Here is a 72,089-nt window from a genome sequence, read left to right as displayed (position 1 = left end):
ACTTACAGTTACAGAGGTTCAATTCATTATCATCACGATGGGGAGGGTGGTGGCATTCAGGCAGACATTGTGCCGGAGCTGAGAGGACCATATCTTGCATGCAATAGGAAGTTCACTGACTCACTGGGTGGTATCCTGGGAATAGGAAGCCTCAAAGTTCGCCTCCACAGTGATGCACTTCCTCCAGCAAGGCCACACCCACTCCAACAAAGGCACACTTCCTAATAATACCACGCTCGATGAGATTATGTGGGCCAATTACTTTCAAACTACCACATTCTACTCCCTGGCCCCCATAAGCTTGTAACAATATCATCATGCAAAATGCATTCAGTCCAGCTTCAGAAGTCCTCATAGTCTATAAAAGTCCTAAACTTGTTTTAAAGTCCACAGTCTCTTCTGAGATTTGTGTAATCTCTCGACTGCAATCAAAATCAAAATCAAAAGCAGATCAGATACTTCCAGCATATAATGGCCCAAAATATACATTACCATCCCAAAACATAGAAGGGAGCGCAATGAGGAAATACTGGATGGAAGAAGACATAAAACCAGCTGGGCAAACTTCAAACCTCACTTCTCCGTGCCTGATGTCAAAATGCCCTTCAGATCTCCAACCCCATTCAGCTTTGACTGCAACACGCGTCTCCCTTTTGGGCTGGCTCCACTCCCTGTTAGCTGCTCTCGTCAGCAGGTAGACCACAGCTTTGACATCTCTACCATCTTGAATTCTCCAAGGCAGTCCAGCTTTATTTTCACAGCTCCATGCAATGGCCTCACTACCAGGCCTCCACCCAGGAACATCTCTGACACATGCCTGGCCTCGGTGGCTGTATCCCCTACCTCCTTCCTTCTGTCCTCAACTTGAAAGCCAGAACCACGTGGCTGAAGCTGTCAGATTCTGCTGCTTGCTGGAGCTAGAACATGGCTCCAATTATCTTCAGCAGCTTTCTGTTCTTCACTGTGTAAGCTTGGCTGTCCTGATTCTTGCTCTGTAGACCAGGCTGGCCTTAAATTCAGACATTTGCCAGCCTCTGCCTTCCCAGTGCTCGGATTAAAGGTGTGCCTTGCTACACTTGGCTCTAAGCTTTCCTTCTGTTTCTTTTCACAAGTTAGAAACTTACCTGGGTGGGATATTTCCCTGAAGTCACCACTACCTTTATTCCATTTCTTTATCTCCTTGAACATAGGATTCAGCTCTGCTCCACTTCCTAGTGCTCTTTTTCTCCTCAAAAATATTATTTTGTATTTACCCTGCTCATCGTGCTCCTTTTCATTATAAATCTTCACTAGAGTTACCACTAAAAATCACACAACAGAGTGTATTCTAGGCTGTTTTGAGATTTCTTCTGCCAACAGAATTAATCTAAAATTCTTCACTTTAGCCTCAGGCAGACTCTTTGGCCAACGGCAAAAGGCAGTCACTTTCTTCACCAAAATATCATAAGAATGATTACTAGGAAACATGCTAAAATTCTTTTCCTCTGAAGCCTCTTGAATGAATCCCTGACAGTTCAAATAACTCTTAGCACCTCTGTCTTCCTTGTTCCTACTAGTATGGCCCATTAAGGAGCTCTTAAAACACTCAACTACTTTCCTAAACCAAACTCCCAGAGTCCATATTACTAAAAACAAAATCATGGTCAGGCCTGCCACAACAATACTCCAGTTCCTGGTACCAACTTTTCTCTTCATTAGGGTTTTCTATTGCTGTGAAGAGACATCATGACCACGGCAATGCTTATAAAGAAAATATTTAGTTGGGATGGCTCACTTAAAATTTCAGAGGCTCAGCCCATTATTGTCATGATAGGAGCATGGTGGTGTGCAGGCAGACCCGGTGCTCGAGCTTAGAGTCCTACATTTGCAGGCAACAAGAAGTCCACTGACTTCTCTGGGTGGTATGCAGAGCATAGGAAACCTCAAAACCAGCCCCCACAGTGACACACTTCCTTCAACAAGGCCACACCTCCTAATAGTGCCACTCTCTGTGAGATTATGGGGGCCAATTGCATTCAAACCACCACATTCACTTTCCAAAATTCCCATATTGGTTTTCGGGGGGGAGCATTTCCTTTGGTTGAATGACGTTCAGGTAAACATGGATCACCCGTCTTTTCTCTGATGCTGTCTTTCCCATGTTAATCTCTAGAATTTCTTACTTCACTGTTTTCTATTCTCCTGCCTAATTGCCCATTGAGCCATCTCCACAGCCCAAATTTTATTTTCTATAAGCACTGATGATAGAATTCAGAGGTTAGTATATGCTTATCTCCAGTCCTTGGGCTTTTGAGACAGGGTCTTACTATGTATCTCACGCTGGCTTCGATCTCTTGATCCTTCTGCCTCTCCTTCTTGAGTGCTAGGATAACAGGCATGGAACATCAGTTCATTGTAAGCTTTAAGTTTTGTTATTGGTACTGGCACCTTTGATGTCATATGTCAAAAAAAAATAGTGTCTAATCTAAGATCACAAAGATTTACCCCCATTTTGAAAAGAATGTTATATTCTCAACACTAATGACAGCTGTAGAAAGGTCCCATTAAAGGAGGTTAGTTCTTCTGTAGAAATGTCCCATTAAAGGGGTTAGTTCTTCTGTAGAAATGTCCCATTAAAGGGGTTAGTTCTTCTGTAGAAATGTCCCATTAAGGGGTTAGTTCTTCTGTAGAAATGTCCCATTAAAGGGGTTAGTTCTTCTGTAGAAATGTCCCATTAAAGGGGTTAGTTCTTCTGTAGAAATGTCCCATTAAAGGGTTAGTTCTTCTGTAGAAATGCCCCATTAAAGGGGTTAGTTCTTCTGTAGAAATGTCCCATTAAAGGGGTTAGTTCTTCTGTAGAAATGTCCCATTAAAGGGGTTAGTTCTTCTGTAGAAATGTCCCATTAAAGGGGTTAGTTCTTCTGTAGAAATGTCCCATTAAAGGGGTTAGTTCTTCTGTAGAAATGTCCCATTAAGGGGTTAGTTCTTCTGTAGAAATGTCCCATTAAAGGGGTTGGTTCTTCTGTAGAAATGTCCCATTAAAGGAGGTTAGTTCTTCTGTAGAAATGTCCCATTAAAGGGTTAGTTCTTCTGTAGAAATGTCCCATTAAAGGGGTTAGTTCTTCTGTAGAAATGTCCCATTAAGGGGTTAGTTCTTCTGTAGAAATGTCCCATTAAAGGGGTTAGTTCTTCTGTAGAAATGTCCCATTAAAGGAGGTTAGTTCTTCTGTAGAAATGTCCCATTAAAGGGTTAGTTCTTCTGTAGAAATGTCCCATTAAAGGGGTTAGTTCTTCTGTAGAAATGTCCCATTAAGGGGTTAGTTCTTCTGTAGAAATGTCCCATTAAAGGGGTTAGTTCTTCTGTAGAAATGTCCCATTAAAGGAGGTTAGTTCTTCTGTAGAAATGTCCCATTAAGGGGTTAGTTCTTCTGTAGAAATGTCCCATTAAAGGGGTTAGTTCTTCTGTAGAAATGTCCCATTAAAGGGGGTTAGTTCTTCTGTAGAAATGTCCCATTAAAGGGGTTAGTTCTTCTGTAGAAATGTCCCATTAAAGGAGGTTAGTTCTTCTGGTCAAGAAGGTGAAATCTCCGGGCTGGGTGGATATCTATCATTCCAGGATATGCACAACATCACAGATAGTGCTCTAGTCAATCATCTGATCATGATAGAACCTCAGGAAGGTGGGATCACTGCTAGGAAGATGGGATCACCTTGCAAAAGAGATAAGTGGACTAATTATTCCTTGAATGAGATACTCTACTTTGGCTGCCCAGAATTTCCACCCCTCTACTATAGTCCTTGAAAGATGCCATGAGGTTCAGCTGGGTAGCTTTCTGAATCTGGCCTCAGAAAGGTACGATTTTCCATCCCACCCTCCCCATCTCTTTCCACTTCAGACCAGAACCTAAGATACTTCGGGCTTTCTTAATTTTTCTCGAAGGCTCCCACACCCCACCACATCACTGCCATCCATACCAGCTTAACCCAAGCAGTGTGATCTTTTCTTTTTCCCTTTTCCTTTATTCTCCCCTGGGCAGCTGCTGAGAGTTGCTCTTGGCCCCACTCTGGGGTCTCTTTATAAAGCTCTGACAAGAAGGTCTTCTTTGGCTAAAGTTTGGCTTTCATTGACTTTCAAACTTTTCTTTCCTTTGAATTCTTTAATAAGCAGAGAAAATGAATCTGTTCCTGCATGTTTACATGGTATCTCTTATGTTTATGTCTTTGATAATTTGGGGGTGAACTTTTTTGTGTGATATAAGATAGTGTATTCTTTCACTTAGATTCTTTTCATATTCTATGAGAAGGTCTACATGCAAGAATTAAATTCATATTCTTTTCTGTGTGGAAGAATGAAGCTGCCCTAACATAATTTGTCAAAAAAAATTACCCTTTCTCTCTTTTCCATATGATGAGACCATGTGATGAGAAACAAGAATAAAGAATGATTCACAAGTGGAGGCTTCTTCTGATGACCCGTATCTCATGAGGCTACACACTGCCATGTCCTCCCTGTCTCTCCCAATTCCTAGGAAATACACAGTTGATCAGAGAACTGGATCAGAGATGACTAGACAGTCCGCACTAGCTTGGAGCCTCCTGAAGGACACCCCCATGGCCTGAGATGGACTCTGAAGAGTTCTGCAGCCTTCTGCATTGGGTAGCATTAGCATCATGGAGAAGGAATGTTTCTTCTTGCTCACTCAGTCAAACAGACAGAACTGGGCCCACAGCAGCTTCAGCACCTCCTCTATGGGCTCAAAGCAAACAGAGAAGCAGCCAAACCTCTCCTGCAAACCAGAGGCTGTCTCTTAGGACCCTGAGGAGGGGAGTAGAAGGAGCTGTAGCTTTGGCACACACTCAGCAGGAAACAGAATAATAGTGAATACTTTTTAAATTGAGTCTAATTACAACATGGAAAATAATACCATTTGAAAATGCAAATGTCTAACACCCCACCCCCTCCATGCATTCTCCTCTTTCATCTCTTTCTCTTTTTTTCTTCTCTCTGGTTCAGAAGCAGCTTTTCACTCCCTGAGCTTTCTGAACTCCCCTCTCTCCACCCAATTGCTTGTATTGCTGATGCTGGACCTCCACAGTAATCTGTATGGACAGAAGCGCTCCGATGGTTAGCAGAATCCAAGGTGTCCTAGCAGTGGGACTTGGAGTGGGCCAAGGCTCTCCTTAAAAGAGGATGCAGGAGCAGAGTGGGGAAGGCATGTTGGTGGAGGGAACATCCAAGGGAGAGCGATGCTTCTTCCGGTGCCTTCCCTGGCCTGAGATTCCATCTCCCATTCTGTAAAACAGAACACAAATGTAAAACATTTTCCCAGATGTTTCTGACTGGAAGTAACAGAATACTCAATGGTAGCGCCCTAAACACTGGACTTTACTACTTTCTCACCTGCAAGAAGTCTGAAGGCCAATGGTATAAATGGGAAGACCATTTTTAAAAAGGGGATTATTAAGTATAGAGTAGCTGGACAGCCCCCCAGACTCACACAGAAAGGGCCTGAAGTTTCCCTATGGGTGGTAACATTTATAGACAGGTAAGAGAAGAGTTGGGTAGAAAAGGGAAGCGCAGTACTAGCAGTCTGTCTCATGAATTCAGTCTGCTTCCATCTAACGACTGGCCATGTGTGGCTCAGGCTTGGCTAGTGTGGTTAGCTGAGACTTTCCATATAAAAGCAAACTGCCAACTCTTCAGCTTGTTTACTGACCAAGTTAGGTGGCAGTTCACAGCAGAAGGATAGAGTCCACACGTATGGAGGCTCTCAGACTGCGCTTTGATTTGGCAGCGTTTGTAGACTCTGTTCCTCTCTGGCTTTTCTAAGAATCTTTCCTTTTTTGGGGGGAGGGGCAATAGTCACAGTACTCCATCCTCATGGGAGGGCAAGCAGGTCACTGACAGGAAACAAACAATCCACTCTCACTTCTGTTGCTTTCAAATAGTACAATAATTATGGACAATTGGTGGGGTCAGCCCCCAGAGCCATGAGAGCTGTTGTTACTAATTATCACTGTATAATTTGAATAAAAGAGTCAATCCCAAATCTTGGCGTGTCTCTAATAAAAGTTAACAGTTGAAATCATTCTAAGGAGACAGAAATCTGAGTTTACCACAGGACTTCCTAGACCTAAAATGTGTTGTGTGTTAACAATTTTAGTTGTTACCAACAACAGTACGGTGATATAGCAATTCAATTGGTCAGCCCTAGTTAACAGTGTTTCCTTTTTTGAAGTAAGACATTCTATTGTTTTGGGCTCCAGAAGTTTGTCTTTAAAATACAACTCCCAGCTGGTTGTGGTGGCAAAGGCTGGCAGGATTCTCTGAAAATACAGTGGCCACACCACCCAGCCCCAATAAAGTTTCATTTAGAAGACTTAAAATGGGGATCTGTCAGTCTAAAAACTTGATTTCCTATCCAACCTGTACTGAAAAATGAGAAAATCCTTTCTTGAGGGTAGTGAACACTTGTATCTTTTAAACATGAAGACCTGGTTCAAGTACAATAGAGCTGGGTAAGCAAACAGCCATGACAAAAATGTGGCTTCCATCCCGCATGACAATGTAGAAACCTATGAGTCAGTGAGGGAACGCGAAGCTACATGACATCTCCAGGGCTCAGAACTTGTAGCAAGTTTCTGGTGTGTATAAGTCACTCAGTTCAAGTGTCCTGTTATAGTTGCTTGAACTGACAAAGACAACCAGAAAAGAGGCCCTGCCCACTGCCCCAGTGAAAACTGTATACCTGGAGAGTGGTAGCCCCCCACATCACCCCAGTCAGGCCAGCATGTCTGTGGGGCTCAAGCCTGGCCTGTCACCTCAGTGAGGACTTCGTGCCCAGGATGCTCCAGTCCTGCCCACCAGCCAGAAGACTTCAGACTCATGAGGTTTCAGCCCTGTCTCTCACTCTGGGAAGGTCAGGGTGTCTGTCCAGCCCTACATGATGTCCCATGAGGTCAGCATGGTACCCATGTGAAGGAAGAGCATCAGCCCATGCGGAATCTGCATGAGGTAGTGCCTCCCACCTGTGTCTGTAATGATAGTTCAGCCTGCCTCACTCTGCCTCTGTTGGGCCATGGGCACTCTGGGTATTAGAGCTATTTTGGTCAATGCATGGCCTGTCGGTGACCCAGGAGAGTGGGAAAGCAGAGCTGGTGAAAATGAAACTCAGGAGGACCTGGATTTGAGTCTGGTGCCCCAACCGCCGTGATAACACAGGGGAACAACACCACGATGCTACAGCAACCTGTTCCTCTTGAATAAGGCAAACCCTTGCTTTGGAAGAAAAGAGTTAAAATAAATAAATATTGAAGAAATAAATGAACTCAACCGATAACTTCTCTATACATACACAAGTCCTGGTGTAAAAATATAAGTGATGTGAGAAACCAGGGCAACTAAAGTTTCCCCAAACTCAATAATCTTACAGTAATGACCTCCAAGGAGAGTTAATTAGATAAAAACTCTGAGGAATTAAAAGAACTCCAAAAGAATGATTATTAATATGTTTTGCTAAAACCACCCTACAAGAGTAAAGACCACTGACCCAATTTTCGGTGCAAACTTTATTGAGCGGGCTCCTGTACAGGGCTGTCTCCCTAAAGCGGGATTTGAGAGAGTCGTGATGGGAAGCTTCTTAGGCTTCTTTTATAGGAAAGTAGCACAGGCGGGGTATTTTCAGGGGCGTTTGGTCCTTCGCAAGGAGTGTTGTAGTCACCAAAACCTGCAGGCAGGGTGGCTGTCCTGAGGCTACTGAATACAAACTTTTTAAAATATAGGTCACCAGCCTCTTCCAAAGGCCCGAGGTTTGGGTCAGGACTCCCTCAGCAATGTCTTTTCTTTCATGAACATAATGATGCAAGGGCTGGGTAAGGTCAGGGGGCGCTTCAGTGGGAGCCCTCACAAGAGCCCCTTTAAGCTTTTAAAAGCCCGTTCATGCTCCTCAGTCATTCCAAGGGGGTGTTACCTCCCACTGTGGTTGAGTATAGAGGCCTGGCAATTTCATCAAACCCAGGAATCCAGAGATGGCAATACCCAGTGGCCCCCAAGAATTCTCTTACTTGCTTCTTTGTGATCAGGGTGAGGTCTCATTATGGCTTCTGCAGGCTTTTGACAACAGTCTATTCCTTCCTTCCTTCCTTCCTTCCTTCCTTCCTTCCTTCCTTCCTTCCTTCCTTCCTTCCTTCCTTCCTTTCTTTTTTTTTAAATTGGAATAAGGTAACTGTTGGGTACTTACTGTGGAAACTAAGAGCCCAATCAAAGATGGTAGAGGAATTCTTGAATTCTCTTATCCTGAGGTAACCGGGTCCAGGTTAGTTAGTTGTCCTGATATTCCCAGTTCAGGATTAGCCCATTAAATGCAAAGATGGTTGACTTACTATTTTTACAGAGGAACGGAGAAAAGCACATCTTTTAAATCCAGCGCAGTGTGGACCATGTGCTCAGGTGGCGGCATGCTCAGCAGAGTATAGGGATTGGCAACAGCTGGGTGAATATCTCTGCCCACTTGTTCACCTCCCTTAAGTCCTCTCCCATCTGTAGTCTTGAGTTCCCTGTTTCTGAACTGGTAATAAGGGAGTGTCCCAGGATGGCTGGCATGGAGTGAGCATGCCTGCTGGAGGAGGCATCTGGTGCGATACTGATCCCTCCCTGGTCTCTGAGATAATACGGTATTGTTTAACCCAGATGGACATGTCCCCGAGGTCACACCTACTCCAACAAAGCCATACTTCCTAGTAGTGCCATGCCCCAAAGGGGTCATTTTCTTTCAAACCACCACACTACCCAATCTGATCTGGGTGACCAGGATCACCAAGGGAGGTGTTGACTACTGCCCATGCCACCTGGGGATGAGAAGTGACCTCCAGGAGCCATTTGACCCCAAAATATAGGCCAGTCAAGCTCACAGAAGGATCAGAACCAATCTTTGGTGATAGGGCAATCATAATCCTGTTAACGATAGGAGAGTAAAGTTGGTCAAGGTTTCTTAAAACACACCTTAGAGGAGTACCTGGCTTGCTAGTTCACTATCTGTTCTGTCTGTCCATTCAGGCTCCCCAAATTCAGACCACTGAAGGCTTATAAAATGGAAACAAAAGAGACAAAGGTCCTTGGGGTCCCTGCAGAGCTTCGCAGCTGAAGTGTTAGCACCTGAGCCTTGTCTGCCTTTTGTGACTGCTACCTTCGTGTCTGCTACCTTCTGTTTGATACATGTAAATCTTATCTGGGTGCTTCCTAAAAGGTTCAAAGCCTATGAAAAACTTGGTTGCAGAACTTGGAAAACCAAGAAGTTCTGTGGGTGAGAATTGCTTCGGCATTTGTCTCCTTTGTGGAGGGAGCTTCAGGTAAGAGGTTTTGGTAAGCAGAAATTGACTTGCTAAAGTGTAAACTGTATAACAATAAAAAAGCCTTTTGCAAAGCTACAGTCAGTCAGTTCACCAGAAGTTGAGTCTCCTGCAGCTGCAAAGGCTAAAATCATCCTAGAGAGACCCTGCTTCTCCCACAGGCCCACGTGAACTAAACATCTGATACAACATTTTGGCACTCAACATCATGGGGCTCGGGAAAAATGGGGGGTCTGGACACTCTTGAGGACTGGAGGTAAAAAAGTGCACCCTCAGGGTAAGAGAACTCCAGGATTAGTGGGGTCATGGGGAATCTAAACTCCCATCTCAGGAGCAACAAAATATACAATTACTAAAATGCTTGTTTAAAAAATATTAACTGCATATTTATTGAAAATATTGAAAATTATGGAAATATTAAAGATAGAAATAGAGACAAAAAATAAATCAAATAAAAAACGCTTCTCAGTAAAGAAGAGGGAAGGAAAGGAAATTTAAAAAGAAAATACCTTGATGGAAAAAAGAGAAATGTTTTATAAAGAAAAAAGAATTTCCCAATAGAAAAAAGGAAAATGTTTAATCAAGTCTAAAAATTAAAGGGTCCCATAAACATAAAATAAAGCGGAGAAACAATCCTTTTCCCAGTAGAAACAGTGGAGGGAAAAAGGCTCTTTCCAATAAGAGAAAGAAATTAAGGATAGCTGAAACTCAGAGCTCTCTGACTGCACGCTGCCTGTCATCTCTGTCAGTCAAGAGTCGGCCAGCACAGAGCTCGGCATCTGGATCACAAAAAATGGTGGATGGGGCTTCACTGCTGCAGCCTGAGCTAGCAGGGCCAGCCCAGACCTTAGAATTTTCTTGTTGTTTGTTTGTTTATTTTGGTTTAAATGTTTTTTGTTTGTTTGTTTTGTTTTTCCCTCAGAGAAGGAATAACTATATTAATGGTCCCTTCATGGGAGAAAGAAAAAATTATACCAAGCCAACTTCTAGTAAAATTGCATTTAGGGCATAAAGTACCAAGCTAATGCTGTTTGGATTTCCAGAGGTTCTGGTTATTCATTGTATGAAAGATGTTCTCATCTCTTGATTGTATAATTAATGTTTAAATGAATGTTTAATTTTCATAGTAAATGAACTAAAGGGACAACATTCATGATTTTAAATTATATTATTGGGTATACTCTTGTCTGTTTATCATTACTGAGAATTTGACTCCACTCTTAGTTGCTTCCTGGAAACTCTTAGTTAAATTCTATAAAAATGTAATATCTGAAGTAGATTGGGCTGTTAGCTTATTAGATAATGTGACTACTAAGGCAAAAGCTCATAAAAATAGTCTCTTACTGATAAAGAGCCAACAAAAACTATTTGTCGACTAAATAAAATACAGGTAAATTGTTTGTTCCCACATTGTTAATAATTGGCAAGCTGTATTAACATATTACTTGGGATCTATTTAAAAAAGATACTTTTTTACATATACCTCCCACACCATTTCCCCTTTTCTGTTTAAATAAAAAAGAAGGTTTTAACTTGAACATAGTCAAATTACATATAACAAAACAGGTATCAAGCAAGAATTATGGTTACAATATTTATATCTACTTTATCTTTTATTATAACTAAGGAAAACTCTAAACTATAACTATAAATTCTTCAACTCCATTAAAGACTCCAGAAGAATATAATATTACCTAAGTAAACAGGAAGTGCATTGTAAGCAACTTCTAAAACTCTAGGATTGACAGAGACATCTGTCTTACTGGCTGGACAGTCATCCAAAGTTCTTCTGTATTGTTGGAGCATCCATCTTCAGCCTACAGGCCCATAATATCCAGCAGACTTTTCCATGAAGCAGGAAATTTCAAAGGCAGTTCCACCTATATTGGCAGTTTGTCAGTCACTTTCTTCTGTGTCCTGCAGAATGTCTGGCAGACTCTTTCATGAAGCAGGAACCCCGAAGGACTGTCTCACCTTTAAGCAAGTTCAGCAGTCATTTCTCTGTGGGTCCTGCATATCCAGTTCATACAGCATAGCATCAAGCAGTCCAGGCAAGAGCAGTTTCTTGCCCAAATGGCTAGAAAACTCCATAAGGAGCCTCTTTGATGCTCATCTTCCTCTTGAAGTAATTGGTGCTGCCAGGAGCAGATGTGTCTCATTGTCATGAAAAGTCCTATGTTCTTAAACATTTTAAATGCCATATTTTGTAGTCTTTGAAAGGTTTGAAGAATGTCTATACATCTGAAATGCATCTCTGTACATCTAGAAACCCTAACTAGCATGACTACAAACTTGACTATTATAGATGATTATCTATTAACCTGTATTTATTAATTATACATTACATTTTAAATGAGCTGTACAAACACAATACCTTAATCAAGATCAGAAATATACATATAACAAAACTGACCTTAAATTTGTATCAATAAACCAAGATCCTTACCAATGCAACTCTCTATAGCATATACATTGTTTAAATGTAAACAAACATTCAAAAACAATATTTGGGAATATGGCATAGTTCTTTCCAAATTGCTTCCTGCTTTTTGTTGGGTGAAGTATTTTTGGGGGTGTTCACAGAGACCTTTCAGGGGGTCTTGATCCATAAAACCACATTAGTCTGGAAGGATTTCACAGGTTCTCATCATCTGTGGAAACAAAAGAAGAACTTATTTTTCAAAGCAACATATCCTTGGCCTCTGACTCTGAAGCCAAGAAACCTTTAAGACATATATGTTGGTTTAGATTAGCAGTCCCCAGAATCAAATGTCTCTATGCAGTCAAATAATTCAAAGAAAACACAATAATACACATACTTCAGACTCTCTGTGTATATTCCATCTTTACGTGGCTTATTTTTCTTTATTCCTACTACTGCTGGTTCTACTGGTACTTCATAAAGAAATTCAAACTGCTGAGTTCCTTAGAGACTGGCATACACATTCCATAGAACTTTGGACTCAGCAAAATAAAATAGTAAGACAGTTAATGAAATAGCTGATTTGAGACAAGCTGCTGTACTACTGGGAGATAAGTTGGAAATATTAAAGAGACAGATAAAATTAAGATGTGATTGCTCTGTTCCATCTATTGTACTATGCCTCTAAAGTTCAATAACAGCAAGTGTGACTTGGAAAAGGTTAAGGTGCTTTCAATGGGTCACCCTAATTCTTGTCAAATGATTTATATGTCACAGCAAGAAATTATGGAAACTTTTACAAAAAGTTACCTGATAGGACAGGAATGGATGTTATGGACAGCCTGTGATACAGTAGCCTCACTCAGTCCTGTGTACCGCTTCACCAGATTTCTTGTTTTAGCAGGTGTTATCCTTATCCCAACACTAGTAACCTTATTTGCTTTAAAATGTATTTTGGCTTACTTACATATGATTGTGTAATAAAATGATAGAAAAAGGCTATATTTACTGTAAGACTACACAATTTTCAACATAATTAATTGTAGCATAAACAGAAGGGCATGATGGAGAGAGAGTTCCCACAGAGCTTCACAGCTGGTTTGGTTCTGAAGTGTTAGCACCTGGGCCTTGTCTGCCTTTTGTGACTGCTACCTTGGTGTCTGCTACCTTCTGTTTGAAGGATGTAAATCTTATGTGAGTGCTTCCTAAAAGATTCAAAGCCTATGCAAACCTTGGCTGCAGAAGAACTTGGAGAATTCTCTGTGGGTGAGAATTGCTTTGGTATTTGTTTGTCTCCTTTGTGGAGGTATAACAAAAAAAAAAAAAAAAAAAAAGCCTTATGCAAAGCTAAAGTCAGTTCACCAGAAGTTGAGTCTCCTGCAGCTGCAAAGGCTAAAATCATCCTAGAGAGACCCTGCTTCTCCCACGGGCCACACGGACTGAACATCTGACACAGCAGACAAACAAAACCTAGAACAAGACACCGGGGATCAAGACTCAGCCACCAAAAAACTAGGCAGGCAATGCAAATGCCAGTGCCCTTGCCTGGCACTCACTGCCCCCAAATGGAATCCTGCCAGAACTAGATGTCACAGAAGGAGACACCTTACTGTGACCTCCTCAGACAGAGGTTTGATGATTTCCTTTTGCCTAGGCCATTAGCCTTGGTAGCCTGTAGCCCTGAAGGCATATCCCTGGATCCTGGAACTTCCCTCAAGCTGTGCACCCCAAGGGCAGCCAGTACTTTGGGTCCCAGAGTCCTAGGGAAAGGATCCCCAAAGTTGGACTGGGGTCTTATCTTACTGGGGCATCCAGATGTTAATACCACCAAATGAGAATAAAGACCACCACCCCGATTTTTGGTGAGTTGAGGAGGCTTTACTTCTGTACAAGGCTGTCTCCCTTAAGCAGGATTTAAGAGAACAGTGATGGGAAAACTTGTTAGGCCTCTTTTGTAGGAAAAAAGTGCAGGCTGGGGATTTCTAGATTTGATAATGTAAGGACTTGGCAAGTGAATTATAGAAGCAGACAGCAGATAATATTAATGGACATACCATCTTCACAGAATATCTCAAGACTCCTTGGTAGAACATCTTATCTTATGAGGGTAGACCTCAAATTCCACCTGATGGGGAACATGTCAAATTCTAGGAACAGATTAAGTCCTGGTTAAACTTAACTTTTACAGTAAATAGAAATGACTTTATTTTGACTTTGTAACAAGATAACTTCTGATCTTAAAATGGGGTCAAACACATCCATCAGTTCAAAAATAAAAATAAAAATAAACACTGAATGAACCACAAGCCAATGAAATAAGAAAGTCAATACAAGATATGAAAGAGGAACTCAATAACAAAAGAAGAACAAAACTGAAATACTGAAATCTATGCTGTGAAAAGGCTGTAATAGAATAGATGGAGGAGGAGACAGAATGTCTGAACTTGAAGACAAGGTTGAAGAACCAGATATTCCAACAAGTATAAATACAAATTAGTGAGGAGAGCGTACTGAGAACTTTACAGGTGGAGAACTACTAAAAGGCCATATTTAAAAGCGATTGGCTAGCCAGACCCGGGCAGCCAGCCAGCAGATGAGAGATGTGAGGGCAGGCGGCACCACCACTGCTGCCACCCTCAGGACTCTGTTCCCACAAGACCTACTCCACCACCCAGTCACACCCACCCCAGCATCCTCCCTGCAGACAGCCATCTCCAGAAACATCAGCAGCCCCTACAAGCACAAGCACCCCCTGTACCAGCTGGAGGAACATATGGGTAAATGCCCGTGTAAGAGTACATCTAATAACATAAAGGGTTCTGTGGTGCCACCAGAACCCAGCGGTCCTACAACGCAAGGCCCAAACATCCCAATGCAGATGGAGTAGAAGAAAATGTCCTCAAAAATAACTTTATGAAGATGATAGAGGCCCTTAAAGAGAAAATTAAAAACTCCCTTATAGAAATTGAGGAAAAGACAAACAAAAAATTGGAAGAAATCAATAAATTCCTTATAGAAAGTCAAGAAACAAATAATCAAACAGGTGAAGGAAACAATTCCAGACTTGAAAATTTGAAATAGAGGCAATAAAGAAAGCACAAACCAAGGGAATTCTGGAAATGGAAAATCTGGGGAAGCAAACAGGAACTATAGAAGCAAGCATCTCCAGCAGAATCTAAGAGATGGAGAAGAGAATCTCAGGTGTTGAAGATACGATATAGGAAATAGATTCATTGGTCAAAGAAGATGTTAAATAAAAAATTCTTAAGACAAAACATCCAAGAAATCTGGGACATCATGAAAAGGAATGATAGGGATAGATGAAGGAGAATATTATCTTAAAGGCACAGAAAATATATTCAACAAAATCATAGAAGAAAACTATCCCAACCTAAAGAAGGATATGCCCATGAAGGTACAAGAAGCTTACAGAACACCAAATAGACTGGACCAAATCAAAACAAAAGAAAAAAACAAAACAAACCAGTTCCCTAGCCACATAATAATCAAAACACCATGCATAAGCATACCGAATAAATAAAGAATTTTAAGAGCTGCAAAGGAAAAAAGGCCAAGTAACATATAAAGGTAGACCTATCAGACTGACTTCTCAATGGAGATTCTAAAAGCCAGAAAATCCTGAACAGACATTTTGCAGACCCTAAGAGACTACAGATGCCAGCCTAGACTAGTATACCCAGCGAAACTTTCAATCACCATAAATGAAGAAAACAACATATTCCATGAGAGAACCAGATTTAAACAATACCTATCCACAAACCCAGCCCTAGACAAAGTACTAGAAGGAAAACTCCAACCCAAGGAAGTTAGCTGCAGCCACAAAAACACAGGAACTAGGTATCTCACAGCAGCAAACCCCAAAGAAGGGAAACACACATACACACACACAAACACACTACTATCACCACCACCAAAACAAACAAAATAATAGAAATTAACAATCATGGGTCATTAATATCATTTACTATCAATGGACTCAATTCACCTATAAAAAGACACAGGATAGCAGAATAAATATGAAAAGGGAATCCATACAAAAAACACACCTCCACTTCAAAGACAGGCATTACCTTAGAGTAGAGGACTGGGAAAAGATTTTTCAATCAAAGGGAACAAAGGAGCAAGCTGGTAGAGCTATCTTAAAAAAATCTAACAAAATAGACTTCAAAATAAAATTGATCAAAAGTGATAGAGAAAGATATTTTGTATTCATCACAGGAAAAAATTCATCAAGGTGAAGTCCCAATTCTGAACATTTATGCCCCAAATACAAAGGAACCCACATTTGTAAAAGAAAGATTAGTAGAGCTTAAATCACACACCAACCCCATACATTAATAGTGGGAGACTAAATACCCCATTCTCACCAACGGACAGATCTGCCAGATAGAAACTTAACAGAGAAATAAAGGGACTAACAGATGTTATGACTCAAATGGACTTAACAGACATCTATAGAACATTTCTCCCAAACAGAAAAGAATATATCTTCTTCTCAGCACTTCATGGACCCTTCTCTAAAACTGGCTACATACTCAGTCACAAATCAAATCTCAGTAGATAAAAAAAATTGGAATAACTCCCTGTATCTTATTGAATCACAGATTAAAGTTAGAATTCAACAACAACACAAACTACAGAAAACCTACAAACTCATGAAAATTGAAAAACACCCAACTAAAAATTATGGGATAAAAATAGTGAAGAATTCCATTCATTATAAAGGCATAAAAATGATTCAACAAAACCATAGAAGAAAAATTCCTTAAATGGGGGATAAGGATGCCAATCCAGATACAGGGATCATTTAGAACATCAAAGAGTCAAGACCAGAAAAGAGCTTCCCTTTGCCATATTGTAACTAAACCACTAAGTACAAAGAACTGGTATGGAAAGCAGCAAGGGAGAAACACAAAGCTACGCACGAAGGCAGGCCCCTTAGATTAGAGATTAGCAGCAGACTTCTCAACAGAACCAACAAAAGCCAGGAGGGCTGGGAATGATGCCTTTCAGTTTTTAAAAGGCAGCAACAGCCAACCCAGATTATTATACTCAACAACACTATCTGTCCTAATTGGAAGAAAAACCTGCTGTGATAAAGGCTGGCTCAAGGATTCTAGGCCTAGTAAGTCAGCCTCCAGAGGCTGCTGGAAGGAATTCCTGGGCTGAAGAGAAAGGTAAGCACATCCGTGAGGTACACAGAGGAACAAACCACTCCTGAATAACAGATAAGCAGGAGGGGACTAGGAAAAACACTACACACTGAAAATCGGCAAAACGACGGGACATAATGACATAGCGACACCCCTTTCAACAGAAACTGATTGGTGAAGGTGTGGTAGCTTGAATGTAATTGGCCCCCATAGGCTTATACAGAATGACACTGTTAAGAGCTATGGCCGTGTAGGAGTAGGTGTGGCCTTGTTGGAGGAAGTGTGCCACTGGGGGTGGGCTTTGAGGTTTCAGATGCTCAAACCCAGCCTAGCGTTTCTTTCTTCTGTCTGCCTATCCAGATGTGGAACTCTCAGCTCCTTCTGTGGCACCGTGTCAGCCTGTGTCCTGCTGTGCTTCTACCATGACAATAATGAACTACATCCCTGAGACTGTAAGCCAGGCCCAATTAAATGTTTTTCTTTCTAAGAGTTGTCATGGTTATGGTGCCTCTTCACAGCAATAGAAAGCCTACCTAAGATAAAGAGTCAAGTCCCTCATCAAAGGACACACATAGCAGATTGAATTAGAAGACAAGGCCCATCTATGTTGGCTGCATCTTATCATAAAAGACAATACCTTATGGCATTAGGTGAATCCTTAAGGGGTGGGCTTAGCCAGGTGATTGACAGCCCAACATGATTAACTCTTATCTTTTGAGAAGCTTTGAATGTTAGGTCTCTATCCAGTACCAGAAGAAAGTTGCTTTTCCCTAACAAGTGTCAGCAGAGGTCTGGTCAAAGCACAGGACAAGCAGAATCTAGCACAGCAGCAGAAACGGTAAGGAGTTTTAGATGCTATGAATAATAAGTCTGTGGCTCCTGGGGTGGTGGGAGCTAGTGATCAGGGAAGTTAGCATATCCAAAGGTTTAGCTGTTGGCTGAAAGGTTAGACACAGAGACGTGCTGTGACTGGACACTAAGGGGACAGGAGATAGCTCAGTATAATTTGACCCTGGATTTGTCACTTTCCCCACTAGCAAGATCTAATCAGTCAGCCAGTCTTGTAGAATCCTTAACACACAGCTGTGACTTTTTCCCCCTGGGAACTTCATTTCACAGTGCCAAGGACTGGAGAAGATTACAGTCTCTAGGAGGTACTTAGCCAGTGAGTTTCTGTGCCTCTGAACTGGTCATAACGTTGAAACCTAAATCCATTCCAGGTATTTTGCTTGTATGTATTGAATAAGTGCATGTTTATAGTTAGTTTTGTTTTAAAAATGAATGTGTATTCAGAATGTTTTAACATTTTTTTAAGGACACTTTACAATGGGCATGAGGAAAAAGACAGACAGACCAAGTGAGGAATTGAACTGCTTTCTTCCTTAAATACTGCTTATCACAGAAAAAGTAGAAGAAGAAAATTGTCCTGGCCATATGTCAAATTAACCCCTTTGGTTACCATAGCAGCTCTCTCCCTGAATTGATAGCTCCTTATGCCACATTTTTTTTCCCTACCCTTTACAAAATGCCAGAAATGATTAGCGAGGAGACAAAGAGAATGGCCAGGGCATCCTGAAAGGTAGAGGCACCACAGCACGGAATTCAATCGCCCCTTTTGTTATGCAAATAGGCTCCCATTGAGTCTACCCTCCACGCGTAATTAAATAAAAACTCGGGATAAATGAAGCGCTGATGCAGAAATAAAGGCTCAAATTTTCTCAAGTCTCCTCTCCTCAGAAGCCAGCTAGCTGTCTTCCCCAGGCCTCAGCTTTTTTCTTTAAAACCTAGTCCATATTCCCTGGGGAAATTCTTTTTTCAATTATTGTTCCTGCCCAAGCCGAAAGCAAAACCGACCTCCTCTCTTTCATTAACACCAACTTTATCATTCAGGACCAGGCAGACCTGTGTTTCCCACTCGAGAAAAGAAATCATGGCTCACATTGCTACCTGCTGCTTCCTGCGTACCAGGCACTGTGCCAAGTCGTCTCCCTGCATTATATCACCTTGTCCTCCCCACAGCTGTGCAAGGTGGGCTCTTGCGCCTACTTTTTTGTTTTACAGGTGAGCGGCCTGAGACTTGCCCAGGATATCAGTCACTCAGCTAATGCCCAAACCGGAACTTAGATCAGAGGGATGTTCAAAGTGCTGACCCACAGTGCACCAATGTACAGAATCCTATAAGCATCTGGCCAGGGGCTTAAGTCTACTTAAAAAATGTTTAATTGAGGCAAGGGGCCCTGGGCCCAATCTCCTGCTCTGCAAAAAGTACAGTGAACACACCAGGATTAGACACATTCAAGGTGTGATATGATGAAGATTTGAGACGGAGTAGATGCAGTTGTGCCTTGGAGACTAGTCTTAGTCAGGCCTTGGCTTTCCAGTGTAGAGCCATTCTCCCCAAACAGAAGCTTTTCATCTTGGAAAGAGAAGCGATGACATGGGTGCCAATGGGTCATCTTGCCTATCCTCTGAACAAAAGCTTCATTACGTAATGGTACCCCTTGATCGTTTTATAGACTCAGGAAGGCGTCTAGACAAGTAGTGAAAACAGTGACTGATGAGCTGGGACTAAAGTGAGTGGGAAAAAAGACACGTCTAGGAGCCATAAGACTGCTGGGTAAAAGTTTCAGTGCCAGAGGTGAGCTCCCTTCCTAGGAGTTGTTAGCCAGGGAGGCACCCTTTCCTCATACGAAGTATCACCGCTGGGGTTGGGTACCTCCCGGAACTAGATGGTGTGACCCCGTTGCTGAAGACACTGCATTTTGGCATAGTGCTCCAAGCCATGATGAAGTCTGCTGGGGAAGAATTGTCCTTGACCATCCTGTGTCTGATGACACAGTAAGATCCTCTCTGTCAGAGGAAACCCATGCTTAGTACTACAGGATAAAAACTCATGACTAGGAAGGCACGGGCCCCATTGGGGCAGCTGATGTTGCTTCATTAAATGGGCATGATGGACCCTGGAGGTGAGGCAGCAATGAGAATGTCTGGAGGATGGTGATCCACAGTCAGGGGTCCAGAATCATGAGGTGCAGGAGAAACTGGGATTCTGAGTGGTAAAAGAGCCTATAGGATCCTCTTACAGAGGCTCCTGGGGCAGGGCATTACCACATGCCAGTGATGTCTCCAAACATGAAGAGTCTCCTGGGTGACATGGCGAGACCCTGTGTCATGAGTTTCTTTGGACCACCAGCTCTCAAATAATGACATGGAAACTCACTAATTCTGAAAGCTTGGCCTTAGCTTGTTTCCCTAGCTCTTAAAGCTTAAATCAACCCATTTATACTAATCTATGCTCTGCCATGTGGCTCATTAACCCTCCTATACTGTATGTCTGACTTCCCCGTATCCCACTTGTGAATTCTTGTTCCCAGAGCTCCTATCTCTCCCTGGAAATTCCACCTATTTTTTTTTTCCTGCTAAGCTATTGGCTGCTCAGCTCTTTATTAAACCAATCAGAAGGTGGTTTAGTGGAGACACATTTTCACAGTGTACAAAAAGACTACCCCACAACAACCCTATCTCAAAAATCGTGAGCTCCCAGACTCCTCCCTCCCATGCTCTGGGTATAGCTGCCAGAGTGTTTTCTTGTGGTCAGTGAACATTTACACATGTAGCACAATCAGAAGTGTGGTAAGTCTTTGAAACAATGAGGGGGCCTAGCTTTTTGGATGGTAAAAGGCTGCATGGATGAGCACTGGGGTGTCCCAGCCTAGTGGTTTAGCTTGACCACTGGGCCGGTATTGTGACTGAGGACATTTGGACTTTCCAGCAACCACAGGTAGCTCTTGGCATGAATTATGGGTTAAGATGTAAGAATTAATTAATAAGAAGCCCGAGCTAATAGACCAACCCGTTTATGATTAATGTAGATCTCTGTGTATTTCTTTGGGACTGAACGACTGCGGGACCTGGTGGGACAGGAACCCTCTGTGAACAGGGACAGAGTACTAGGCCCCTGCAATCTCCTCTCAGATGAACCTGGAATGAAATTAGGGATAAAACAATGTGCTGTCTATATTCAAACACCGAGTGCTCTAATACTCAGCCAACTCTTGACGACGTCCCAATTGCTGTCACTCTCTGTCCTTGTCCCTCCAGACCCTCCCTCTCTGGCTCCGTTCCCAGATCTGCCTCCTCTTCCAGTGTTTGCTGGGAGGCTCTGTTTAAGCACCTGGGCGTTCCTTCGTTCCTCCGGCTAAGCTCACAACACACTGCTTCTCTTTGTAGCAGCCCCACTTCACACAGCAGCTTCTTTCTCCCCTTCTTCCTCTTCCTCCATCAGAACCACCACAGTCAACCTCCATCCCCGGCACCAGCACCACCAGCAACCCCCACACCTTCCTTGACGTCTCCTGGCCTGTGTGACCTGCTCTGTCCTCACCCACACACTGCCCTCAAAGCCTCCCACCCCACCTTTCCTTACTCCACAAGACCTCCTCTCTGAAAGTAGATTCCCAGCCTCTCTTTTCTAGCCTGAAATTATTATTCAGAGTTTGTACCACACAGTTGGGTCCTTTCTTATTTCAATAGAACTGGTATTTTCCTCTCTATTTTTAGTTTGAAAAAGCTGTTCTCTCATATGACCATCTTTCTTAGAGATGCTGCTTTTGTAGTCAGCGCTTTCACCGTCCGAGTAGAGCACAATCTACTATAAAAATGGAAGAGAGCAGGGCTTGGCTCCTGTCTGCTGTCAGCCCTGTGGGATCTGGGCTCCAGGCCCTGAATGCGGCTGGATGACTCTCCAGGACAGGGAGCTCCAGAAGCAGCATGGGTGCTTTTCCATTTGGATGTTATTAAGGGAAAAGAAGGAGGGGGAGGAAGAAGAGGAGGGGAAAGAAGAGGAGCAGGGGGAGCAGGGGGAGCAGGGGAAGAAGAAGGAAGAGAAGGAGAAGGGGAAGAAGAGAAGGGGAAGAAGAAGAAGAAGAAGAAGAAGAAGAAGAAGAAGAAGAAGAAGAAGAAGAAGAAGAAGAAGAAGAAGAAGAAGAACAACAACAACAACAACAACAACAACAACAACAACAACAACTGGCAGAGTGACACAAACAGGCCAGTGGCCCAGAGTTTCCTGTGAACGCTCAATTTTCAGACTGCTTTGTGAACTGATTGGCCCATGTTACAGACGAGGAAACAGGTGCAGAGAGCCAAATTGGCATGTCTCGTATCACAAAAGCTTATATCAAAAACAAAAACAAAAAACTGTGAAGGCAGCCCAGTTGGGTGAGGGTGAAACCATGCTGCCTCATGGTGCACAGAGCCCGCAGGGCCAGGGTCTATGGACTCTTCCCGAAGCTGCACACTGTGCTGTGCTCGTCCTGCTGTCCTCTCCCTGCAGGTTACACCACTCCCTGTCTCTTTCCCCAGCAAGTTCACTGCTCATCTTCTGAGCTTCTGCAACACTGTCAGAACAGATAACACGGAGGACAAGGACAGGGCCTGGACCTCTCTAGTCCTGAGTGTGACCATGCCTTTCTGCTCCCTCCTCTGAGACCCCTTTTACAATGTACCCCAGAGAAACACACACAAAGAACAAGTCCATCTTTCCCATGGACTCCAAGCCATGGCATCTTTTCAGCAGTTACTGTGGGAGGAATCCCATCTTTTCCCAAGCGCCCAGGACCATCCGTCCACTGGAAATGCTGGGGTCCATGCTTGGGGCTAGCAGGCTGCCTCTGGCCACTGGCAGACAACTCCTGGAATCACCCAGCACCAGCAATAAAATCCTGCGGGCGATGCTGCCTTCTGGTGTTCCCTTGTGGTACTGCTCTTCCCTTTTGGTCTGGAGCTCGGCTAGCAAAGCCTGGCTCAGCCCTGACAAGGAAGCTCTGAGCTAGGCAGTGCTTCTGTCATTGCCTGCGCGCAGCTGGCACCAGAGGGGGCTGGGATTGGCTCAGCAACTCCAGGGACTGAGTAGGGGTGTCGAGAACCTCTCTTCAGGGCTGCCTCCAAGACTGCCTGAGCTGGGGTCTCAAAGCACTCTTTCAGGAGGACCAAAGATTTGGATCCTGACTCAAGCTAGGAAGTTGCTCAGAATCTTGAACCTTCTAGAAAAATCCGAGAAGGAGAAACTGAAAAGGAATAAAGATTATCTATAAACCCATAGACACCTACTGTTGACTACTTTGGGGGTATCTATCATTTGAATCTATCCATGAATTTATTCTAAAATGGGGTTTAGAATATATAGAAGGGAATTTGTGTGTATGCAAGTGTGTGTGCGTGTGCAAATGTATGCGTGTGTAGTGTATGTGCGGGTGTGTGGACATACCTGGAGGTCAGAGGCCGACCTTGGGCTTTGTTCCTGGAGACATCCAACTTGTTTTCTGATTCACTGTCTCTTATTGGCCCAGGACTCCCCAGTTAGGTCAGGCTGGCTGCCAGTGAGCCCCAGAGATCTGCTGGTCTCTGTCTCCCCAGTTCTGGGTTCCAAGTGATTACCAGGCACCATACCCAGATTTTTATGTGGGGACTGGGGATCGAACTGAGGTCCTCATGGCTTCATGACACTTCATCTCTTCGGCCTCAGACTCACAGAGATCCACCTGCTCCTGTCTCCCAAGGGTGTGCACTACTGTGTCCTGCTAGCAACTTACTTTTCAATAGCAGTCAACATTCACTGAGTTCAAGAAATAGAAGAGGAAAACCAACCAACCAACCAAACAAACAAAACCTAACAATCAGGCCACCGCCAGTCCTAGCGCCCAGGGGCAGCCTTTCTCCCAGCTTAGCTTATATTTGCGACAGTCACCTGTAACACACCTATTTATCTAGTTTGCAAAACTTTAAAACATACTAAAGGACTTGAGTTCTAGCACCTCTGATTATCCCTATAGCAGAGCATGCCTATTAATTTTTTTCCTAGGAACTATCTCACCACCTTCTGGAGACATCCTCCAACCTCTCTTCCCCTCCCCCAGTTGATGCAGCTCCCATGGGAGAAGCTACATTCTACCAAGAGTGCGAGGGCGTATTTCCGTGGGATTGCTTTGTAGGACTGAAATGGTTAAAAGGGGAGGCACACTATAATTTTATAAATTTTGACAGATACTGTCAAACCCTTGCAGAAAAATTGTCAAACCTTGCACTCTGTAGTTGAGTGTGCTCGTTTTCCAAGTAGGGCTGCAGACGAAACGTTATGAAACTCTGAGTATTGAACACACACCGTGCCAAGCAGTGTGCTGTGTGAACCTCATTATGGCCCAGGGAAGCAAGGACTGTCTTTGCTTTACAGCTTTGGGAACTGTGCTTTAAAGAGCCTGGCCTGCTGCAACTGAAGGGGCCAAGCTGAATCCAAGCCAGTCTGTCCAGCCACAGCCTGAATTCTCTCAGCCAGTGGTTCTCAGGCCTGTGTCTGTCAGAACCCTCAGGGGGTTGCTAAAAGCCGCCTGGGACCACCTGAGTCAAGAAGCATGGTGTGGGCTTGAGAATGGGCAGTTCTCAGTCTCCAGGGATGGGGCACTGTGTTCCAGGGACCACCCTCTGACAACCATCGATCCTATTGCCCCGCTATGTATGGGACATGGCCATGTTAAACTTGGGTGTTTGACCGGGTGTGCACTGAAACCCTGTATCCATGTGAGCAGACCCTTCAAGGTCTTCTGGATGTTTCAGGTAAGGTCTATGGGAAACTCATTTTCTACTTTTGGCGTGTTATGTGTTGTGTGCACTTGTTACTATTGTGTGTGCATGTACATGTGTGTGTGCACATGTGTGTTCGTGCTTACAGAGGCCAGAAGTGGACTTGGAGTATCTTTCCTTGGTTGCTCTCCACCTTTATCCTTTGAGACAGGGTCTTTCAGGGAATCTAAAGCCACTGGTTAGGCTAGGCTGGTTGGCCAATGAGATTCAAGGACCTGCCTGCCTAGCTGCCTGCCTAGCCGCCTCCTCAGCACTGGGATTATAGACGCAGCCTACCTCACCTGGCTTTTTATGTGGGTTCTGGGGTCAGGACTCAGGTCCTCATGTTTGTATGGTAGGGACATTGCTGACTGAGCCATCTCCTTAGCCTTGGAATATTTTCTTGCTTCATTATTGTTGCGGGAGCTCCTTCAGCTCCTTCAGCCAATAGCCGCTGAGATACCAGCCCATTGGGGTGTGGTCTCTCTCTGATGGAGGTGGGTCATCTTTCTATCTGTTGTTTCATTGGTTAAGTAATAAAGAAACTGCCTTGGCCCCTTTAATAGGACAAAAATTAGGTAGGCGGAGTAAACAGAACAGGATGCTGGGAGAAAGAAGCTGAGTCAAGGAGTCGCCATGATTCTCCTACTCCAGACAGACGCAGGTTAAGATTCTCTCTGGTAAGCCAGCTCGTGGTACTTCACAGAATATTAGAAATGGGTTAGATCAATATGTAAGAGCTAGCCAATAAGAGGCCGGAACTAATGGGCCAGGCAGTGATTAAAAGAATACAGTTTCCGTGTAATTATTTCGGGGCATAAGCTAAACCATGTGGGCGGCTGGGTGCCGGAGACGCAGCCCCGCCGCTCCTTATTACAACATCTCTCCCTTTAAAAAAGCAGCCACTTCCCTCTGCTCTCTCTCTGGCTTCCGGCTCTGCTTCCGGCTACTAGGCTCCTTTCCTGATTGTGCAGAGGGCTGTTGTCTGGGACGGTGATCTGTAAGTTTTCCCCTTTAAATAAATAACCATTCTATTAATCGTAATTCCAAACTGGTGTGGGATTGTTTGTGACTTATGCCTTCACATTATTATGATTATTATTATGATGATGATTATTATTTTGGTCATTATCACTTCCTTATGACGATTCTTATGTTTAATGGAGATAATGCTCATGGGAACCTTTGGGGGAGTTACTGTGGAGAATGCAGCATCATGGCCAGTTACATTGTCACTACAGATAGGGAAGAGTTGGGCAGATATGGGTCAAGAGGCTCAGTGACCAAGTGACACTAGATATGCTGTCTTAGTTGGGGTTTCTATTGTTGCACTGAAACACCATGACCAAAAAGCAAGTTGGGGAGGAAAGGGTTTATTTAGCTTACACTTCAGCATTGCTGTTCATCACCAAAGGAAGTCAGGACAGGAACACAAGCAGGGCAGGAACCTGCAGGCAGGAGCCGATGCAGAGGCCATGGAGGGGTGCTGCTTACTGGTTTGCTTCACAGGGCTTGCTCAGTCTGCTTTCTTAGAGAACTCAGGACCAGCAGCCTGGGGATGGCACCACCCACAATGAGCAGGGCACTCCCCCGTGAATCACTAATTGAGAAAATGCCTTACAGCTGAATCTCATGGAGGCATTTCCTCAACTGAGGCTCCTTTCTCCCTGATGATCCTAGCTTGGGTCAAGTTGACAGAAAACCAGCTAGTACACATGTCAATCCACTCCTCAGCCTCACATCTCTAGAAAGGACAGTACGTGCTCCAATGGATCACCTCTGTCTAACTCTGTCCTGCTCCGGAAGAGGCTGGATGTGGACCAATTTGATGGCCGCTACAGTCCCTACAGCCCCCCGCCCAAGTCTTAGGAATAATACACCTTCTCAGCTACTCCCAGATGGGTTGCTTCAACCATTTTAGTGGAGGCGATCACCGCATAGGCTGCCTGGCAGGTTCCCCATCTGTGTATGAGTTTCCATCAACAAAGAGGGTGAGCTGGGTTCTGTGAAGGTTTGCTCTAGGAGCCCAAGTTGAGTGAGCATGAGGCCTTCACAGCCCTGGGCAGGAGTGAGGGGGGCATCAGAGGAGAAAGGGACAAGGGGGAGGGTTGCAGGATTTAGGACAGGGCAAGAGGCCAGGGTAATTTGGGGTTTATCTAGAAATAATAAATGAAAGACCTGGATCCATGAGGGCCCAAAGAGGAAAAGAAAGAATGATCCAGAAGGCCTAAGAGGAGATGAGTGGAGCACACAGTGATTGGCTGAAACAGGGTGATCATGAGGGCTTCCCGCAGTAAAGACAGCTGGGTGAGTAAGGGGGTCTGTCTGGATGCCTGGTACAGGGACTTGGCCTTGATGGCAAAGTTAGGGATAAAGTGACAGAAATCATCGAGGAAGGGAGGGAACCATGGGACCTGAGTGAGAGGTCAGGACAGAAAAGGTGGCTCCTGTGTCCACTGGGAAGGTGATGGATTTACTTGCTACTTGGAGTGTTACCCCGGGTTCAGCGAGTCTTATGGGAGTCTCTGAGTCTGTGTGCCGTCAGTCTGCCACCAGGCTGAGGAGCTCAAAGGCTGGCAGAGTCTCAGATGCCTGCACTGGTGGAGATGGACCTCCGAGGCATGGCACAGAGGATGAGCCCACGTGGTGGCTCTCTAACTTCCAGCGGCTAGGCTGCTGGCAGACAGGCTGTGGCCTGAAGGGTGGCTGAGGGTTGGGGCAGCCTGGGGACCAGTGGGCCTTCCTGGCCACATTTGATGCAGGTCCCAGTGGGATGGAGCCTTGTGGATTTCCCTTGTTCCCTCTGTGGGAGTACCACTGGCCTCAGGACAGCCGTTAACATTTGAGCTTAGAGTGTGCCCTTGTGTTATAGCTGAGGCTGCCGGGAAGACTCAGGCACCTCCTCTCAGGCATTAAAGCCTTAAAAGCCATTTTCACCAACTCCTGAGTGGGGACCATCCTCAGCCTTTTTAAGTTTCTTTCTAATATCTGTCAGTGACTGAGAAATGAAACAGTTGGCCAGGACCACAGCTCCAGCCGGGAAGGCTGGGTCAAGGCAGGTATATTGGATCATGGTCTCTTGTAATCATTTTAGGAAAACAGCCAAATTTTTGTCAGCTCTCTATGTAATCTTGTGGAGCTTGTCAAAATAAACAGTTTTGTTTGAGGCCATCTCCATACCCGAAATCCCTCCCCTGGCAGCCATTTTGACCTGGTTGGTAATCCCAGTTGAGTTCCGTAGCTGGCACTGCCATGTCCCCACAGGGACAATATTGCCTACTGGGTGGCTCTGGTCTGCACACTCTCTAGCCACTGCCTGAACCCATCTGAGCTTGGGAGTGAGGGTAGGGACCTGGATGACATAAACATGTCAGGTCAGGTCATAGGAAAGACGACGAACTCTTTGATACAGGCAGAAAGATTAGCAGAATCTTCAGTCTGTGAGAGGACCCAACGGGAGAGAGGGACGTGGACTTGGACAATTCCATCGGCTCTGGCCACTTCACGGAGGGGGCAGATGAGGGCACGAGTCTGCTGAGACCATGAATGAGAAGCCACAGGGAAGGAGTTGAGAGGGGGTAGGCTGGTGTGTGGACTGGGACCAGGGTGAAGGTTGTAGAAGGGTAGGGGGAAAGTAGGGTCTGTGATGATGAAGAAGGAGGGGCAGAAGAGGAGGGAGAGGAAGAGATGGAGGTGGGCAAGAGGGAGGAGGATGGACCTTTGTCCTGAAGGGGGAGGGAGAAGGGCAGGTAAAGGGAAGAAGGCTGGCCACTGGGTGGAGCATGGGACTGTGTGGGAGGGGAAGGCGCAGGCAGGGTTTGTGGAAAGGGTGGGGGTGCCAGTGGCTGGGGGTGGTGCTCCATTGGGGCGCATAGGGCTCAGGGTCCAAGTCCCCCGATGAAAGGGCGTCTGGAAACATCGCAACCCTAGCAAATGAGAGACCTGCCATATTGAGCACTGACTACGGAAGGAGGAACGGGAGAGCAGAACCCCAAAACCTGCACGTAAGGGAGCTCAGTTTGTCCATAGGCTGGTGGAAACGCTGGTGGATGATGGAGGATGTTAAAGTCAAGAGTGCCCTCTGGTGGCCACTTAGACTGCTTACCTAGCATGTAATGAGCCCAGGCATATGGATACATTTTACAGCAGACACCCCAGGGGTTACTGAGGGTTGGGTTTAGACCTGGCACTGCCCATTTCCAAGCCTGTGCCGGAGACCGAAGACTAGGGAAGGCATCCCACTCAATAACCTGGGGTTGAGCAGTGGAGTAGCCTTTGGTAGTCTCCAAACCCAAAGGCTCCTTGCAACAGAGACTGTCTCTGCTCTGCAATGGAAAGCACTTGCCCTGGCATGGTGTGGCCTGGCAGGGGATCCTGCGGTTCTAGATGCCCGGAAGAGATACCAGGTACCTCTTTAGACAGTGGCTGGGAAATGAACTTCCCTGAGTAGAAAGTCGATCATGTCTGGTGGAAAGATAGAGGGAGTTCCCCACATGACCGTTTTCTGCCCCCTCCCCCATCGCCACTATAAGTAAGCCAGATCAAGCTGAACTGAAAAAAAAGTATAACTACAGGTATATTGAGCAAAGCAACTTCTTAGTGGGCTCTCCAGCCCCAGAGATGGAGGCCAGAGAAGCTGCATGCCCAAGTCAGGGCAGGAAAGTTTTATAGACTGTAGCTGAGGGATGATGATATATCTGCCACAAGTTGGGTTTGTGTCCAAGTATGGTCAGAGGCTGAGCACTTAGCACTCCAGGATTTGGAGGACAGGCAGATGGATCTCTGTGAGTTCAAGGCCACCGTGGGCCACACAAGATCAATGCTGAGACAAATCCAGGTGGTGGTGGCTCACACCTTTACCCCAGCCCTAGAGGGAATGTAAAATGGGAGGAGAGAGCTATTTAGTCCGCAGTTGGCCAGCCTTGCTAGAGGTACGGCTTCTCTAGAGACTTGGCTGCTTTGCTTTTCTAGTTGAACCTCAATATCTGTCTCTGGGTTTTTATTATCTGGGCTACAGTTATGTCCACTCTGGACTCTCCCTCATTTCTATAATAGACTTTCTCCTCCACCATAACTAGGGGCAGTCATGTCCTTTCCCTTTGTATTTCTTGTTTATTTTTTCATTCAGAAACCATTTAACCATTGTTTACTTTGTGCCAGGACCCATGATAACTTATGCATGGGGCTTAGCTTTAATATTTACAGCTACTGTAAGAGGTAGCACCACTTTCTCCAAACAATCAATACACATGCACAGACAATGCACACACACACAAGTACACACACCACAAAGGTCCATCTGTTCAAGTCAGGTTCCCAGGTGGCACTGTTGGGAAGTGGTGGAACCTATAAAATATGGCGTCTAGGTGGGAGGTCTTTAGGTCACCGGGGACGTGCTACTGAAAGGGACTGTGAGGCCTTCTTTTTCTCTGCATTTCCCGGTCACTTCAGCAGCCTCGCCCTAACACCACCAGCCCCCACTTCCACCAGCAGCCTAAGAACAGTGAGGCCATCTAACCACTGACTTGAACTATCAAATCCATGAGCCAAGCAACCCTTTTCTTTTTACTAGCTGATTAGCCTCAGGTAGTTCTTACAGTGATTGGAAGACAATACACACAAAGAACGTCACTAGTCAAAAAACATCCATTTTATAAATGGGAACAACGAAGGCTGGGCCCAGCTTTTCTGACTCTCAGACCCATGCTCCTGAGTATAATCAACGAGGTGAGAACAGAGCTACAGAAGGAAAACCAATGCAGAAATATGACCCAGGAGATTTAAAGCACTCAGCTCTGGGACTGCCGGGATGGCTCAGTAGGCAAAGGTGCTTGCAGCCAGTGCTGACGACTGGAGTTTGACTGTGAAGGGCACCATGACTACGGGAATCCTTACAAAAGAAAGCGTTTCCCAACATTATCATCATGATGGGAAAGCTGGAGAAGTAGCTGAGAGTTGTATATCTGGATTCCCAGGCAGAAGCAGGAAGAGAGACAATGAGAACAAACTGCCCTGGGCATCCCCGGTGGCACTGGGCACTGAGGTCTGAAGCAGAGACTCACTCCCCTCCAGGCTCACAATCAGACTAGTGGCCTCTGTCTACAGCAGTCTCTTTGCACTTTGGGTTTTCCTGTTTTTATTCATTATCCTCAATAGTCCAAATGATTGCATGGAAAATTCCAGAAATAAACATCCCATGAGTTTTAAATAACTCACGTATAACTTAGTTCATCATCTACCTTTCTTGCTTGTTATCACTGTAAAACTTGCTGTGCTTAACTCATCAATAAAATTTTACAACTATTCTTCAAAGGGACCTGTTTCAGGGCTCCTTTGGGGGTCTAAGAGCATGTCTGCTATGAAGACAGGGGTACTGCCTCACAGGGGTCCCTGTGAGGTTCAAGAGGGTGGAAGCCCAGCAACCTAAAGCAGACACACTATTTGTTAAAGGACAGGCGGTCACACAGAGCATTGCATTCAGAGTATTGATAAAGCACAGATGAAAGGCAGCACGGACTGTAACACTCAAACTGCATGCAAATAAAAGAGAGAGTTTATTTTCATTCTGCATTTATTTGACATTTCATCCAGTTAAACTGAAGTGACACATTGGCTGTGACATTGGCAAGACACCTCACTAATACTGATAGCTGCTAGTCAGCCGCACACACAACGCTGTCTCACATTAAAGAAATGTTAACTAGTCACCTTACAACCTTATTGCACTTCGTGTGGCTGTGTCTTCAGAAAAAACAGGCTTTTAAAAGACCAGCAAAGGTTGCCAATTTTCACTCATTTGTTCTTTTTTTTAATAAATCACGATTAAACCACGCAGTGAGTATTCCTATACAAAAGCATTAAGAGGCCGAAACTTCAAAAACAAATGGAAAAGAGCCCAGCTCCCCATCAACTATGCATTCCTCTGTACACCTGGGCTGACACTTTGGTGAGTGTGTCAGTCTCCCCACTAGCTACTGAGTTTTCACGTTCTCAAAGCTGAGTGTGCACTGGCGTGAGGGCTCAGGGATGAGCTGGGTGGGGCGGACCTCAAGGCCTTTAGCTTCCCGCAGAAATGTCCTGTAAGCACCTTGTGAGCCCTGCCGTGAACTCCAAGCTCTCCCCACCATTTACACAGGTGCACTGAGGACAACAAGGCTCATCCAAGGTGGGAACGCCAGTGCATTTCAAGTGGCTTGACATTTAATTCTACAGAAGATTCCAGCAGCATAGGGAGGACTGAGAGCTTCAGATCCATACATCCTTTCAGAGAAAACAGAAACACAGACACAAGGCACACCAGTTTTTCTTATGAGGAAATTCAGTCTGGACACATTACCGGGGAAAAGGATCTACAGAAACTGGGTAGCTCCTTTTTTCCCACTTACAAACCTCTGAATTGGAATGACTGACACTCAGTGTAACGAGTAGCTCGTCTATGACACGGAACATCTATGGACTTCCAACACGACCTCAGCTACACTGAACAGATAGCATGTAAAATCCCTAGAGAGATGTGGACATGCCACGTCATTTCAGGGTCTTCAAACAGAGTGGAATGCAACACGACATTCACTGTTGCTGACTTGTTCATGTATTGTCTCTGTATCTTCCTGAAACACACACACAAGGGGAGAGGCAGATAGGGACTGGGAACTTATGGTTTCACGGTCCTACAAAAACCCAATATACTCCTAAACCTAGCATTTGGGCATTTCGGTTAGTTATTTGATGGAAATTCATGATTCTTAAATACCTTTGAGGTCATATTAGTAATTTCATAAGAACATTAGACAAATTGGAAAGTTAACCAAGAGAATCCAGTACCATGAACACATGCTCAGCTGCAGGGGTAGCTTCACACCCTGCTCTGTGGCTGACTTCAGGAACGTGTATGGAGTGTTTACCCTCTGAACCTCAAGTCTCCTCACCATCTGCTTTGGACTGGTCCACTGCCAAACCGGAGACAAAGTTTCCCTAGTATTTACGTGTGTATAGTTAGTCTTAGACCTTTGGTGGATTTCCCAGTTCACGGCAGAAGTGGAAATGAAATCAGTATTTGCACAGGTGACCTTTCCAATGACTGACAACCACGTTTACTGAGCACCTAGCTGTGCCTACTAGTGCTTTAGAAAGCTCCAGGTGAGGGCTTTGAACAAATGATGTCATTAAAGTCTACCAGAAGGGTACGTTTGTAAATTACAACATGATTCAAATGTCAGGCTCCTGACCCGCACTGGGGGCTGTGTCAAGGGGCAGCTTGACTCTAATGCAGATCTTTTAGAGGCTTTTGTAACTGGGAGTGCCCGTCACACGGGATTTCCTCACTGCTGTGGCTTCGGGAGGTTCACAGATGACAGCGGGAGCCTCCAGGGCTTGATCGTGGCTTCACAGGCCCTTGTTAAAGTACACGCGCTGTAATTCAGGATGACTCCTCTGGATGCTGGCTTGCAACTCATCCTCCAAGCTTGTCACAGACATGGAACTGGGACAAGGCAGAGGGAACAAGGTTATCACATGGGCAAAGAAGGGACCCTGAACTAGAAAGGGCAGGGAAAGGAAAGGACACAGGCTCAGCGACACAGGTCTGGTGTGCACGGACACACCAGGAAGGCTGCACATGGCCACAAAAGGAGCATTCTGTTCCTGCCATGAAAACAATCGTCACAACAAAGAATTGCAAGAAGCCAACTGCTAAGCCTGTTCACCTCTGTTATTTCAAGCTGAAACTGTCTCCTTGCTGGTAAGCACACCGCAATGACATGCACAGACTCACGTGTCACAGCACTGGGACTGCAAGCAGCTACCCAAGCTAAGGGCAGAGCTGAGGTCACAGAACCCCATTCATGGACGAACACAGATGTGCTTGTCTGTGGCGCCAGTGACATTAATGAGTCATGCTAAAGGTCATAGAAGCAAAATGAGCACAAGGCAACCCGACTCTTACAAAGGCTAAAACGTTCTCAAATGAAACAGTAGGGGGCAGGAGAGAACTGGGTAGAGCGAGTATTGAGGTCCCACAGACGGGAGCTTGTCTGCCTAAGTCTCTTCCTTTTAGAGGTTTTCCTGGCCCTTTAGAGACCTGATTGAAATTAACTATCTTCACTTGCCTCTCCAGCTCATTTTTAAGATCAAAATTCACAATAATTCTGAAGCAAGCAAGCAAGCAAGCAAGCAAGCAAGCAAACAAACCACCACCTACCTCTTCTGAGGAAACAGAGCACAGCAAAGGGGGGTGGCGAATACCAAACTTCAAAACAAACAGAAAGACAGGTCAGTTGGCTGAAGTGGTCACTTCTCGGCTTCCTTCTCTCTCTCTCTTTATATATATATATAAACATATCTTAATGACAACCTCTTTCCTTTAGAGCACAGAACTGCCTTATGAATATTTAATGTTTAATCACTAAAATGGTAAACAAAAGCACCAAGAACAAAGGGGTAACTGGAGTTTACATGTGAACACCCAAATAGCCCTAACTGTGGAGGTTCCTGTATGGACAGTTTTCATCTTTTTAATTATTGGGGCCACAAATTGCAGGCATTCTGGGTTGGTGCCATTTTCAAAACTTTTCTGTCACCCAAACTTCCACAGGCACCAAAAATGACTTATATAAGTGTGATTTCTGAGTTGACTACCGAGAGAATATATGATAACACCTATTGAATAAATACACAACAATAATAACAGCAGCTATGTTTTTAAAGGCTCATTTCCACTTACCAAAAGCCAACCAACGTGACTTGAATTGGTGCACTCATCCACGGGAACCTCTGTATTGAAAAACACACAGGTGTCAGAACTTCTCGTACGGTTCTTCAAGAGTCTCTCCTGCTGACTGAAGAGCATCCCCGTGGCATAAAACCCAGCGCAATGGGATTAGTGAGACCTTGGGCAACATCACCACACTGATTAGTCCTGACTTCATGGCCCTGAGCTATGAATGACCAAGCAGCAGCCATCCTGAGTGTTATTCACCTGTGTATATGAGGTAGGGACTAGCTAGCATTTAATTATGGCTTATCTGCTGCTAGGGAGGAGGAAGGCCCCACATGCAAGCTGGAAGACACATGAACTTGCACTAGATTCCTGCCCATCAGCACTGAGCAACTGTGTGGAAAAAGCAGGCAGAGTCTGGGGTTTGTTAGGATGCAAAATAAGCAGTCCCTCTAAGGGTGAGGAGGAAGACATGCCAGGAAGCCAGGATGGTGACCGAGTGGGAGGAGCCTAGCAGAGTGGGAGGAGTCTTGGTAGACACCACCCTCCACCTGCTTGTACACATTCTTTGATGAATTCAGTTGCTGTCAGTTAAAACTGTTTCCAGAATAAGATATCTTTGCTAGTCGTGAGCAAGTAGGTCGACCTTGTAGGAAGCAAACTTAGTTTTACTTAGTTGTTAGATACTTGGTTTTTAAAAAAGGAAAACACACAACATAAAACACAGGGTTATCTCAGTAAGACCACAGAAACTTCTGCAACGAGCTGTGAGTTGGTTGGGATGCAATCAGCCACCTCAGCCCCGAGTCACACAAGGTGTTGTAAGATAACATGCGGAGAAGGCATACCCTGGTGCCCCAGGAGACTCCTTTGCTGAAGGGATGGAAGGAAAGAGGGGATGAAGCAGGGGAAAACGTCATCAAAATGAAACCAACCCACGTAGGCTATGCCGGGGCAGAGGAGGGAACCTCAAAGAGGAAACTACTGTCGTGCCACATAGCGACAGGATAAGTTCCGAAAAATGCATCCTCGGGCCAGGATGCATTCTAAATTCAGCTCCCTGGGCTATATGATTTCAACACATACACTTCTCCGCCTCTACACAAATGATTGCCTGTTTCTGGAGGGATTTACACAGGGAGACTGGTGGCCAGCAATGGAGCTTATGGGACACAGCCCAGTGGACGCAAAGCTACTCCGGGTACATCTTGGACAGGCAAAGCCCCAGGAGGATTGTTCCCAGAAGGCCCCTGGCTTCTGCTGCGCTTCCTCCTGTGGGCTGCTGCCCTGTTCCTGCTCTATTTGGCATATATAAAAAGATGCCACTGTATCCAGTATAGTGTGATTGTTTCTGGGGAAGATTCTACTCCTCACTGGACAGTTCACTTAGAGATCATAATGAAGATGATTTTTATCAGAGCAATGATGATCAGTTAGATCTATGATTTAACTGGACTTTCTGAGTTAGCCTAATAGATACAGATGGTTAGGACAGTTAGTAAAGATGACTAGGGGCATGGTTTAGGTCCTTCTGACAATTGCTCCAATAAAAGATAGAAAAAAAGGGCAAAAATGGCTAAAAGTCACCTTCCCCTTTGTTAGATGTGAGATTTGCAAAATATGGAGAATAAAAACAAAGAGGTTTCATGCATTATAGATCCATGAATTCTGTCTGTGGAAACCAGGCTGATGAGTAAAGGAAATAGTTATGCTCCTACACCCAAGGTAAAGCCGGGTTCCTTGGTCATGTTATTTGCAGAATTAACCACAGGCCCCGGTACGCACCTCGAAAAAACAAAATTGCACAAGGAAATTAAATGACCCTATTGTGTGTAAAGAAAATAGATGGTTAGCTGAGCACTTGTTTAAAGTTTTGTTTTATAGGATAGGAATCTGCTACATTAAAACTGCAAATTGCCAGTAAAAAAGGGAACTGGCTGAAATACACTTAGCTTGCTTAAGACTTTGTTAATCAACTATAAAAGAATCATTGCTTTGGGGTGAAGACGCTATGGTGGGAAAATTAATACAAAGAAAAATGTTTACCTATTTGTGGGCTTCTAAGAATAACATTTCACTTGTGATCATATGTGTTTTATTCTTGTATAAAGATTTTAATTTGTTTTTGGAAAATATGTAACTTGGCTGTGAGGCCATATTTTCTTAGAAATTTTTTGTCTTAGGAGGTATAAAAGGGATAAGAGAAAATAAGAGAAAAAGAAGCAAAGATATAAAAGAAAACACCACAGAAGATGTAGAAGGAAAACATAAGGGAGGACGGAGAAGGAGAACGTCAGGGAGGATGGAGGAGAACGTCAGGGAGGATGGAGAAGGAGAACGTCCGGGAGGATGGAGAAGGAGAACGTCCGGGAGGATGGAGAAGGAGAACGTCAGGGAGGATGGAGAAGGAGAACGTCAGGGAGGATGGAGAAGGTGAACGTCAGGGAGGATGGAGAAGGAGAACGTCAGGGAGGATGGAGAAGGAGAACGTCAGGGAGGATGGAGAAGGAGAACGTCAGGGAGGATGGAGAAGGAGAACGTCAGGGAGGATGGAGAAGGTGAACGTCAGGGAGGATGGAGAAGGAGAACGTCAGGGAGGATGGAGAAGGTGAACGTCAGGGAGGATGGAGAAGGTGAACGTCAGGGAAGAAGAATGAAAACAACAGGGTAGAAGAACAGAGCAGGAACAGCAGAAAGTGAAAAATAAAATGAAGAATTAAAAAGTTCCATGTATGTGTATATCATTGTGCCAACTCCATGCCTCCTCTTTATTACCTGACCTGCTTGAGGGCTGGTCTCTTGGCAGGTGATGATAAATCCTCACCCAGATCTTTCTGGACATGAGACACCAGGGGTGACACACAGCCTTAGGGATGGGACAGCAAGCTCGAGCGGTGGTGGTGCATCCTTTAATCCCAGCACTCAGGGAAGGGAGGCAGAGGCAGGTGGATCTCTGTGAGTTCGAGGCCAGCCTGGTCTTCAGAGTGAGTTCCAGGACAGCCAGAGAAACACAGAGAAACCCTGTCTTGAACACACTCTCCCCCGTCACACCAGGCTAACTGTTGAGTGAGCTCATTTGGGTAGATGAACTTGAGCCTGTAAGACCGGTCCCCGCATTTCTACTGGCCTCTTGTCTGCCTAAGTAAACACAGCCAGACATATTCAAGAGTATACTTGTGTGTCACCTCAGGATGGACACACATAAGCTAAAGGCTAGCTTTGCTTGAGGGCTCTTCATAATGACAAGGAATCTGGAGAATTCTGACTTGCTTGTGAAACCCAATCCATCACCGGCCCCATTCTTGACTCTGTCTTCACTACCCCATCCTGCTTATTCCCCAGAAAGAATTTCATCTGGGGTCAGGAAAAGGCTGAACCGAGGATGTCCGGGACATGTCTTGCTTAACAGACTGTGTGAAAAGGAGGTATACACAAAATACACAAAAAATTTCAGACGAATTGAAAATGACATACTAAGTTTAGAAGGTATATATCTTCAGACCAATGTGGTTTGGGATACACAGTGACACGGATATGTATCTCAATGTTATATGAGTCTCAATTCTTTTCTCCCAATGGCCCCTTTGCCATTAAATTAATGTGTACAATGTAATTTGTGACCCATATCAGAGTTATGATGCTGTCATCAATAAAAATAACGAGCCCATCTTTTATGGTAAGTGCTTTCCATGCTCCTTTAGCTCCTTTGGGATTCTGTTCCTTTTGTGGTCTCTGTCCCCAGCCAAAGTTGTAGCTCTGATCTCACTATGTATTGGTTGATGTTTCCTAGGGTTTGAGTTTATTTTTTAATTTTTTGTACGGAATCTCATGTAGCCCAGGCTGGTCGAAGCAAACTTACTACAGAGCCAAGAATGATTTTGAATTCCTGACCTGCCTATCCCCACCTCCCAATTGCTGGCATTACAAGCGTGCATCACCAGGTCTGGAGCTAGGGATTTACACACAGTACCTACTTCTTCTGTTTGTCAATTTTTGACTGTAGCCTGTCTGACAGGTATTTAACAGCAGCTCATTTTAATTTCTCCAATGACTAAAAGATCGGAAACATTTCCTATGTTTATTCATATATTTTAGTGCATCTGCTGAACTTTTGCCCATTTTTGCTCTGCCGTTTTCCTGCAGGGGGTTTTTTAGGTTCTTTACAAATTCTTGACTTATTTTCTGACCAAAACGGCTTGCTTCGCTACTTGCTACACCTAGTTGGTTTCTCATCTTGCATTCTCTGTCTAGTTTTTGAAAGACAGAATTTAAAAAAGTTTTGAAGTAGTCTGAGTTTTCATTTTTTTCCTTTGGTCTTATATCCAAGAAATCTTTGCCCAAGCCCTGTGTTCAATGATATTTTCTTTTTATACTTGAGTTTTTAGATTTAGATTTCATGAACCATGGAGAGTTAATTTGCATTGAGGGTAGAATCACTTCCCTATGTTCAACCTGACCACTCACAAATCCCCAACGAGAGCCCTGTTCTGTTCTCACTAAGCTTCTACTGACACATGCTACCTGCTGGTTGGTCCTCTGTGAGTCTACACCCACTACAGCTCCCCTGTCTTCTTTGTGGGCCCAAGCTGAAATCACCTTGTGCTATGGCCACTGACTCGGACCCTCATTCCTCCACGCTGAGAGCCAGGCTCATGCCCTGCTTCTGTGACTCTGGTGCTGTACACTGCTGACCACAGGCACCCAGCAAAGGGCTCAAGAGTAATAGTGTCTGTGAATAAGTAAAGAATGTCACATTCTCATCCATTAGCAAACCACCCAGAATCAGCCTCCGAGTACACACTGCAGTGTGATTAGAGCAACATGAAAGATCCAGAACTGAAAGTTCCAAGCCGGACCTCAGGACCTACATCTATCAGTTCTGTTCCCAATGGAAGCACCAGGCAGCCTGCAGAGTATGAGGCCTATTCTTCAAGATGACGCACCGTGTTTTAGTCAGGGAACTTTCGTTGGCTGGAGGGATTTTCATGAGTCACCTGCCCATAGCTGGCGTGTTTCCTGGCCCTCCACTTGGAGAAAGATAAGATGCGGGGGAAGATGAGTCATGCTGAATGTTCCCCAAGTGGTGTTTAAAAAGCTGAGAATGTTCAATGGGTTTCATGTTTGTAGAGGGGTTTGGTTATCACAGAAAAATCTGCATTTCCAAAAACAATGAGAAAACACTCCAAGCTCCAAATAAGAACACTGATAAATTCTGCCCCTGTGTATGTTTGAATAATGATCACGCTATCAAATGAGTCCCAAGTGCAAAGATAATATGTAATTGGAACTTGACCCTTGAACTTGGGAGTGTGAGTACATATGGGTCCTTTAAGCACACTTAGTCTTGACCATTTCAAGGCAACCTGTTCCTTGAAATTGGGAGGACAGCAGCTACAACCAGACTCTGTACTGGGAGGATAGCAGCTACCACCAGACTCCCTGTACCTAGGGAGGCTCTGGGAATGATCTTTAACTATTCTGGCTCCTTTGGGGGTTGTGATGGAGGGCTTCTGAGTGAAGAGAAAGTGAGGTGATACTTCCAAATTGGAAACAAACCATGCTGCGAACTACAAATTAAGATGGGTAGAAGGCAGTGATGGGCCAGTAAGAGATGCTTGCTGTGTAAGCCTGGCAACCTGAGTTCAACCCCAGGTACTGACATGAAGATGGAAAGAGAAGCAACTCCAAAAAGTTGTCCTGACTTCCACATGTGTGCTGTGGCACATGTGTGTCCTCCCAATATATACACATACACAATAACAATACATTTTTAAAAATTAAAAAATGATGAGATGGGATAAGCCCATGACATCTATGTCTTTTTAAGTATGTAGAAGTCTAGGATAATGTGGCCATGGTGACCAGAATGCTTGGCTTCATCTAGTCTCTTTTGTGTAAAAAAAGGCCAGGATATACACACAGGAATTTCCATCTATCACAGCTAGAAAAATGTGTAATATGACTAACTAGACCTTCTGCCCACTATCTGCCATGGTAAGATGTGAGGCTCCAGGAGTTCAAAGCCATGAGAATGACAATACTAAAGAACTGATTTCATGTCTCAGGTTCCCCTCATGGCCATTTGTCTTCCATCAGTGAGATGCAAACTCGAACAGAACTGATGTAATTGCAAGCTGTGATCAAGACACACACCAGCAGCCGGAGTGTGCCCTGTGTCCACAGGCTGGAGCCAGCCTCTTCTAAATAACGCCCTTCCTGAAAGTGACGACATTCTCAGCCAATGCGCCACCATCAGGTTGCGCTGTGCAGTAGGCACTGTTTGTGGAATCTTGCAGTTTATATGCCTGGGCTGTGGGAGAGCCTACATAACCAAAGCATCAGGGGTTTACGTGCCAGCAGGTTTGCAGCTAACAATGTGTGGGGTGATACCAGGAAAGCCTGCATGGAGCGATGCTGCTACTGAAGGGGGGCTGAAAGCTGTTTCCATGGTGACTTACAAAATCTTGTTGACCACGATCTATCAAAGAACTAACATTTACTATTCTTTTTTTTTTTTTTTTGGCAAAAGCTGTACTTTTATGCCAGAAAAAGGAACACAGAAGATGACAATATTCAAGACTAGAAATCTAGCCTCACTTAAAAAAGAAAGATATGTTTTTATGATCTTTAATTATGTGTGTGAATGTTTGTCTAAGTATGGGTATATGTACTTGATTATAGATGCCCAAGGATGCCAGAAGAAGGCACTGCATCTCCTGGAGCTGGAGTTACAGAATGTGGGTACTTGGGAAAGGGATGTGAGTCCTCAGCAAGTCACCTCTCCAGCCCTGGTCTTGCTTTTACAGGCTGATAATCACTTGGCTTTGGCAGGAGGGGATATTTGCCTTATTTAATATGTTCTTTCATTCTCTGTTATTTTCAAAGTTATCTATGCCAGGGCCTTAAGATAAGACCAAGCAAGTGAAAAGGCTGATGGGTCCCCAGAAGTTCCAAGAGCATGGCCAGGAGTCCCTGTCCCTTACAGGGGCTCGTGAGGAGCTCAGTGTTTATTTACAGCACATTTTCTTGACTCACACAGTGTTTATCAAGGGTCCATTCAGCACTTGGCTTTCCTTCTCCTACTGGGGCCCATATGGAGCACATGGACCTATGTGTATACATCACGGTCTCATCCCAGGAGCATCTGGCCCGGGGCAGCATCCTTTCTCTGAAGTTTTATGTACGACACTCCCTTGCTTTTACAGTTCTGTTTTTAAGACTCAAGCAATCGGCCCTAATGGAGCCGCCTATCCTCCAGGAGGGCCATTGCTTCTGCTCTTAAGTATGTCTCCACACTCAGCATGACACGCAAGAGTCATCCTAGGCCACTGTATCCCAACTGAGCTAATCCTGGAACCTATAAATCACAATCTGGAGGGCACAGAGATGGCAATGCAGACTTAACTTCTAGATATGATTTCCAAAGAGAAACACTAAATTCAATGCTCCATGAAGCTACCATTCCAGATCTTTCCATTTCCGATATTACAGGTAGTAACTTCCCATGTCCCAGACTCATTGCCGTCTTCTCCCTCTGACCTAGCTAGGCATGCTCAGGTGACCGGGTGGACAGCCCACTCATGGTCTCACCACAGCAGAAAGCTTCATGTACAAAAGCCTTCCCAGTATCTGAGAGTGGAAAGATGTTCTCAGAAGCACCTTTGTATTGACACAAGTGTCCAAGGGAAGTGACCTTCAGGTTGTCTGTCACTCACTAATGTCAAGTCTGAAGAGCCATGAGAAGGACTCACAGCCATGTGTGGTGGCACACACCTTTAATCCCAACACTTGGGAGGCAGAGGCAAGTACATTTCTGAGAGTTCAAGGCCAGTCTGGTCTACATAATGGACAGTGAGGATGTGTAGAGAAACCCTGTCTAAAGAAAGAAAAAGAAACAAAAGCACTCAAAATGACCATGTGATGAGTCTTACCTTTAGGAAGGCTTTCTTTTCCAATGTGTTCATGATAAACGGAGGGATGGCTGTAATAAAGACAGGACCATGTAAGTCTTCACCTAATGCCTGTTTTAAACGGAGTTTCCCACACGAGCTGATAGAAAGCTGTGCCATTTTTAGGCTATTTCTACGTTGGCAGAGTGAACAACTCAAACCAAAGCAAACGCAGGACTGGAGCTGGGTGGAAACTGGGGTGCAATACTGTTTTCAGGCAGTCTAGAAATCGGCTCAGACGTGTTGGGGGCTTCATTGCCTTCTCTTTGGAATGATAAACATACTGGTCCCTAGATACCTTCACAGACCACACTGGCATCCCACTAGAGTATAGAGGGGTCTTGTCTCCCCAGTTAGCTGAAATGCAACATGACCATTGCTGTCTCTCAGAATCTACAGGGGACTGGATTCAGGACTCTTGTGGTTACAAAGTGCATGGGTGCTCATAGCTGCTGTCATCTCTAGGTGATCTGTAGCCTATAACACAACATAAATGATGTATAAATCGTTGCACTATTGTTGTGGGAATAATAAGAAGAAAGTCTAAACATGTTCAATACACACATCTTCCTCTTTGATAGCTGGTTGACTCTGGATGCTGAGCTGTGTACACACAGGGTCAACGGCGGAATGTCCCTCAGTTTTCCTTTGGGCACTTTCCTTCAGCTTTTGTTGCTCATTCAAACCAGCCAGCTCAGAGCATCCTGTGACAATAGCCAATAGCAGCTGACAGACACGCTTCATTCGAGAGCATCTTGTAATAGCCAAGGGCCATTTACATGTAGCTTAGGTGAAGAGATTCAAGAGCATTAAATCCTGGGTTTCTTTCTTTGTTTTCCCTACCATAGAATGCTGTTACTTTCAGGCCCTTTCATTTCTGAGTGACTAAGAACCTTCTCTAGGCCCCCAGAGTAGCCTGGTGGGTAGACAGGAGCTTCTCAAAAGGTCTTAATATGACACAGATGTCCTCTGCTCATGCTGGCTCCACACTATATAAATATCAGAGCAGCAGCCAGATGTACAGTTTCTAACAGCTGCCCTCAGCATCACCATTGTCCCATGTTCCAGGGAGAGCTTTGGTAGAAAGAGCTGATCTCCATGCACTTCAGAGTCATCTTAAGATTCACTCAGTTCACACCCCGCTCCACTCAGTTCACACCCCGCTCCACTCAGCTCACGCCCCGCTCCACTCAGCTCACGCCCCGCTCCACTCAGCTCACGCCCCGCTCCACTCAGCTCACGCCCCGCTCCACTCAGCTCACGCCCCGCTCCACTCAGCTCACGCCCCGCTCCACTCAGTTCACGCCCCGCTCCACTCAGTTCACACCCCGCTCCACTCAGCTCACAGCCTACTCTACTCAGTCTCATCACTCCATTGCATCACTGTGGTCCAACTAGCCATGGCTCGCTGCCTGTGGTGCTGAGGCAGCCTCCTGAGCTGTCTCTACTCACCATGGCTGCACCCCTTTAGTCTAGTCTCACATAGCACCCATATCACATAATTACCAATTATTTGAATGATTACCAATTATTCAAAACTGTGTGTGGTGCTCTATCCCTCAGACTAAAAGTTAGAGCTTGTAATGCCCAAGTAGCTGACTCCAGTCTCTGGGGCCTGTTAAAATCCTTTCTCCTTTTCCTCCTTTGCAGATGTCTCCCACAAAAAGGCAAGCTCCTGCCCCTCTGCTGATGCCCACTCTACCTCAGATTCATGCCTGCTCAGTATGTTGCATCCCAGTCCCTTGCCTGGCCACTGCTGCTTCTCCCATCCCTACCCTTCCCTTCCCTTAGCTCTCATCACTATTTTACATACAGGGCAAGCATTCCTAATCAAAAAAGCCCTCAGTTCTGGGGGCTGGAGAGATGGCTCAACAGCTAAGAGCACCAGCTGCTCTTCCAGGGAGCCTGGGGTTCAATTCCCGGCACCCACACAGTAGTTTAGAACTATCTGTAATCTAGCTCAAGTGATTTGACATACTCATTTAGACATAAATGCAGTCAAATCAGCAATGCATATAAAATAAATACAAATAAATCATAAAATCCCCTCAGATCTGAAATGTTCCAAAATCAGAAACTTGTTGAGAACTAAATGATGTCACCTCTTTCAACTCACACACACGAGTCACGATGCACACCACTTGGTGCATGTATGAAATCATTAGCAATACTGCATGAAACTATTTTTAGGTCACGTGTACAAGATGTATAGGAATCATTAATAAACTTCAAATTTAACTTTGGGTTCCTGAGAGGTAGCTCATTTTATATATATTTGTAAATGTTCTAAAATTCAAACAAATCCTAAACCTGGGGCACTTCTGAAAGCCCCAAGCATTAGGGTAAGGGACGCCCACTTGTACTGTGTATTATTTACTTGTTCAGCTGCAGGCTCTACCAGCAGAAGGTAGTTTTCACAAGAGGAGTGCTGCTGACCATTTCTGTTTACCGATACATAAAGGTTTGGCATGAACTACACAGCAGGACCTCCAGGCTCACTCACCCATGCCAGGGGCCGCCATGAGGATCCTGGAGATGACCACCTGCGTGATGGCTTGTTTTGCAGCATTGGTCGATTCTCCCAAGCGGGTGCCGTTTTCATCCGTGACAGGAATACCAACTTTGAGTTCCCTGAAGGGCAGAACACACGCAGAGGGGTTCACAGAAGCTGCAGGCAGCATCCTGAAGGAGGACTCTGTTGAGAAAGATCAAGTGCCTCCTTCATCCAGTTTCCCACTCAAGTGTCAATTTTGGCACTGATATATCTATTTTTAAATACCATTAACAGGTTCAAGCCTCCTGGGATAGACGCAAAGGGAAAATAACTGTACTCTTTTTTTCTTCAGAAGGATGTACTTTTCCAATAATATGATTTGAGGGGTGGATATGTTAGCTCAAAGGTGAGGTTAATTTCTATGCTCATGTACAAATCTGAACAACCTTCTAAATCAGAAATAGATACAGTACATAGTGTTATTCGGTATCTCACATATTGACAGTTATTGCAACACAGCCCTGTTGGATATTCATTAGTTACACAGGATTCCTAAGGCTGGGAGCCCAATTCCTGCTACTGCCTTGTTTTTTTGTTATCATCAAATACTCATTCTTTCTTCTCCTTTAATTTCTGTCAGTTCTACAACAACATTTTTAAAGATAAAGCTTAAAATTACCTTATGCCACATAAAAAAAAATTCCAAGGGAAAACCAAAAAAATCTTGGCTTTTTCCATCTCTGGTTTCAGTCTTACAGATTTTTTTCTGGGCAGAGGGTGCAGGCTAGAGACACACCTTTGAAATAGGAAGGCTTTGCATCCTAAGCCTCTAGGTTTTCTTCAGCCCACTTCAACAAGTAGGAACCCAATGGGCTTGCCCTTACCACCCTACCCCAGAGTATTCTGAAACAAATCTCAGATTCCGTCTACACGACAAGAAACTCCCCGATCAAGCGCAAGTCCTTGCCCAGTGCATGCACTCTTCTTACCTTTGCCTCATTAGCGGGATATTAATACAGTTAGCAGCAGCAACAGCAGCAAAGGGAACAAAACGTCCTATCAGTGGTGAGACGCGCTGTAGAAAAGATAATTCCAGAAACATCTCACTTTTCCTGGATGGCTAAATGGAAACTCTCACATCTTCATAAAAATACCACAGCCCCGGCTGCATAGGGCCAGGCCAAGGGGCCTCAAACGTGTTGCTGAGAGGTGCTTCTGCATCTCTGGAAGGACATACTGAGACGACGAAGCTATCTAAGACACTTTGATGGCTTAGTTCATGTGGCTGGAAGCACATCCCCAAGTCCCAGAACTTTGATTTCAGAGCCAGAGCTTCTACGTCTTCAAGGCACCCCCCCTGACAGTCTCAGGAGGAATCTTTTAGAGAAAGGGGTTAGAACTCCCCCCCCCGACAGTCTCAGGAGGAATCTTTTAGAGAAAGGGGTTAGAACTCCCCCCCGACAGTCTCAGGAGGAATCTTTTAGAGAAAGGGGTTAGAACTCCCCCCCGACAGTCTCAGGAGGAATCTTTTAGAGAAAGGGGCTAGAACTCCCCCCCCGACAGTCTCAGGAGGAATCTTTTAGAGAAAGGGGCTAGAACTCCCCCCCGACAGTCTCAGGAGGAATCTTTTAGAGAAAGGGGTTAGACCTTAATACTAGAGCCAGGAACATACCAGTTTTTGTTGCTGCTACTAGTTACTATCCTTCCCCAAATCCACTAGAAGATACAATTAAAATATGCAGCTGAGGATGGCTACAAGAAAGCCAAGTGTTTGCAACTCTTCTGAGAAATTACAGAGGCGCCCAGAGAGACAGGTGAGAACAGTTAAGATGCTCCGCCACGGAAAGAAAACTAAAGTACCTTGGTTAAGGCATTGAGTCCCAGGGCCGTCGCTACAGCACCGGTTGTTGCAGAAACATAAGCCGTCCCCAGCTCACTGGAAAGAATAAAGACACTGTGTAAATGATGGTGTACACCAGGGAAGAAACCGAGGAGACAGGAGTGTATGGTCAGCAATGGGAAGTCTGCAGAGCAATGTCTGGGCTCACTCCATCAGCGTGGGAGTCCAGAGAGAAGGCCAACACATCCCTGAAAACAGGCTCCAACTCCAAGCAGACAGATATGCAGACGAAGCACCCATGCAGATGAGGAAGGAGGGGAGCTGCGAGTGTGTGGAAAGCTTTGGACAGAGAAAACACTCTGGGCTAAGTGTCTGGGGCACATTTGCACAATTCAAAACTATTGCCCCAAATTAAACATAGTAAGCCAAGTGCGGCAGGACCATCTTAGTGTTTTCAATGTAAAAAAATAGTCCAAGTTTACCCCTAAAGCGCAGCTGAGCCCGAGCCATTCTAACTGTGAGAAACACCACTGGGTGGTGGGTGTCAGCATCCTTTGCTCCATTTGATGATAGCAGAATACAGGCGTCAAAGGCAATTTTCAAATATAAACCGGAAAATGACTTCTGTTTCGGTGTTGTGAAATTATATCTATAGTTTTAGTTAATCTCAGCTTGGCAGCGCACACACACACATACATACATACACACACATATCACACACACATACCTACACACATCACACACACATATACATACACACATATACATACACGCATATCACACATATATCACACACATATACATACATACACATCACACACATGTACATACACACATACATACACAAACACACATTCAAACACATACACATACACACAAACATTCTGAAATGGGAGACAAATTCATAAATTTGTTGCTTTCTTAGGACTCCAGCAATGACCTGCTTTTGAAACTAAGCGTCTATAAAGGCTACACTACTGCAAAGCCCCTCCTGCTTTGACTCATGTAGCCCTGAGGGGAGTTACCGGACAGAGGTCAGCCTGAGGGCTGTTTGGTAGGCATTCTGCAGGAGCCCGGAGCTTGGGATATAAGAGAAGACAGCACCATCCCACTAATAACAGCACAGATGACATCAGAAAAGGCAAGACAAAAGCAGAAAGGTATCCGGATACAGAGGGAGGAGGAGAGACGGCACAGAGCAAGCTAGTGTCGAAATGCATGGCTACTTAAGGTGCACAGGCTAAGGGAGGACGGGTTGGCCCCACAGCCTTACTTTACAGTGAGGGGAGCGTCTCCGCTTCTATTGGTGTAGTTGACAACGGCATTGAAGGACTGGTTTATCCACTGCCAGAAAAGCACAGCCGGTGTGGTCCTAAAACAGAGTATACTGTCACAACCCCTCTAGCACCAGTGAGCCCTCTTCAATACAGTTAAACACCAAACATCAGCAAGGAAGGGGACCAGGCAGGGAGGAAGACACAGATTGTCTACTTTGACACCCAGTTTCCTTATCACCAAGCTCACAGGCTTTGGGTTTCTATTGCTGTCATAGACATCATGACTAAAATCAGCTTAGCTTCACTTCCACATCACCGTTGATCATCAGAGGAAGTTAGGGCAGGAACCTGACTGATGCAGAGGCCACGGGGGAGCACTGCTTACTGCCTAGCTCCTCCTGCCTTGTTCAGCCTGCTTTCTTAGAACCCAGAACCATCAGTCCAGGGCGCCAGGCACAGTGAACTGGTCCCTCCCATATCAATCATTAATCAACAAAATGTCTGACAGTCTTGCCTACAGGCCAGTTTGATGATGGGATTTTTCTCAATTAAAAGTCTCCCTTCCCAAATGACTGTAGCTTGTGTCAAGTTGGGAAAAAAACAAAACAAAACAAAAAAACCAAGAAACCAGCCAGGACAGCTTTCATCAAGAAGAAATAAACTTATAAAAAACCCTAGTGCAGAGTAGACTGAGAAATTCGCTTCTCTTGGGCAAATAAACAAAACAATTTAGAGCAAAGCAGGCTTGGCCTTTCTTATGCTGGGTCTATTCCAACACCCAAATGCATCTGAGTCTACAGAGAGAGGGAGTAGAGGAATTTGTTTCTAGACTCCTTTTTTCCTATCTTATTTTCTCTAGGGTCTAAGACTTAGGAAAAACGTCAACTTCTTTTTAAATAAATATATTATTTACTATCCTTAAAAAACGTTTTATTTATTTTTATCTCATGTGTATGAGTGTATTACCTGCATACATGTATGTGCACTGTGTGTGTTCAGTGCCTGCCACAAGGTGCCAGATGCCCTGGAACTGGAATTACAGACAGTTGTGAGCTGCCACATGGTGCTGGGAACTGAACTGGGGTCCTCTGCAAACACAGCCAGTGAGTGCTGAGCCACCTCTATGGCCCCTGTTTTATCAACATTAGAGGCAAAAACACTTTTATGGTTTATTCATTTATTATTATTATTATTATTATTATTATTATTATTATTATTATTATTATTATTATTATTTTGGCTGCTCAAAATGACCTCAAACTCATGGTCTCCAAGTGCCTTAGTATCCCGCATGCTAGAGTCCAGGCATGAGCCCTCCATGCCCAGCTATTCGTGTTTAGTTTCACGCATCACGCCAGATGCTGCTTAATAGAGTGGTAACATCTACTCAGAATGAACTAAAGATGAAATGATATCTTTCTCAATGTTAAAGCAACACACCTCATTTTACTGCCTGCTTTCGCTGTTCCTGTTCGGTTGAGACAGGTGTCAGCTGTACAGCCAGGCTGGCCTCACACTCCTCTCGGCCTCCCAGGAGCTGTGGTTGCAGGCGAGCCACTACAAACCCCCTCCACCTTAGTTTCAGCTGTTATACGTTCTGGTTAATTTTTAATTAAATTTTTATTTATTTCATATGCGTGTGTGTGTGCACGTGGAGGTCAGAGGATGACCTGCAATAACTGGGCTCTCTATCCACGAAGTGCTTCCCAGGAAGCGAACCATGTGTTCAGGCGTGGCAGGAAGTGCCTTTACCTACTGAGCCATCTTGCCAGCCCTCCATTTACTTAACTCTTTTTACTGGAAATATTTATGGGGCGCAACATGATTTGACACACTGTAGCATGAACCCCTCATCCTTGTTAGCATAATCACAGTGACACTTACTTCAGTAAAATGTATATTAAAATGTTTTTCCAATGATTCCTCCCGCGCTCCTGTGACTCACCTGTAGAACGTCATCATGCAGCCAGTGATGGTCATGTTCATTGGGACCTGAGCCGACATCCTTCCTATCAGGATCATCTTCTCGCCCGTGTCAGGATGGAAAGCTGAATCATACACGTACTTCGCCCTCCACAACTCATTCTCTGTGAGGCCGGCGGGAACGATTCCTTGTCTAGAAAATGACAACGAGAGTCCCAGCCACTGCTCCGTTCAGAGATCTCATTATGACCTTCATGGTTTGCAAAACCTTCCAGGTCTGGCAGAGCATTGGTGGGAAGTATGATTTTTAACTGTTTATGTGTTTGGGTGCTGGGGTTGAACCCAGAGCCACACGCATACAGCGTGTGCTCCTACCACAGGTCTTCCTGGCAGCCTAAAGTGTAAGAATAAGAACATGGCTACAGTGAACTCAGACCCACACACCTCAATTACCTGTAATTTGGAAGATAGCAGAAAGCAATATGCATATTAAGGAGTATTCAGCTTGGAAATAGTCACTGTTTTAAGTGACATATTAAAACTGGAGTCTGAACTTGGCAAACTCTCAATAACCATTTTTAACGAATCAGACCGAAGTTAGGGCACTCAAGGCTGTTCCTTCATTTTAAACCTGCAGTTGGCAAACTTAGGTTTAGGACTCTGTGGTGCAAATTCAGGCCTTAGTGCACAATTTGTCAGATTTTCCCACCCGAGCAATACTCCTTGTCAGAGATTTGGAAAATATACAAACTTCGTGGAGTAATGAAGTTACCCTGGGCCTATCTACCACAGTCGCTGGCAACATTTGGGAAAATACTTTTTCAGTCTTTACGGTGCTTAAGGTCTGACCCCAAACCAGAGGCTCCCTAACCACAGCTTTTATTCAACAATACTCTGTAAAAATTTCTTCCCATGTTTTTATAACATTCTTCTAAACCATTATACATTGGGTTGATTAATAATTCCCAAATGCATGTTCACACAGAACAGGGTGTGGCAATACAGATGCAATTAGCCAAAGTGAAGTCCTATTGGACAAATGGTCACTAAATTCAAGGATAGTGTCTATGTACAAACAGAGAGGGCAGAGTACAGTGATGTATCTACAAGACAAGGGACGCTGACAATTCCCAGAGCCACCAACATCTAGGAAGTGTGACCTTACTGTGCCCTGGCTCAGACTTCCAGCCTCCTAATTGGGAAGGGGGTGCACCATCCTTTAAATACTACAGATTATTCCACAACTGGGATTTTAATTTTAGTTGGGATTTTAATTCTTCCACTTTATCCATTTGGAAATGTAGGGATAAGCCTCCATAATTAAGAATTTTCCCCACACCCAAGATTATTTAGAAATAAATGAGTCAATGTGCTAAATCGAGTGCCATGTAAAATTTAAATGTTCTTTGCCTTTTCTCCTTTGCACTTGAGTTTGTAGGATGTGGAGGAAGCCCTGAGAGAATGTATATGACAAAGACCAGCCTTTAATACATGAAAAATTGGCAAAGCCACATGGGCCAGGCAAGAGAGATGGCAAGGGATGGGTCGGGGTATGAGCGATCGGTGTGTGCCAAGACTGGCAACTGTAACTTCCTTCTGCAGGGTGTCTGGAGCCTCAGAGTGCTCATCAGTAGAAACCTCCCTACCTAGACAGTCAGCCCCCTCTGTGCTGTGCCGAATGAACACCTGAAGTTTCGGGTTGCCTGGTAGGCGCCCTCCATCACAGCCCACGTCACCTCCTGATCTCAGCTATTGTGTGTGTTTATGTGTGTGTGTGTGTGTCCTTTCTTCCTGCCCTCCCTGCCCCTAGTCAGAGTTCCAGGAACCAAGCTGCAGGTTGTGACAGCAAAAGCTATGCCTTTTGCTCTTGAGACTGAGTTTGTCTTAAAAAGCAGAGGAATTTATCGTAAGGTGTGTGTCTTAATTAGGGTTTCAATTGCTGCAACGAAACACCAGGACTAAAAAGCAAGTTGGGGAGGAAAGGGTTTATTTGGCTTACACTTCAGCATTACTGTTCATCCTTGAAGGAAGCCAGGACAGGAACTCAAACAGGGCAGGAACCTGGGGCAGAAGCTGATGTAGAGGCCATGAAGGGATGCTGCTTATTTCTTGCTTCTCTTGGCTTGTTCAGTCTGCTTTCTTATATAACCCAGGACCACCTGCCCAGGGATGGCACCACCCACCAAGGTCTGGGTCCTCCCCCGTGGATCACTAATTGAGAAAATGCCTTACAGCTGGATCTCATGGAGGCATTTCCTCAACTGAGGCTCCTTCCTCTCTGATGACTCTAGCTTGTGTCAAGCTGACAGAAAACCAGTATGAAAATGTGAAATTTGCTCAGTTTTACTCCCCATGCACTGGTTTCTATCAGCTGAGGTGTGAGAAGCCCTGGGCTTGGTTTCTAGGCCTCTGTTGTGTCCCTGTTCACCTGCAGAGTGAGGACCATGCTCCCCACTGTAACAACAGCCCATCTTAACGGTTGCTGGGATAAGTGTTGTTCCCTCTGTTACTCTTCTTATAGTCACCGTCCTTCCAAGAAAGCCTTACAGTTATGCTCTAGGTATTAGAGGTGGTCACAGCTGTACTGATGCAAACTGTTAAAGGACAAGAGTCACCGCCACCACAGCATGAGACTTCCTTCTAGCCTGACTGCATCTCCAGTTCCTCAGGATAACTGTCACACACTTCTGAGTAACGGTGTTCCCAGCCCTCTCCCTCTCTCATTCTCTCTTTCTCTCCCCTTTTTTACAAACACAAACACACACACACACTTCAAAAAAAATCAGATTCTGTAGCAGTGTCTCTGTGTGGGTGTGTGCATCAGAGTGCAGGTGCCTGCAGAGGCCACAGGTGTCGGGGTTTCTACAGCCGGAGCTAACAGGTGTTTGTGCTGCTCGAGGTGGGGTGCTGGCTACCGAACTGGTCTTTTGCAAGGGCAGTATGCACTCTTAAGCTCTGAGCCATCTCCCCTGCCCATATTTTGTATTTCTAAGTGTTCTGATGCACACGAGCCGCTGTCACTCTGCATGCGGATGCTTTATGGGGATTAAAGCAGACACTCTCATCACATTGAGTTGTTACAGGTTTCAAGTCAATTAGGATACTGTCAGTTGCAAAATACAATGGCTTCATCTTTTTAATATCTCTACCTCTTAGTTTCAAAGTGGTTTTGAACAGTGAAGATTAAGGTGTCCTGGACTTGCTCTTATTGTTGATGCCTTGGGGTGCATGCTTTCCTGCATGTGTTCCCTTAGGCACTAATAGAGGTTACAGGAAGAAAGAAAGGTCTATGTTCAAGTTTAGGAAAATGGATTAAAGAGTCCTACAACCCCAAATCCTAAATATTTTGGAACCTGAAAGCAAAGCAGGGTGGAGTGGGGTGGTATATGACAATATGACACTCTCAAGACTGGACCTTCTCAAATCTTGTTTGAGCAAACACTATCTCCCTCCCTGTAGCATGTCTCAGGTCCTGCCACACAGACTCACTAATGTGGTGCTGACTGCTGATTTGGGAGACATGTTACTTTTGCTTTAACATACTTATTACATTTGCCATCAAAAAATGAGAAAAGTGGACTTGGGTCAGAGAGATGGCTCAGCAGTTAAGAGCGCTTGTTGTACAAGCACGAAGATGAGAGTACAGATCCCAGCACTGGGCACAAGCCTGGATCCTTGGCATGGGGTGTGGATAGTGTGGGGGTGAGCCGAGACAGGAAGACCATTGGGGCACGCTGACCACTCAGTAGAAGGGAGGTGAGCTCTAGGTTCAGCGAGAGAATCTGTTGCCAAGGCAAAGGCAGAGTAGCAGGAGGACCCTGAAGAGGCAGGTCTTCTGCTACCTTTGAGTCCTGGGAACGAACTGGCTTTTGATGTTAAAAGCCCTTTGCATCCTTGCTGAAAGCAACACAGGTGAGGGTACAAAGCGCACACTGCAGTCAGATCTTCGGGTTCCCACCTCCCCATCCCTTCCCACCAGCAGGAGGATGCTGAGCTGGGATCAACAACAGTCTCGGTCCATCCAGTGTTGGACTTAACTGTTTAACCAAACACATACATTTTCCACGGGAGCTCGATTCCTTAAGAGTTTCTGTTAAAGGATCATTGTTCTCACTGTGTAGTTCTATCTGGTTCTTCTTTTGGGAGTAAGAGAAGGTATTTAAAAATCCTGTGTGGCAAAGGCCTCCTTGTCAGGCTTTCAGCGTCACAGAACCGAGTCAGATTCCTATGTGCTTCTAGTGGTTCTTTCTGTGCAGCTTCAGCTGGCTGCTGAATGCTGTCTGGCTGAAGCTCACTAGAGCTTACATCAACAGGGGATTTTTCTCTGCCACTCACCCTAAATGGCCCCTTGTCTGATTTCAATAGAGAAATTCCTTCTTTGATATTTTAATTTTTAAATTTCACCTCCTGTCTACTCCAGAAGAGTTTTCAAGGACTGTGGATCTGAGATTCTGCCTTTGCTAATGATGGCAATGCGGTGTAAACCGCCTGGGCTGCAGCCTCCCCTCCCCCGCACATGCTGACGCCACATCTTCTGACACTCAGGGTGCAGACGACAGACGGACTTCCCTAGCGTCTGCTCTTTCCTAAGAACTTTCATATTCTGTTCATGGAGGCCAATTTAGAGGACAAAAGGGAGTAACAGGAGGGGTAGGAGAAACAAGCAGACGACAAGGCTTTGTGGGAAAATGCTCAAACTTTTACACTTACATGAAAATCTTTCTGAAGGCCAGTACTATGAATACACACCAAGAGAAAAATGTTACTTTTAATGGAAAAAAAAAAAAAACATTTGTTTAGGGCTTGAGAGATGGCTCAGTGGTTAAGAGCACTGGCTGCTCTTCCAGAGGACCCTAGTTCGATTCCCAGCACCCACATGGTGGTTCATAAACATCTGTAACCCCAGTCTCAGGAATTCAGTTCCCTCTTTTGGTCTCTCCAGGTATCAGGCACCAGGCACCCAAGCGGTTCCCAGACACACATGCAAACAAAATGCCCATATACATAAAAAACTTTGTTTATAGACAATATAAACGGTTTTAAAAATTGCCATGTGTAGATCTTTCCTCTGTAAAGAGCATGTCTCTTTAGCTTTTAGACAGGTTCCTTCAGTACAGAAAGTCTTTCTCTGTTGCAGATCAGGGTTTTCTTAGAGCAAATATCTTCACCCTCTAGTCCATAGTCCCCTTATATAATCACTGCTGTGACTGGATTTGGAATCCACCAGGAGATCAGAAAAATACACCTCTTGGTGTGCCTTTGAAAGCATTTCCAGAGAAGATTAACTGTGTGTGAGCATCTATATGTGCCTGTGTGTGTGCATGCATGCATGTATATCCTGACTGTGTGTGCCAGCATCCTTGGGCTGGGACTCAGATGGAAACAGGAGGAAAGAACAGAGAGTGCTGACCTTCCTCCTTCTCTGCAATAGCCATGGAAAGAGCGAGCAGATTGGAGCCTCCTTAAAGTCAGGTGTTTTGGTCAGAATGACACAAAGGTAACTGCTAAAGTAATGGATGTGTGACCTTTTCATCCGTTCCGCTTTCATCTGCTAGGGAGTGACAAGGGCAGTTCAGAGCCTGACCTGTGTGCTCAGATCAGCTGGACAGTTTTAGAATGTCCGTCAGAGACCATCTCTGCCTAAAAATGCCTTCTGGCCCTCTTAGAGTTTGCTGCCCTCTCACTGAGGTCTGTGAGGAGCCCATCTGGTGTATTCTCTGCTTTGTCTGTTGCTAGTTCCCGAACACTGTCTCCAGCGAAGATCTGAAGTTTTCTATGGCATTTTAAGCCTCTTCATTATGTCAACCTTTCCAAGTCAACCTGCCCTCTCCGTCTTTCATCCCAAATCCACAAAGAACAGAGATTGTCCTGAATTCCTGAAAACATGCTTATGGTCTTTCTTTGTAGACGGGCACTGATCCCTTCCTAACCGCCTAGCCAGCGCGTTATTCCTGGCATGTTTAAGTGCAGAGCACCTGACAGTAGAATTCCTCATATTTGATTACAGAAATCAGCAAATTACTGTCCATGGCCTGTCTGTACCCCAGATCACAGGGATTTTACATTAAAAGGGTTATAAAAAAGTTAATAAAATTATTATGTGACTGAGACTCTTTGGAGTATACAAAGTCTAAAGTATTTATTTTTTGAAAAAAAAATATGTGTATAAGTGCATGTGTGTAAGTGTACTATGTGCATGCCCAGGGCTGTGGAGGTCAGAAGGAGGCTTCAGGTACCCTGGGGCTGGGTTACAGGCAGTTATGAGCTACCATGTGGGTACGGAGAACTGAACCTGGGTCCTCTGCAAGAGCAGGCTGCTGTGGAATAATCCTCTTGTACACTATAAAGATTTGTCACTCGAATTGGTTTGATAAAACACTGATTGGCCAGTAGTCAGGCGGGAAGTATAGGCGGGGCGACCAAACTAAGCATGCTGGAAAGAAGGGCTGACAAAGGATGCAGAGGGAGCAGAAGATGAACATGCTAATAAAGGTACCGCCACGTGGCAAAGCATAAATAGAAATATGGGTTAATTTAAGTGTAAGAGTTAGCTAATAACAAACCTGAGCTATTGGCTGAGCATTTATTAGTAATATTAAACCTTCAAGACAATTGTTTGGGAAGCAGCCTCTGGGTATTGGGAATAGGTGGGCAGGAGAGAAACATCCGTCTATAGCAGGTAGCTCTTAAATGTGAGCCTCTCTCTGGACCCCTACAGTATTTCTTATCCAGTTTTTTAAATAGAAAAATACATCTACTTCTGAATTAGCTGTCCTCAAGGATACTAATTCTGAGATTAGGGTGTTTCCTATAGGATGCATGATATTAGCTTATTTGTATCTAATCCCATACGTTCCTTACTTATTTTCTGAGATGGGGGTCTTACAGTGTTGCTCAGGCTTGCTGAGCACTGGCTGAGTGAGACCCTGCCTCAGTCTCTTGAGCAGCTAGGACTTAGGCAGGCAGTACCATGTCTGGGTTCTTTCTCATGTGCTGATTCATCTCTAGACTACCTGCTACATACACATGATACATCATGAACAAGAAATGCCCCGTACAGTTAGACTGCATTCCTCATGGAATAGTAATAAGAAAAGAATCTGTTCAAGTCCAATGCTGAGAAAAGACATTTTCTGGTGGTTTCTGGCAGAGAACTGGTGAATGTGGAAGATGGACCGTCCCTGCATAGGTGGCTCCTCTTATCCTGCGTGTGACTCTCTCAGCTGATGGAGTGCATCTCCCCTCTGCATCCCTGAACACCATCAGAATACTTCGCAGCTGAGTCTCCCTTACTGGAGGTGAGTCTCGGCAGCAATGACCCTACCCCTAGTTTCTTGAACAGTGCTGTGTCCCTCCGAAGACAGAAAGGTTCTCGGGACAGTTAAGTTAGAGAAGAGGTACAACATGCAATAAACACGGTGATCCTGTCACAGGGAAGGCAGCAAATGCGGCGCTAGCCTTACCTGTAATCGTGCACCACTTTCCTTGCGTTCTCCAGCTGGTCGTTAGTTAGAAGGATGTTCCTAGGGTCCGTGACCGTGAAGAAGTGATTGGCTCGGCCGACGAACGTGCTTTGGTCCCATCGAGGCTCCTTGATATTGATGTTGGGTGGCACTTCCCCAGACATTGTCCCGGATCCTGAAAAGGGAAGGACGAGGCAAGTGAGGCAACACTGTTATCACAAGCACAACATTTGGCAGTCACGCTTAGCCTGTGTGTACAGATGGCTCAGTGGGTAAAACTCTGACTCGCCGGCATGGTTTCCCGCGCTCTGCTGCTGGAACCTACATCAAAGGCAGGTTAGTCAACTCCGCAGACGTGTCCTCTGACTCTCTTGGGAGTGCTACTGCATGAGCTTACCAGCCCCCCGCATGTCACATACACAACCACTCTCTCTCACACAATAACTAATCAATTTTTAAAAACCACACAAAAATACCTCATAATATTTAAGTTAGTTTTGACTTTGTGTTTGGTCACATTCATAGCTATCGTGGGGTACATGGAGCCCCCAAGCTGCAAGTTGGAACCCCTTTTAAACCAAAGCAAGCTGTTCAAAAATCTCAATGACTCTCAACCAAATTTCAGGAATTCGCCACATCTCTCTCATTGTAAGTGCATAGTATTTTATTATCCCTTTTCTATAGGAAAGCCAATGATATTCTACATAAGACAAAAACACAAAGCTTTAAAGTAGTCAGGGCTGGAGGGATGGCTCAGTCAGTAAACTGCCTGCCACACCCAAGTTCAGGTCCCGAGAACTCACTGCCAGTCAGTCTAGCCAAATGTATTAACTCCGGGCTCATCACATCATGGAGAGTGACAGAGGAAGCTACCTGACATCTTCCCTGGCCTCCATCTGCATGTGCCTTTGAGGGAAGCAGTGGACGTCAGTGTTACCACGTCCTGGTTTAACAAATGTCATCCCTACTCAGAGTAACTGACGATGCACAAGAGCATAAAACTAACAATAATGATAACCAATGCTAGTGAGTATAAACTGAAAAAGAAGGCAGGTTCTTCCAGCCTGTCCAGTGCATAAACCACTAATCAAAAATTAAAAATCATCTCCATTAATTACCAGAAACACGGAGACAAGCAACACACCCTGACGGCCCCACAGCGCAAACACGGCTGCCGTCTTCCCTTCTGGCTCAAGAGCATTTTTCCAGTGTTTGTTCACTTATTTCTGAGTCATATTGCTCTTTTCAGAACTGCGCTGGAATGTTTTACTGCTTGTTTATGGTATGCTGAAAACCACAAGCTTATTATGCAAATAACAAAGAAATAAAATCTCCTCAGTCCAGCCTCCCTGTAACAATTTTTACTGTCTTCAAAATTCCTTTGACGACAAGCTTTTCAAGTATAAAAAGCAATTTGACAGGCTATCTTTTAAATTGTAGAATTTCATACATGAATATATCATTCCTCCTCAGTCTCTCCTGTGTCCCCTTCTACATCCCCCTCTCAAATTTACGACCTATCCTACAGCTATGTGTATATATAAACATACTGAGTCCAATTAGTGTTCCCCGTATGTTCATGGGTGTAGTGCTAACCACTGGGGTACGGGCAACCTATCATATGGTTCCCCCTGAAGAAAACAGATTCCTCCTTCAGCAGCTGATGAGCACACCCAGCAGGCCCACTCCCACCCTGCCCACCGGCTCTTACCATCCTCCCACCCAGTTCCGGGATGGCCATTTGCATTTGCTTCATGTAAGCCCTCCAGCAACATCAGAGCTCCACTCTGGAGCCACCATGGAACACCACCTTTAGGGCTGTTCTGTTTTAGTTTTCAACATTACACATAACACCACACCCTTGTCTGGGGCCCTCATCCCTCATCTCTGGCGATTTTCTCAGATAATCTCTGGCGTTAGTGAGTCAAAGGTGCTGGTCACTTCACACGATCCACATTTGGCTTCATAGAATTAGTTTTCTTCCACCTGCTTCTTCTCCTTCCCTTTTCTAACACCAGCTCTACCCACAGCTTTTTTTTAGCATTACATGAATTCCGAGGACCACATAAGACATCAGATGCAAATGTTAGCCAGCCCTGTAATTTGTCCTTTGTCAAAACACACAAATGACACATCACTGACCAGCGGATCAAAACTGAACATGTCAGTCAGGCACCCAAGCCTGAAGCTATTGATAAAATAGGTTTGGGCTTGAGCAGCAGACCCAGACACAGTAGGTACAGAGCCAACCCTCTCCTCCAGCTACAAAGTGTCAACAGCTCTGTCTGGATGATCCTACATCCTAGTTGGCAACCTTGTTTTGCATAGTCACAGATGCTCAGAAACTCTGCTGTCTGAGAGGTAAGGATGAAATTCCCCCTCCCCTCTGGCACAGGGGTTGCTGAATTCTCAGGCCAGGCACAGGGCTTCACTTTGAGGACCTTCTGGACTGAGCATCCTAAGTCCCTTTCAACATTGTGGTTTCCAAGGAAACAGGGATGCGAGTCCACTTCACAGTGCAAACTTCTTTGCCCAGTCATGGTTTGTGTTCACCATAATGCTGAAGCATTAAACTCCATGTTCTCCATAATGCTATGGTAGCCGTCATTTTCTTGATAGGCTTGTAGGCCCCACATAACTCCTCTGGTCATGATCTTTCTTATCACAGCAAGCCAGAAAGTACACCACCATTAGACAAGAGCTCTGTCTCTGCTGGACTTTGCCTGACAAGGTTATAACATAATATATAATATAATAGGCCCAAAGTATAAATCAGAACAAATATACTATTATGCATGTTAAATCTAGGGACAGAGACATATAGTACATAGCTACCCCCCTTATCAGAGGGGGTTCAAGTCTCCATAATGATATCTGAAATCACAGATAGTATGGAACCCTATATATAATGTTTTTTTCTGTACATATGTGCTTTGAATAAGGTTAATTATTAAATTAGGCACAGCAAAAAGTTAACACTACCTAACAATAAACAATGCACATGACAATAATCTCTCTCAAATTATTTTGCTTTTGAAGTATTCCATTCCATATTTTTCGGTCATAGTTGATCATGGATCACTAATAGATAAACAGGGCCTCGTGGACATCAGAGACTCTGTCACTGCACGGAAACATGGTTATTTATAACCCACAAATAGTAAAATAAAGACTCCAGTTTTATGTAGGAAAGCTTCCAGACTCACCTGCAGAGATGAGCCAAGGCATCTCAGCCACCTATGTAATGAAGCAGAGTCAGGAATGTGGGTCCTGGGTCCCGAAGCCTGCCTGCATCTCAAGCCTGTCTGACCTGCCTTCAGTGTCTGTGTTTGGGGATGATGGTTCTTAAGGGATCCCTACTGCTTAGAAAATGATAATGATAATAGTAATATAATAATAATGTCGATGATAACTGTAAGAGATGACAATTGAAGATGGAAGGGACGGCCACAAAGTCCAGAGACTCTCACAAGCAAAGATGGCAGCGAATCACATCAAAGCCTCCCTGATCAGTTCATTCCGACAAAGACAGCGGCGAAGACAGGCTCTAAACCACAGGATACATTATGTGCAGAGCTTTAAAACACACAAACAGGCCTTCTAGAGAGGCTCACACTCTAGGTCTGGAGGAGGCTGGCTGGACATGTGACCCTGCAGGTGTTCCGGGAACAAACCTCCAGCTTGATGGGCAGGCATGGACCATGCTCTACATGGGACTATCTACTGATGTTTCCTCCCTTCCTCCCTGTGAAATCCTTCAGGTGAGAGCAGACTGTCATGGTCCCCAGGGCAACCAGCATGCCTGATTTTTCTCTGGAGCATTTTTTTTCTCCTTTATGCTTAACAACAAGGCAAAGATTTAAATGTAGCTTTCACAGAACAACAAACCATGGGCAATGTGTTAAGTACAGGCAACATTTTGGCTAAATTGTCACCAACATGATGTCACTATAACAAAAGGGATACTTTCTGGTACTGTTGCAAAAGAACTATACAGGATCTCACAAAGGAATCATTCTACAAGTTCACCACACACACCAGGAAACTGAGACTCAAGGAAAGGAAATAGCCTGTCCCCTGAAATGGCTGAAGGTGAGAGGGGACCCCAGGATGCTGGTTAGCAGCGTTACTTTTCCTCACCAGTTTCTAAGGATAAAACCAGTAAATGTCTATAGAGCATGGTGTCTCTGAGGTCCCCTTTTCCCTTTAAATAAGAACTTGTCCACTGCATTGGGCTTCCTCTGACATCATGACTTCATAGGGTACAGCCCAATGGAGTCAGGAATGCTGCAGAGGCCTCTACTAGTGCCCCCTCTAAGAGACAAAGATGAGCTAGAAGTGAGCATTTTTTTGTTTCTATTAGAGACAGGGATAACTGTGGATGCCAGTGCTGGAGTAAGCCAGCTCTTTTCCCACAACAGCTGTGCCCTTTCCACGGAGTAAGAAAACATTCTAAGAGGCTACTCCCAAGCCACAGAGGAAGGGAGGAATCAGGACAGCTTTGCCTGAACAGTGACTTTCACACTCTAGGTTAATCTGTCAAACCTCAGAAACCACAACCCCATGGATGGCCTTGTCCTTATAGGCAGAAGAATGGACTCTTAAGATGGGGACAGCTTGGTCTCCAGGAGCGGAGAAAATGCTCCATTCATGGTTTAAGACTTTGTTGAGGGGTTTCAGCCCCAGAGACCAATTATCCAAGGAGATCCACAAGTCACAACAGGAGCCAGATAAATGAACACAATTACAAGCTGTAGTTGAAGTGAGGCCAGAAAAGCCTAACTTTACCAGTGCCTCCCGGTGGAAGGCTGCCCCAGGCAGGCTTCTGACCTCCAGCACACTAAGAGAATAAATAAATAAAGCTGTACGAAATGTGTGGTTTGCTAGCGGGGCAAAGGGAACAAACAGGGCTCCATTCCCTTTCTGTGAGTTCAAGTAGTTCTCTACGGGCATAAACTGGATATGGGAGCCAGAGCTCCCCACTCCTAGAAAGACTATCCAGCAAGGCCACACCAGCACCCTGACAGACAAGGCTGATACCAAGCCAGATAATATTTAATTATTTACTACGGTCAATTATGCAACCCCCTTTCAGGTATTAATCTCCGCCTCTAGGCACAGCTTTCACTTTCTCCACTTGCATTTTCTCCAGAAATTGGTTTTTATAATCAGCCTTCCTGCCTCTTCCCCCACCCCTGCACCCACCCTGACTCCGAAGTTCACCTGGGTCAGTCATGGGCAGGAACAGGAGCTGCTCTTGTACTTGGTACCCGGGAGCAATGTGTCATCTGGAGGAGGGGAGGAAGAAGCAAAGCTGAGATGACGCCTGGGCCAGCTTCACTCTGGGTCGAGTGGGCCAAGAAAGGGGGCTGCTGCAAGGGATTGTGGGCGTTTCGCCTTCCTCTTGCCCATCTGGTCAGATCACAGCAGCACAAACCACCAGCTGGATGGTGGCACAGGGTACCTGGGTTAGTGACCTGAATGACATGCAGAGATAGGCTGCAGGGGCATCCACCTTGCATTCCTGATCCCGACTGGTCAGCCTGACTGGGAATGCCACACACACACACACATATCTTTGAAGAAGTGAGGTTGTTGTGGGGAGCAGGATATGGGTGGGGTGTGTGAGGTAAGGGATGGGCTTGGATTCCTGAACGTTTGGTTAACATGTAGAGAGAAGCTGTCCAATGGCTGTGGTCATAGATGTGTCCTGAAGGTTGAAACCGGAAGAAATTCAAACCACTCATTAGAGAAGTATTCTTGAGCCAGGAAATAAGCGGTTCCTGATGATCAGTGGTACTGGTTCTCCAGCAGATGAGTCAACTGGGAGAGGCCGGTGCCTGCCTGCAGTGGCAGAGTTGTTGCTTGGCTTCATGCTGATACTGGGGATAGAATGGATGATCATGGGGCTACAGACAGTTCAAGATGTTGGAGGAGATGCACACTTTCCAAACTGCAGACAGAGGCAGAGATAATGAAAAATGCCGTCTCTCAAAAGAATAGACTGTATGTAACCCCAGAGAATGTTCAAGAACATCTCAGCTTTGATACACTGGAGAAAACTGAAAGGTGCCCAGAGAGACAGGAGACAACAGGCTGGGTGTACATTCTCTTTGCCACATCTACCTGAGGCTGTGACAGTTCAGACTGCTAAAGTGAATCTCTCTAGTCAGCCAGCAAGGATACAAGAACCTTAGGGAAATGACCACACTCTGTGCCTGTGACTCAAGGCAGCAGGCAGAGGAGGCATCCACGGACATCGGCTGACCCGAGGGCTGAAGACGGTGAACACAAAGGGTTCAACATAACACGCTGCAGACTTCTCATGTTTCACAGTCTGAAGAAATCCTGCAACAGGGAAGCAGTGATGCAACCAAGCTAGCTGGCCTGCAGCAGCAGAATGACTGGGGCAAGAGGACTGGCTCACTGTGCATTTCCAAAGCCAAGCTGTCACTTCTGGAGTTTTGGTCAGTGGGGGGCGAATTCTGACTTGAGTTTATTCTGCTGACACACGACTCCATTGGTTAATTGAGACACTAATTCTTACTTACTACAGGACCTTTTCTAAAGTGATTTTAATCCTTAGATCGAGCACCTTGGCTTTTAAAAACACTTGTTTTATTAAGAGACAAAAGGTGAGATTTAAAGCTATTTTCTGTAGTTTACTAAGAAGCGAAGTGAATTCAAGCCATTTGCCTGTGAATAACCACTACCTTTTACTGGACAGTCTCATGGACAATTTAGGATGTCAGCTACTAGGAACATTAATACTTATAGCATTATGCTGCTTTTAGAACTGGAATTACAGATGGCTGTGAACTGCCATGTGGGTGCTGGGAACTGAACCCGGATCTTCTGCGAGAGCAGTAAGTTGTAGGAGGCACAGAGGCTCTTGTGCTCACGGAGAGGAAGAGGGGACCCAGGAATGTTAAACATGCAGAGTTGTCTCTTCAAAGGAAGAGGCACACTACCTGTATTATGCCCAGAAGGCTGCAAGTGGGGCTGGCTTATAACCTGGCGACCTTTGCACTACCTGTATGACCAGGACCACACCAGCTCCTTCCAGACCCTTCGGTAGTCAATCTATAACACTCATTTGTACGGAGGCTGTCACATAAACTTTACAAAGAGTTCTGATGTAGTCATGTCTTAAGCTTTATTGTGCACATGGGACTGAGTTAATTATTACTAGGAAACTTTCCCCAAAGCTGTGCTCTGCTTTAATATGCCTAAAATAAACTACCAGGGGTCAGACTCTCAAAGTTTGAACAGACACCGGCTACTGAGCCAGGCTGAACCAGAGTACTTCCTTCTTGCTCCACTCAGACAGATACTCTGCCGGCTCTACTGTGTGCAAGGACACCCACAATAAATGCTCTTAGCCACAGAGGCAACTAACTTAATTGTTTTTTCTATTTTGTTATGCTTATCCATTTTGCACAAGTGTGTGTGTGTGTGTGTGTACGTAAATGTGCATGCACACACATGCACATGGGAGTCACAGTGCACAGGTCAGAGGACAACTTGTAGGAGTTTACAGTGATCTATTATTTGAGTTTTAATAGATAAAGCTTGCCTGAAGATCAGTGCAAAGCAGCCACATTAGTAAGCAAGACAGGCCAGGCAGTGGTGGCACACACCTTTAATCCCAGCAGCCACACTAGTTAGCCACAGAGGCCAGGCAGTGGGAATGAATGACTCTTTTGGGTGGGGAAGGATTTATTTGGCTTATACCTCCTGGTGCATGACTTTAATCCCAGCACTAAAGAGGAATATAAAATGGGAGGAGACAGGTCTCACCCTCAGTCTCAACCTGAGGATTTGCAGAGGCAGGATTGCCCATTTTTGGTCTGAGGTAGAGGTAAGAGCCAGAGACTGGCTGTTTTGCTTTTCTGATCTTCAGGTTGAACCTCAATATCTGTTTCTGGGTTTTTATTATTCGTGGTACAGGAGTTGGTTCTCCTGAAGGTGGAGATCCTGGGACTAACTCAGGCTAAACACTAGGTACCTGTTAGTCACTGTGCCAGACCTTGAAACAGCTTTCGAAGGGGACAGGAACTCTCAGTTCTAACATTTAATCTCTTAGCAAAGGTTCATGGAGCCTCATCAAAACACAGTTCTCCAGTCTTTGTAGACATTCATTAACAAACACAATCAACAAATGCAGCCAGTGCCCACCGAGGCTTTTCACTGGCCTAGGCTTGTTTCCAAAGTTCTTAACATGCAAAACATCAAGTTGAAAAGCACACACATTATAATGGAAACCATCCTACATTCATCTCTTCCAATGTGCTTGCAGAGACCCTTCACTTGGCACCCTCACTATACGAGCCTCATCCAAGCTTGCCGAAAAGTTGTCGTGAGACTACTAACCCAGCAAACCGTGTCTGAGACTGGGATTGTGCTGACTGATGTCTGAATCCACACACACTCCTCAGAAACACCCACCCTGCCGATGGGCTCAACCTGCTTTAAAATTCACAACAGACACGTCACCCACAAGCCAGAATGAGGAGCACAAAGAAAACTCTAAGTCAGCGCATGTCCTATGGTGAGGCCCACAGCTGGGTCAGCTCTAGCCCAGCATCAGCCAAGGGAAACGGAAACAATGACTGAGCTAACTTGCTCCTGGCGCTTAGAGACCTGTTTTTCACCATTTCTGTCTGGCTACTCTAGCCAAAGAATTATAATTAGCCTGTAAATTATTCTTATTGACAACAAGAAAATATCAAAGAACAATACTCCTCATCCAACATGACCATAATGTTTCTTTAGATATTATGGCCCCCGTGGCCTCCAAGAATCCTGGCTCCCTGAGGACTCGTGGACAATTATAGAAACCATCTCATGAGAACTGGTTATTGCAAGAATTAGTGGCCATTTGGGCACTCACCTGGCTCTAAAATTAGATCCCTTAGGAATGCCAAGTAATTTTTGTATCTGCAGCCCTGGCAGGAAGGAATCTATATGTAAACCTTCCAGCTCACCAGCTTGAGGCCACTAAAGTTCATTTGTCTCAGCCACCGTCTCTCCTGTTCTTAGCTTCACTGGGTAACAGGGGACCCAGACTCTTCGTGTTTACAACAGAACATGTCCTAATCTTCACGAGCAATTCTCTGAGAATACCACTGCCTCCCTTCTAGGGAAGAAGCATCTGCCTGACACCATACTGACAGCCTACAGCTGGGCATCCTGGGGTACTTCCTTCACACACATCCTCCATGACTCCAGGTTAAGTTTGTTAAGATGGGGTGCTGTCAACCAGTGGGGCGGTTACTTGAATTGACTTGAAACTCTGCTCTGTGGCACACATGCCACCCTATCTTTGCCTGCTGTTGTGTAACTTGGGCCCTAGATGGAGAAGGAGGGTGGGGTGTGCATGAGAACTTCTGCTTGTGGGCTAACAAATCTGAGCTCAAATCTCAGCTCTGCCAGTGGCTTGCCAACTACATGTTAGTCAACATTTTCAAAATCTGTGTAAACATTTCTTACCTGATATTGTTTATGCTGGTTGTAATTCTAATTTTTATACTTGATATTTGTTCTTATTGCATATAGTTTTGTATGAGGCTTAGAATTCTCTTACTTAGACAAAAGGGGGAGGTGCTGTGAGAACTCCTTCAGCCAATGGCCTTTGAGATGCTAGCCCACTTTGGGCGTGGTCTTGGGTATTATGTATGCAGAGGTAGGGGCATGGGCAAGCCCCTGGCTGCTGGATTCAGTTCCTGTGTTTGTTTGTATGTTTTTAAGTCTCCAGGCTTAGTTCCCAGCTCACGTAATATCCCGTAGCACAGGCGTTACCTCCTGCGGCACAGGAAAGCAGTTCACAAATTCAGCAGTGCTTCAATGTGAATCTAAGTCACCTGCTGCCAGAATTTCTACCCCCTTGAGAACCGCCTGTGACCAGGGACCGCATCACCCTAGAATGTGACCGGGCAGAGCTGATGTAAACCTAGTTTGTCAGATGACCCACAGTTAAGACCTTTAGGCCTGAGCTAGAGCAGTCTAAATATTTCAGTGATGTCCTAGCTTGTGCCTGTTGTTACTGTCATGTTTTTCCAGGCTGGTTCCTGCCAAGGGAGGACAGTTTATGTAGTGACCTATCTGAGAACTGAATCAACCCCAATAGTTTACAGAACGGGAGCCTTACCAAGTGAACATGACTTGGATTCTCTAACCCCACAAAGTGGGAGTTAGTTTTCACCCTAAATCTCACTTTTATAATGAAGAAACTGGACAAACAGTCTAGTTCACAGGGTTGGTAGGATCACCAAGTAGAGGGCTATATTGACCTCATAGTCGGAAATCACCAAAGGTAGGGGCCACTGAGCGAGCCACGCTGGAGGGCGGAAGTTGCTGTCCTCACTGGTGGCTGCTGGCGGAGAATAGAGCAAGGTGGCTCCAGCTTCCCAAAGATCTTCACAAATGTCTAAGCAAAAGAAACTTTCGTAAAAAGAAATCAAATTCCAAACTTTGAGATACATGTCAAAACATGTTTGATTATTAGTTTAAAAAAAAAGTTCTCTGAAATTTCATAGAAAATAAACAGGGAATGAACTTTCTCAGAGAATCGGAGACAAACCTTAAAGCCTGGCTAAAGATTAACAATGGCGATCATATTACTGAACTGGAAAGCAGGTTGTTGGTTAAAACTGCTGTTCTTTGGGGGACATTAAGAAAAGGTCTAGGGCTGGGGACGTAGCTCAGTGGCTGAGCACTTGCCCTGGCTTCATTCCCAGCACCGGAGATAAAGGCGGAGCTCACTGTTCAGTTGGCTCCTTTGGGGCTGGGCAGGTGTGACCCACTGTCTGGGGGTTCCTCAGGTTCAGATATGGGGCTATCCATGCAGTAGTACACTGCTAAATCCTCATGGCCTCCTGAGGTATCTTCCCAAGGTGACAGCCTGGGCAATTCTGTCCTTATCACAGTTTTGGATTTACAAAGTGATCTGTCTGCAATGGACAATAACACTAAACTATTTACTAATTTCTATTTAGCTTTTAGCCAGTTACCTGTGTGCATTCCCCCCCCCCGCCCCCGCAGTGGTCCTTTCTTATGGTCATAGTCATTCAGGAGATTAAACCATAGATAAGAAAGTTAGGTTCTGTGTAAAGAATTATAATAGTTTGAAGAGCATGGTGAGATGCCTCAGTGGTTAAGAGCATTCATTGCTCTTCCAGAAGACCTGGGTTCAGTTCTTGGCACCCACCATATCAAGTGGCTCATAATTGCCTGCAACTTGCACATAATCTCATGCAGCTGCACACACATAAAATTAATAATAATAACATTAATAATTTTTTAATAAGAGCATGTCCAATTGTAATGGGTTTGTGCTGAAAATCTATATCCTCACTTTCAAGGACAGTGCTGGGTGCAGATGTGGGCCCTGATGCTCTGCCCCCAACCCCCCATGCACATCTGTCTGCTGGCACTCAGGTGACAAGACAACCTTGTTCATGTTCCAGCAACTCTGAGCCTGGACTGTTTAAGCAGTCACCTAGAATAGGGTGAAAATATACCCAATTAAAAAAAAATCTATTGATTTCTACTTGAGATAATGGCACTACCCACCAAAAATGCTAAAACACTACCCAACTGTTAACAGAATATTTATTACTCAAGAAGAATCATCTTGGTGTTGGGAGTGAGTTTAACTTAGCAGTAGAGTGCTTGTTTAGCAAGCACAAGGCCCTTGATTTGGTCCTTAGGTGGGGTGGGAGGGGTCAACTCACAGATTATATATACCAAAGTCTATGAAATGATTTTACAGATTAATAGTATCAACTAAACATTAAGTTTGATAAGTTTGGACTTTGTACAGATGAAGTACCTGGGCATACATACATACACACTCAATAAGTGATATATAAACTTCCATACTGATAGATTCCTAAGGAAGAATTTTAACTTTCTAATGAATAGCTACAAAAACAAACAAACAACAGGGAAAAAAAACAAGACTTCTTACCTTGAACTCCAAACCATCTATTGGCCTATCCACAATTCTACACAGCTAAAGCTGACATTTCTGCAGCGATAGATACTTTGTTTCATTCTCAGCCATCAGAAACCAATAGTTACAAGGTGGGGGAGAGAGACAAGCTGTCAAGAACACTTGATACTTTTTTAGAGGACCTGGGTTTGGTTCCTATCTCCTGTCTCCCACATCTGGCAGCTTGCAAAGGTGGGCAATTCCAGGGGATCTAATGCCCTCTTCTGGCCACACACACACACACACACACACACACACACACACACACACGTCATTATGGCCTGACTGTCTTCACCGCTTTCTTTGCAGGAAGTTAGAGGGGCAAGAGGATGTTCCTCTCAGCCAGTAGCTTTGGTTGCATATTTTGGGGGTTTTCACCAAACTTTTACAGAAAACTAAATGCACTCTCTACATTTTACAGACCTTTGGCTGTACCCCACACCTAACTTTTGACTCCACTGATGAAGCAATCCCTTATCAGATCTGTGCAAGAACTGACAAACTCTTCCCAAACACTGTCATTTCTAAGAACAGGGCAACTACAGTCCTGAGGGAGAGGAAGAGGCCTTGAGGTCCCGGGACTTCCTGCCGAAGTTCCATTTGTTCCCCAAACAGCTCTCCCTAGCAAGCCTGAGTCTAACATTGTAAGAGCCACAAAGTCCCCTTGTTTACCTGTGTGCCTGCCCCCTCCTCTGCCTGGAAAATGGACACAGAGAAAAATCTAGGCAGTGGTTCTCAACCTTCCTAATGCCGTGACCCCCTCATGTTGTGGTGACCCCCAACCATAAAATTATTTCGTTGCTACTTCATAACTGTAGTTTTACTACTGTTATGAATCATAATGTAACTATCTGATATGCAGCCACAAGTTGAGAACAGCTAGCCTGCTAATCTCGTTTGCTGCATCTTTTTTGAATGCAAACGCGGGACCAGGAATGTGAGAAAACTGTAAAGAAAGGGTCCCAGGTAAATGCCCAAACTCCAGGCTTTTCCAGGAGGTCTCTCAACAAATCTTCACTGAGAGCATACTAGCAAAAACTACATATACTCGGATTGCCTTGCTCTTCCCTTGACCAGCTGTGACATTTTAGGCGAGTCACTCAACTTCTGAACCTCAATTTTCAAATCCGGATTATGGACAGAATATCCAGGATTTGGCAGCATTGGATGAACACAAAAGTCAGAGATCTAACCCAGTAGGCACAGACCTTAGTGTGGTTATTATCATTCTGGGGCGGCTGAACCTGCGATGCTCTGTATCATGATGTGGGAGCTGAGGGTGCAGGTCCCACAGATCTACCTGGGGCACTTTGGTCCCCTGCAGAGATTATGAGCTGGAGGGCGGCCACCAGGTAGTCTCCAGACCGAGCCCGGGGTCCCAGCGTCTAGGAGCCATCTGGTCACCTGGCAATTGCCATCCTCGTGGAGACCGTCCCCGGCAGCCATCTTGGCCGCCTGCACCCAGCAAGTTTCGTCACGCGGTGGTTAGGGACGCGTGGCAGGATGCGTAATGCGCCCTCCCATGGGGGAGAGGCGAGACCAGCTCCACGCGGGGCCTCCCTAGCCACACGCGGGAGCCGAGGACCCACGAGGTCCCCGGGTGTAGGGCACCCGCCCCAGGTACCCCCAGCGCGCGTAGCGGACCCCGCTGGGTCCCCCGCGGAACCCAAGACCGAGCCAGCCCACGCGCCCCGCAGCCCTCCCTCCCCCCCGTCACTCACCGCCTCCCCCCCGTCACTCACCGCCTCCCCGGCAGCTACCCGCACCGCTCTGTCCCACTCGGCGCCGCCTCCCGCTGCCGGAAGCGCCACGGTCCCGCGCGCCGCCCCCAGGAGCGCGGTCCCGGCGCGCGCGCTCACGACGCGCGGCCCCGCCCAGAGGCTCCTGCCTCTGCCTCGGTGTCACTTGCTGCCTGGGCTGCTGAGCTCCGTGGTCTGTGCACGCCCCTCGTGCTCGCGCATTTGCTTCTGGCCCCGCTAGGAACGCCCAAGTTCATCCTCGCTGCGCGGTGTGGCCCAGGTCAATCCCACTGTAGTTCAGTTTGATTTCCCTTAGGAGACCACCCTTCGTTATTAGTTTATCTACTAGAGCAAGTCCAATAACCCGCTCCTTCATTCGTTTTGGGTCAGTGTTTCTTCGTTTGACACAACTGTCGCTATAAGGAAACTTAGATGATAAAAGTGCCTCCACCTTCGAAAGAGCAGTCCACTGACTGCTGGACTGAGACTGGGAACGTGCAGACCAAAGGCCTTTTCTGGAGTTATGGAGGCTACTGAGCTTAGTCAGGTGGAAATGTTGGTGGCAGACCTCCTTGGACTAAGAGGAGGGATATATTGAATCCTGGACACCCCACCTCTCTCCCTCTCCCCTCCGTGTGTGTGTGTGTTTGTGTGTGTTCCTAACCAAACAAGGCGACTTTAAAATGTATATGAGAGAAACAGCTGAAGGAGTAGATTGTCCTCCAGTTACAAAATTTGGCACAGATCAATGGTAAAGAAGGGAGGAAGTGTGTTTGTACCAGGATCAATGAGGTGCTCCAGTCCAAACAGACATGCCAGACCCCGTAGAGAGATGGGAAAGGGATCACACTCCTGGCAGGAGCCTCTGCCTACAAGGCTGGTCAGAGAAGTCCCTAATAACACTGTAAAGAAAAGCAGTGTTCCTTCTGAGTGTGGAGGGCAGAGGAGTGATGTGACCAAGCCCATCGATCAAATTAGCTGCCAAAGGGTGTGAAAGCGCTGCTGCCTCGGAGCCCGCTGAATGCCATGTGACCCTCTGCTTCAAGCTCTCCTTGCCTTGACTTTCCCCAGTGTGATGGACTGTGCTTTTGAGCTGTCTTCTAAAATGAACCTTGCTCCCCTGGGTTGCTTGTGTCAGAATGTTAATCATGACA

The 72,089-nt window shown here is 45.2% G+C and overlaps 1 protein-coding gene across 1 annotated transcript; it reads right to left on the bottom strand.

Moving 5' to 3' along the window:
• Positions 1-31,107: 31,107 nt before the first annotated feature.
• Sfxn1 (sideroflexin 1) lies at positions 31,108-71,028 on the bottom strand. The gene is made up of 11 exons (XM_057787850.1): positions 70,939-71,028; positions 57,202-57,376; positions 49,761-49,931; positions 47,812-47,910; positions 46,559-46,634; positions 45,688-45,773; positions 44,708-44,835; positions 42,187-42,236; positions 34,262-34,311; positions 33,740-33,787; positions 31,108-33,022 (listed from the first exon to the last, which is right to left on the bottom strand). The coding sequence occupies exons 2-11, from the start codon at positions 57,363-57,365 to the stop codon at positions 32,926-32,928; spliced, it is 969 nt and encodes a 322-aa protein (XP_057643833.1). The 5' UTR covers positions 57,366-57,376; positions 70,939-71,028; the 3' UTR covers positions 31,108-32,925.
• Between the last annotated feature and the right edge of the window lie 1,061 nt (positions 71,029-72,089).

This window comes from Chionomys nivalis, chromosome 13 (genome assembly GCF_950005125.1).
Source record: "Chionomys nivalis chromosome 13, mChiNiv1.1, whole genome shotgun sequence".
Lineage (NCBI taxonomy): Eukaryota > Metazoa > Chordata > Mammalia > Rodentia > Cricetidae > Chionomys > Chionomys nivalis.
The sequence above is the reverse complement of the archived record's forward strand: the minus strand, read 5'-3'. Positions and strand labels throughout refer to the sequence as shown.

Coding starts and splice junctions, on each gene's coding strand:
- Sfxn1 (XM_057787850.1), bottom strand. CDS start 57,365: ATGTCTGGGGAAGTGCCACCCAACATCAATATCAAGGAGCCTCGATGG. Junction 47,911..49,760: donor TGCATGATGACGTTCTACAG/GTGAGTCACAGG, acceptor ACTCTGTTTTAG/GACCACACCGGCTGTGCTTT. Junction 42,237..44,707: donor CATGGCGGCCCCTGGCATGG/GTGAGTGAGCCT, acceptor TCTTTATTACAG/CCATCCCTCCGTTTATCATG.